This window comes from Nyctereutes procyonoides, unplaced genomic scaffold (genome assembly GCF_905146905.1).
Source record: "Nyctereutes procyonoides isolate TBG_1078 unplaced genomic scaffold, NYPRO_anot_genome, whole genome shotgun sequence".
In the NCBI taxonomy this organism is placed as follows: Eukaryota; Metazoa; Chordata; class Mammalia; order Carnivora; family Canidae; genus Nyctereutes; species Nyctereutes procyonoides.
The window spans coordinates 12,944,111-13,013,038 of NW_026575145.1; the positions used below are offsets into that span (position 1 = coordinate 12,944,111).

At 41.5% G+C, this 68,928-nt stretch overlaps 1 protein-coding gene and 1 long non-coding RNA gene across 4 annotated transcripts in view; one reads left to right on the forward strand and one right to left on the reverse strand.

Annotated features, from left to right (window-relative positions):
• LOC129499464 (uncharacterized) overlaps positions 1–5,618 on the reverse strand; it is an 11,179-nt gene extending 5,561 nt beyond the window's left edge. Inside the window, exon 1 of the long non-coding RNA XR_008662386.1 lies at positions 5,585–5,618. This is a non-coding gene — a long non-coding RNA (uncharacterized LOC129499464). The remainder of the gene's footprint in view (positions 1–5,584) is intronic.
• A 7,665-nt stretch (positions 5,619–13,283) lies between these two features.
• Positions 13,284–36,339, forward strand: EAPP (E2F associated phosphoprotein). Of its 3 annotated transcripts, XM_055309361.1 has the most exons (6): positions 13,284–13,459; positions 19,264–19,445; positions 20,775–20,870; positions 22,719–22,836; positions 27,511–27,624; positions 35,698–36,339. In XM_055309361.1, the coding sequence occupies exons 1-6, from the start codon at positions 13,386–13,388 to the stop codon at positions 35,972–35,974; spliced, it is 861 nt and encodes a 286-aa protein (XP_055165336.1). In that variant the 5' UTR covers positions 13,284–13,385; the 3' UTR covers positions 35,975–36,339. The 3 variants fall into 3 exon arrangements, with proteins under 3 accessions (XP_055165336.1, XP_055165337.1, XP_055165338.1); XM_055309362.1 differs by lacking the exon at positions 27,511–27,624; XM_055309363.1 differs by lacking the exon at positions 22,719–22,836 and having other exon boundaries at positions 35,698–35,834.
• The last annotated feature ends 32,589 nt before the right edge of the window (positions 36,340–68,928 follow it).

The window sequence follows — 68,928 nt, forward strand, 5'->3', positions numbered from 1 at the left end:
AATTGACTGGGGGGCCTTGGTGTCTCAGTTCGTCTGCCTTCCGCTTAGGTCATGAACCTGGGGTCCTGCGATTAAGCCCCACATGGGGGGGGTCCCCTGCTCAGCAGGGGGTCTGCTTGTTCCCCCTTCCTCTGTTCCTTCCCCAGCTCGAACTCGTGCCTGAGCTCTCTCAAATAAATAAATAAATAAATAAATAAATAAATAAATAAAATCTTAGAAAAAAAAATCAATTGACAGCTGTCCTAAAAAAAAAAAAAAAAGTTTCTGTCCTTTAAAGAAAAGCAACTGTTTCCGCACACTAGAAAATATAAAGTGCTTCCTCGACTGGATAAGGAACATCTACCAAAAACCCTATAGCTACCATCACACTGAATGGTGAGAAACTGGAGGCTCGCCCACTGATATCAGTAATAATGCATGTTCCCTCTCATCACTCCTTCTCAACATCATACTGGAAGCCCAGCTAATGTGATAAGGAAATAGGAAGTATATAGATCGGGAAGGAAGAAATAAAACTGTATTTATTCACAGATAACATGACTTGTCTACGTAGAAATTTGTAAAAGGCAACAAAACCCGCTGGAACTAAGGAAGGAGTATGAAAAGGTTGTAGAATACAACATTAATACACAAAAATCCATGGTTTTCTTATATACCACCAACGAACAAGTGGAATTTGAAATTAAGAACATGTTTACATTAGCACCCCAGAAATGAAACGCCTAGGAATTAATCTAACAAAATAAATACAAAGTCAACTTGAGGAAAACTACAAAACTCAAGTGTAGGGGCAGGACCCATGGACAGAAGGAGTTGCATCTTCTGCTGCCTGCTGCCAAAACGACAAAACCCTGATAAAAGAAATCAAGGAAGAGCTAATAAGTAAGCAGAGAGCTATTCCATGATCATGAATATGCAGACTCAACACTGTCAACATCAGTTCTTTCCAACTTGATCTATAGGTTTAACTAATCCCAATCAAAATCCCAGCAAATTATTTTGAGGATCTTGGTGAACAGATTCTCAAGTGTAGGGAGGCAAAAGGCAAACAATAATCATCAACATATTGAAGGAGAACAACAAAGTCAGAGGACCGACGTATGTACTTGAAGCCCGACTATACAGCTACCGTCTAGGCAGTGTGGGACTGGTGACAGAACAGACACGTAAGTCAACAGACAGGACAGAGAGCCCAGAACCAGATACAGTTACCTATTTATTCTTTGGCAAAGGAACAGGAGCAATACCATGCAGATAATACAGTCTTCAACAAAAGGTGCTGGGCAAGCTGGACATCCACACACGGAGAAGTGAATTTACACACAGACCGTACGCCCTTTACAAAAATTAACTCAAAACGGATTCTAGCTCTAAATGTAAACCTATAAAACCCCTAAAAGGTAACATAAGAGAACATGTTGGGTTTGGTGAAGACTTTTTAGATATAATACTAAAGGCATGATGTATGAAAGAAATAATTATAAGGTAAGTTTCATTAAAATAAAAAAACGTCTCCTCTACCAAAGACACTATCAAGAGAATGAGAAGACAAGTCACAGACCAAGAGAAAGTATTTACAAGAGATGTATCTGAGAAAGGACCGCTATCTCAAATATAGAAAACAAAAACAGGGATCCCTAGGTGGCGCAGAGGTTTGGCGCCTGCCTTTGGCCCAGGGCGCGATACTGGAGACCCCGGATTGAATCCCACGTCGGGCTGCCAGTGCATGGAGCCTGCTTCTCCCTCTGCCTGTGTCTGCATCTCTCTCTCTCTGTGAGACTATCTCTCTGTGTGACTATCATAAATAAATAAATATAAAAAAAAAAGAAAACAAAAAAAATGACTTAAATTCAACAGTAGGAAAAGGAACAACCCAATTTAAAAATGGGCCAGGGACACGTTATTTTATTTATTTTATTCTTTTTTTTTTTCAATTTTTTTTCAATTTTTTTTTTTTTTTAATTTATGACACTCACAGAGAGAGAGAGAGAGGCAGAGACACAGGCAGAGGGAGAAGCAGGCTCCATGCACCGGGAGCCTGACGTGGGATTCGATCCCGGGTCTCCAGGATCGCGCCCTGGGCCAAAGACCGGCGCTAAACCACTGCGCCACCCAGGGATCCCCTTTATTCTTATTTTTTAAGATTTTATTTATTGACTTGGGAGACAGAGAGCAAGCGACAGAGCATGAGCAGGGGAGAGGGGGAGAGGGACAGGGACAGGGAGAAGCAGAGTCCTTGCTGAGCAGGCAGCCTGATGGGGGCTCAATCCCAGGACCCCGGGACCATGACCTGAGCGCAAGGCAGATGCTTAACCAACTAAGCCACCCAGGCACTCCTGAGCTGAACCATTTTTAATTTTTATTTATTTTTCAAGATTCTCAAACTCTCAACTCTGAGATCAAGAGTTGCATGCTCCACTGACTGAACCAGCCAGGTGCCCTTATCTTTCTTTTCCCCACTAAAGACCCTTGTTTGTTTGTTTAAGATTTATTTATTTGAGAGAAATAAGAGTGCATGAGGGGCGACGGCAGAGGGAGAGAGAGAGAGGATCTCAAGCAGACTCCACGTTGAGCTTGGAGCTCGATGCAGGGCTCGATTTCATTATCCCGAGATCATGACCTAAGCTGAAACCAAGAGTTACATGCTTAACTTACTGCACCACCCAGGCGCCCCTAAAGACCCACTTTTATTTTTATTAGTTTTTAAAGATTTTATTTATTCATTTGACAGAGTGAGAGAAAGCACAAGTGGGAGGGAGGAGCAGGCTCCCCAGTGAGCAGAGAGCCCAATGCAGGGCTCCATCCCAGGACTGCAGCACCACATCCCAGGCCAAGGCAGACACCCAACCAACCGAGTCACCCAGGTGCCCCTAAAGAGAGGGAGAAGCAGACTCCCCACCGAGCAGGGAGCGCCGCGTGGGGCTTGAACTCATGGACCCTGAGATCAAGAGTTGCATGCTCTATCAACCGTGACCTGAGCTGAAGGCAGACAGTCAGCTGACTGAGCCACCCAGGTGCCCCCTGAGGTGCCTTTTAAAAATGGGTCTTTAGAGTCTTTGTGCTCAGCATGGAATATGCTTGAGATTTTACTCACTCACTCATGTTCAAGTAGAGCTGACACACAGTATTACATTAGTTTTAAGTGTGCAACAGTGATCTGACAACTCTGTATGTTATGCTATGCTCACCACAAGTACAGCTACCATCTGACACCATACAATGCTATCACACTGCCATCGATTCCTATACTCTCTCTGCTGTACGTAGTTTTAATTTTTTTTAAGATTTTATTTGTTTATTCATGAGACACACAGAGAGGGACAGAGACATAGACAGAGGAAGAAGCAGTCGCCTCGCAGCGACCTGATGCAGGACTCGATCCCCCGACCGGGATCACACCCTGCGCTGAAGGCAGATGCTCAACTGCTGAGCCACCTAGGCCACCCTGTAGTTTTAATTATTGCAATTAAATTTCAGTTATTTCCTGTGGTCACTAAAAAATTTGGAATTACTTTTATTTTTATTTTTAAAGATTTTATTTATTAATATTGTGAGAGAAACCAAGAGAGAGGGAGGCAGATGCTTAACTGCTGAGTCACCCTGGCGTCCCTGCATTTACGTCTAATTAGTTAATTAATTAATCTTTATTTAAAAGATTTTATTTATTTATTCATGAGACACACACACAGAGGCAGAGAGAGAAGTAGGCTCCATGCAGGGAGCCCGATGTGGGACTGGGACTCGATACCGGGTCTCCGGGATTGTGCCCTGGGCTGACGGCGCTAAACCGCTGAGCCACCAGGGCTGCCCTGCATTTATTTTTAAAGCCATGTTCTAAAAAGTATGCCTTAGCAACTACGTACTATAATAAAATAATGAATTTAAAGTCCTCAAAGTAAGTAATTCATTTTATCCCTGCCCACACATGTGAATGGTTTATAATCTGATATGGACAGTATTTTTGCAAGTACCTAAGTCCTCAAAGTTAAAAGAGTTATTCAGGGACACCTGGGTGGCTCAGTGGTTGAGTGTCTGCCTTCAGCTCAGGGCGTGAGCCTCAAGTCCCAGGATAGAGTCTGGGGATCAAGTCCCGCATCGGGCTCCCCACGGGGAGCCTGCTTCTCCCTCTGCCTGTGTGTCTGCCTGTCTCTGTCTTTCTCATGAATAGACACAATCTTTTTATTTATTTATTTTTATTATTATTATTTTTAAAATTTATGATAGTCACACACACAGAGAGAGAGAGAGGCAGAGACACAGGCAGAGGGAGAAGCAGGCTCCATGCACGGGGAGCCTGACGTGGGATTTGATCCCGGGTCTCCAGGACCGCGCCCTGGGCCAAAGGCAGGCGCCAAACCGCTGGCCACCCAGGGATCCCGAATAGACACAATCTTAATAAACAAAAGGGTTATTTATACTTTATGGTTATTTATTTAAGTAATCTCTACACTCAACATAGGGATTGAACTCATGACCCTGAGATCAAGAATCATATGCTCTCTGACTGGACCAGCATATATATATATATTTAATAAACTCTGTGGAGGCACCTGGTGGCTCACTGGTTTAGCATCTGCCTTTGGCTCTGGGTGTGATGGGGTGATGGGGGGGGGCTGGGATGGAATCCTGTTGTAGGCGCCCTGCAGGGAGTCTGCTTCTCCCTCTTCCTATGTCTGTCTCTCACGAATAAATAAATAAAATCTTAAAAAAATAAAAAATAAAGTAAGCTCTGTGTTCAATGTGGGGCTTGAACTGAGGGATCCTGAGATCCCTCAAGAGTTGCATGCTCTACCAACTAAGCCAGCCAAGTCCCCAAGGGTTATTTATAATTTGATAAGGAATGAAAAACCGTTATAAAGCACCACTGATCACATGGGAATTTTCTGTAGAATATATCGATTCATAAATTAACAATGAGTTTAGAATATCTTTTTTTTTCCCTAAAGATTTTATTTATTTTTTTGTGAGAGAGCAGAAGCTGGGGGAGAGGCAGAGGGAGAGGGAGAAGCAGGCTTCCCACTGAGCAGGGAGGGAGCCTGACATGCGGTTTGATCCAAGGACCTGGGATCATGACCTGAGCCAAAGGCAGACACTTAATGGACTGAGCCACTGAGGTGCCCTGAACTTAGAATATCTGGGCCACTACATTTTCAGTGCTTTAAAGATGCTTCTGTGTAACATTGTTTTGATTAGTAAGCGTTTTAATCTTGCACACAGACTTCCAAAGGGAAATGTGACTTGCCTTAAAATAAAACATATCCTGGTTTTATGGCTCTCTCACCTTCAATAGAGGACTTAGGAATCCTTCAGCTATATAGACTGTTATTTGGGGGTTTACTTTTTGTTTTGTCGGCATTTTAATTGAATGACTATACCAAGTTAACAAAAAAGAAAAAGTTCTAGATTATTCTATGTGATAAGTTTATAGAGGAGACTTATGTGGGGTTCAGTGACCAACAATTTATAAAAGGAGGACAAAAATTCACACTTGAAAATCAAATTTAAAAGATAATCATTAACAATCTTAAGTCTAACAACCTCTAATGAGATGGATTTTTGTAAAAATAATGAAGAATCAAATTACCTTAGCAGCTTGAGATTCTCTTAAGTAATATTTATAAAAGGTCAGAAAGGGATCCCTGGGTGGCGCAGCGGTTTGGCGCCTGCCTTTGGCCCAGGGCGCGATCCTGGAGACCCGGGATTGAATCCCACATCGGGCTCCCAGTGCATGGAGCCTGCTTCTCCCTCTGCCTGTGTCTCTGCCTCTCTCTCTCTCTCTGTGACTATCATAACTAAAAAAAAAAAAAAAAGGTCGGAAAGCTTGAGGTCCTCATTGGCAGACACTCATACTTCTATTTTCTGACAAAGGGGGAAAATTAGGCATTGAATTAGTACATGTTCTACAGCCAATGTTTTCTTTAACTACTATAAAAAATTTAAAGTAATAAATAACCACAGTATCCATTCTTATTCCACCTAAGGTTCCCTGCCTTCCTCTTTCCACTATCCTATTCCTTTTCTTTGTGACTCTGACAAAAAATGTACAGAAAAAAGAATGAGATCAGATAAGATGACTGAAATTACGGAAGGACTCTATATTTGACTCAAGTTCTTGGCTATGACTTTTAATATCTTTCGGTATGACTTATATTTCTCTCTTGTTACCCATTTCAACGATGTGGACACATGATTTTAAAGTGATGAAGGCTGGGACGCCTGGGTGGCTCAGTAGGTTAAACGTCCAACTCTGGATTTCAGCTCAGGTCATGATCTCAGGGTTGTGAGATCAAGCCTGAGTTGGGCTCCATGCTGCGTGTGTAGCCCGCCTAAGATTCTCTCTACCCCTCCCTTTACCACTCCCCCTGTCCTAAAAAAAATAAAGTGATAAAGGCTGACAATGGAAGACTAGGTCATTCAAAGCAGCCTTCCTACTGAGAACAACCAGAAACATAGTCAAAACATTAACAAAATGTGCCAGAAGCAGGAGTAATAAAAAGATGTGGTTAGTTTGAGGCAGACTGAAATGATGAAACTAGTCAATTTAGTGTGGAGAGAGGCAAAAAAAAAAAAAAAAAAAAAAAAAGTACTGTGTCAATCAAATACAATATAGGGACCTTGTTTGAATCCTAACTCAAACGAATTCCACTGTAAAAAGCCATCCTAGGCAACTGGGATCGTCTACATACTGAATATTTCATAATATTAGGGGGAATCATAGATAATTGTATTGAGTAGATTAAAATTAATTCTTATCTTTTTAAAAATTCTTATGTTTTTAAAAAAGAGATATGCACAAAGGGCAGAAGAAATGAATATGGGCCTTTTGGGGAAAAGTACTTTTTATTAGAGATATTTTATTTACTTATTTTAGAGAGAGAGAGCTTGAACAGGGGGAGAGGCAGAGAGAGAGAAAATCTTAGGCAGACTCCATATTGAGTGCGGCCCCAGACTCGGGCTCCATCTCAGGACCCTGAGATCATGCCCTGAGCTGAAATCGGGAATCAGACGTTAAATGGCTGAGCTACCCAGTTGCCCCTTTGGGAAAAAGTACTTTAAGCAATGTAGAAAATGTTAACATTCAGGAAATCTGGGTGACATATATACAGGAATTCTTTGTAATTTTTTTTTTTTTTAAGATTTTATTCATTTGTGTGTGAGAGAGAGAGAGCACGCGAATACAGGCAGAGGGGAGAAGCAGATTCCCCACACAGCAGGGAGCCTGACATGGGGCTTGATCCCAGGACCCTGAGATATAATAGGAGCTGAAGGCAGATGCTTTACCACCTGAGCCACCCAGGCTCCCGTCTTTGTACTATTCTTGCAACTTTTCTGTAAGTCTGAAATTACTGTTGCAATAAAGTTATAATTTAAAAACCCTTCGCATCCTGTAGAATAATAACTAAAACAAAAAAGATAACAAATAGTAGAAGCCTGTGCAACAACACAATGCTCACATTTCTTCTGGTGGGAATGTAAATTAAGTAGAATCACTTTGGGAAACAGGGGAACGGTTTGGCACTATCTATGAAGGCTTTTCACATAGAGACTCTATGGCTCCTAGTTCTCCTGATTATACACACCCAACAGAAATACATGTTTATTTTCAGCTGAAGATATGCAAGCAGGGTCTTAGAGGAACTAGTTTTTTTTTAAAGATTTATTTATTTTTCATGAGACGCACACACACAGAGAGAGGCAGAGACACAGGGAGGGGGAGAAGCAGGCTCCCCACGTGGAGCCCAATTGGGAACTTGATCCTAGATCCCAGGATCACGCCGCGAGCCAAAGGCAGAGGCTCACTGCTGAGCCACCCAGGCGTCCCAGAAGTACTATTTGTAAACAACGGTGCCGGCCCGGCAGCCTCTGCGCGCTGCTCATTTGCGTAGGCACGCCCATGTCATGACGTCATCCCACGCAGTCCCGTCCTGGACTCTGGCCCAGCGGACGTCCTATTCCCGGGCGGAGGCAGCCGGCTACTGGAGGGCCTAATGGAGGAGTGGGGGTTGGGATATGGGGTGGAGGCTGGGAGGTGGGGGTTTGGGGGTGGGGGTGGAGGGATGGGCGATGAGGAGTCTGCGGCCAGGAGTTGCATGTTGAAGGGGAGATTCCCCAAGTCAGGTCTCCCCCAAGTCAGTGGAGCCGTTGCCCGCCCCACTAGAGCGTGGATGGGGGCCGGAGTTTGATCCCGTTCCCCTCAGCGAAAAGGAAGTTTCAGTCGGTTTTGCTTAGCCGCCTTGTCACCTCATCCTCACTGGACAGATTAGTAGGTCATTTCCCCTTCTGAAAGTGTGTCCCGTAGGATTAATGAGGTTGAAGCTTGCAGAGAATTTAGTTTGTTTGTCAGAGAACATTTTCCCCGAATCAGCTATTGTGTCTTTTTTTTTTTCCTTGAAAGATTTTATTTATCTGACATAGAGGAAGCACAGGCAAGGAGAGTGAGGGAGAGGGAGAAGCAGGCTCCCCACTAAGCAGGGAGGCTGATGTGGGGCTGTATCCAGGAGTCTGGCATCATGACCTGAGCCCAAGGCAGACGTTTAACCCACTGAGTCACCCTGGTGCCCGTATCGTGTCTTTTCTGACCCCACTAATGAATTTTCTAGCTGTCCCTACAGACACCTGGATTCAAGGCCAACTAATATGGTTCTCTAGCCTCTGACCTATATAATCTATATAGCCCAAGATCTCATCCAGTTTATACCAGCTCTTGGAGCATGCCCATAGCCCCTTCTCGTTGTCCTAGGATAACCCGATGTGAGGGACTGAATTTGTTTTTTTCTGATGTTAAGTCTCCACTTAAAGCGAACGTGGGAAGTATGTTACATATAAACTTGAGCAATGCGCACGCTCCATCTTTACTCATGAATAGTCCTATGTTTCTTTGCTCTTTTCATCAATATTTATGTATGCAGCCCCCATGATTATAAAAAACTTGTTCTCTCCCCCTTCAAGGAAGCAGATTTGTGGTTTGCTCTCCAATCTCCTCCTTTGGCTGCCTCTCAAATAAGCCCTTTATTTACTGCATCCTGGTGTCACATTGGTCGGTTTTGTGTGCATCAGACAGACATAGGTTCAGTTACACTCCCCCCTCAAGCACTTACGTACTAAAACTTCCCCAGCCAACTTAACAAGGATCATTTTTTTGTGGCATCTTCCTGAGTAAGCCTGTCATAAACTCCTTCAATATATGAACTTCTTCAAAGTACACAAGTAAAGGGGTATCTAGGTGGCTTAGTCAAGTGTTTGCCTTCTGCACAGGTCATGATTTCAGGACCCTGGGAGTCTGTTTGTCTCTCTCCCTCCCCCCATTTTTGTGTTCTCTCTCTCTCAAAACAACAAAAACAAAACAAAACAAAAAACCCCCACATATATGAGCAAGCCTAGTAAAACCTAAAGGAGGGGTGCCTGTATGGCTCAGTCGGTTAAGCTGAGTATCGATTTTGGCTCAGGTCATGATCTCAGGGTGGTAGGACCCAGCCCCAACTTTGGCTTGCCCTGGGCAGGGAGCTTACTTGAGAGTCTCTCTCTCTACATTTCCCTCTGCCCCTTGCTGCTACTCTAAAAAAAAAAAAAAACCCTAAAACACCCTAAAAGAAAAAAAGTCAAGACTCTAAGCTCGAAGACAGAAAAACACGGCAAAGTGCAAACTTCATCCACTGAAGAAATTATGCAGGGGCCAAGTACATATTACTGTTAAAATATTTTTATTTTTTAAAAGATTTTATTATTTATTCATGACAGACAGAGAGAGAGAGAGGCAGAGACACAGGCAGAGGGAGAAGCAGGCTCCATGCAGGGAGCCTGATGTGGGACTCGATCCCGGGTCTCCAGGATCACACCCTGGGCTGAAGGCAGGCGCTAAACCGCTGAGCCACCGGAGCTGCCCTAAAATATTTTTAAATACTTGAGAAACTATAAGTATACTATTATGTTTTCTAGTCAATTCACAACATCTGAAACATTCCATTTAGTCTGTTCAACTTTCTTTCTTTCTTTCTTTCTTTCTTTCTTTCTTTCTTTCTTTCTTTCTTTCTTTCTTTCTTTCTTTTTTTTTTTTTTTTTAAAGTAGGCTCCACACCAAGTATGGAGACTCATACTGGGTCTGAACTCAGGACCTTGAGATCAGTACCTGAGCTGAGATCAACAGTTGGAAGCCTAAGTAACTGAGGTGCTCCATTCTCATTTTGCTTTTAGATGGTGAGCCAAATGCAATTTTTTAGACTGTAAACTGAGAACTTTTACATCTTGACTGCTCTGTCCATTGAGAGGTGGAGTCTATTTCTTCCCCTGAAATCTGGATGTAGTGACTAGCTTGATCAATAGAATGTGGCAGTCATAATGTTCAGGGAATTCTTTTTTATTTTTTTTTAAGATTTTTATTTATTTATTCATGAGAGACACACAGAGAGGCAGAGACACAGGCAGAGGGAGAAGCAGGCTCCATGCAGGGAGCTCCACGTGGGACTCGATCCCGGGTCTCCAGGATCAGGCCCTGGGCTGAAGACGGCGCTAAACCGCTGAGCCCCCAGGGCTGCCCCTGTTCAGGGAATTCTGAGGCTAGGTCAGAAGACCCAGCTTCCATCTTGGTCTCTGGGAACACTGTCTGGGAGATTTGGGATACCATGTAAGAAGGCTAATTGCTTCGAGGCTGCAATGTTGTGAGGAAGCCGAAGGCTTTGTGGGGAAAGATGTGTAGAAAGAGTGCTGCTAATCCCCAGCTGTTTCAATCTCAAACTGAGACCCCAAATAGACCCAAGCAGAGTAAGGCCTGCCAAAATTGCATATTTGTGATCAAAATAGAGGACTGTTTTTGTTTCAAATCTCTCAAGTTTTGGGGTGGTGTTTATTTGTGCAGCAGTAGAGAATGGAACAGGGAGATGGAAACAAGCAAACAAGTAATATGAAGTAGAAGAAGAAAAAAGTGGGCTAAGGAATAGAGAAGATGGGATAGAGAGAAGGCACTGGGGAGGAGGGCTTAAAGTTTTTGACAAGGGAGTTAAGGGGAAGCCTCTCTGCTACATAGTCCTGCTTTTCTTTGCTTGTTCATCATCAGCACACAAAACTCCCCAACAGCCACCCCAAAATGGCAGTCTCATTTGGCAAATTCCCTGAGCTTCTTTGTCCTATTATAAGTTCTAGGACCACAGCCAACTCCTTAGAACCTCTAATTCTTGGTTTTAACTTTTTGAGAATCAGTAAATAATGACCCAACTTTTGTGGAGCAGAATGGACATGCTGTTAAGGGCATATACCAGAGGAGGGCAATGAGTCCCAGAAAAGAGAAAATGGGTTCCCCAAAAGATATCTTCTTGTCATCACTGTGACTCAGGGAGAGTATAATATTTCTCAAAAAGTGGAACAATTGAAAACCAGAGAAATCCATGGTATGTGATTGGTACATTATCCCATAAGAGTTCAAAGCAGAGAAATATCCCATGTAGAGGGAGAATCTGAAAAGGCACTGTAGAAAAGGTACAGGTTAACTTCTTATTACTGCAGCATCTCATGGCTGAGAGATATCCTAAAAAGGTCATTCTGTCTAGTTACTGACCCATCCATTGCTTGCAAATGCATCTTGAAGGATAGGTAGGGTTTGGATAATGGAATTAATTTTTTTTTTTATTTTTTTATTTTATGATAGTCACAGAGAGAGAGAGAGAGGCAGAGACACAGGCAGAGTGAGAGGCAGGCTCCATGCACCGGGAGCCCGATATGGGATTCGATCCCGGGTCTCCAGGATCGCGCCCTGGGCCAAAGGCAGGCGCCAAACCGCTGCGCCACCCAGGGATCCCCTGGATAATGGAATTAAAAGTAGGAGGAGGAGCTCCAAGGAACAGCATAAACAAAAGCCTAGTCATGGAAGGCATGATACGTATTCTTTTTTTCCTTCTGGGACATATTCTTGAATCAGCAAATTGTGTTGGATATGTGTAGGGATATCAGTTTGGCATGATGTATTGAAGCATTGTGGAGGGCCAAGAATACTGCATGATAAGGTGAAAAGATCAGCAGGTAAAGGCAAACTATTAGAACTTTTTAGGTAGGAAATTGTCCAGATTGGAAAGGGTTATTCTGGTATATAGAGTGGCATAGAGGGAACAAAGCAAACAAGGCTGTCAATTAGGAGCCTATATCAGTAGTCAAGGTGAGAGGTGGGGAGATAGGATGTGCATGAAAGAGGCATTACTAACTGATCATAGGACTTGGGAATTAAGGGCTCATGGAGGGACAGAGGAAGGAGTCAACCAAGATTCAAGCCTATAGCAGTAGTAAGGATGGAGGAAGTGAGCAGAAAATCAAGAGTCAAAATAGCTATTGGTTGAGGTATAGAAATGGGGTGGAAGATGCTGAGTTGGGTTTGGACTGCACTGATTTGAATTACCAGTGGTGCAGCCGTGGAGGTTATCTGCCCAGGCAACTGGAAATCCATTATAGCACCCAAGGAGAGGGCAAGAATCAAATAAAATGGGTAGTTATCTGAATAGGATCACGAAGAGGAACAGGAGCTTGAGAACAGGCCAGTATAGAAACAAGGCGGCAAACAGTTTCACAATCAAGAGGCCTCATTTCAAATTATCATCTGCCTCATCTCAAGTACTGAGCGGAAATGGACAAGGACCAAAGGCTGGGACTGAGAAGAGGCCAAGGAAAGGTAATTAGGAATTAACTGGTGACAGCTAGCAACTTTCAGTAGACAGTCGGGCCGAAGTCAGACAGAGGAGCGAATAGCGGTGAAGGTGAAGGTGAGGCAGCTGTGCGGTAAAAAGAAGTCAGAAGGCCTTGAGGCTTGAAGGCTGGAGGGACATCAATCAGGTGCTGGTGTCTGGGACCTACTGGCTCAGATTTCTGTCTGCATGTCCCCTCAGCATCTAGTTTTTTTTTTTTCCTCTCTCTCTCTTTTTAAATTTACTTATTTATAGAGACACAGAGAGAGAGGCAGAGACAGAGGCAGAAGCAGAAGCAGGCTCCATGCAGGGAGCCGGACGTGGGACTCGATCTTCGGTCTCCAGGATCACACCCTGGGCTGAAGGCGGCGCTAAACCGCTGAGCCACCCGGGCTGCCCAGCATCTAGTTTTCTGCTTCTTCACGTCACGACGTGAGACGCTGCACATAGAGGGCTCATCTCAGAGACTGCTACTTAGGAGGCTGCCGATTAGTATTTTCGGTAATTAGGCAGCTGCTTCCAGGTAAGCAGAAACCGCGCACGGCCGCGGAGAGGCACTAGGACTCCGCCCCCGCCCCCGCCCTGGGACGATCTGCGCAGGCGCGCGGGGAGGGCGCGGAAACGTCGGCGGAAGTGGAGGTGCGGACGCTCTAGCCCGGGTACCTGTGGCGTAAACAGATGCTGTGTGGACGCTTTAGTCGGCGTCCGAGGGTGTAGGTCACCATGAGCCGGCTCCAGGATGAGTACGACCCCTACGCAGTGGAAGAGCCTAGCGACGAGGAACCCGCTTTGAGCAGGTGGGCCCCGGCCCGGTTCCGGCCCCCGAGGCTTCGGCCCGAGGCCTGGCCTTCTTAGCCTCCTCCAGTCGCTGCGCCTGCCAGGCCCTTGCGGACCCTTGGCCCAGCCGTTCGGGCGCCTTTTGCGCCCCGCTCTCGCCTGTGGGACGCCGAGTGGGGTTCTGGTGAGGTGGCGCGGCCCCGGGGAGGCGGGGCCGACGCTTGCGCGGGGGAACCGGGATATTCGGGAATTACGCGTAAGTCTTCAGAAGCCTTGGGATCAAATTCTGCCTCTGCAACTTATTAGCACTGTGGGTGAAAGCAAGTCACTTACCTTCGATTTTCCTCGCCTATAAAAAGGAAATATAATAGCGATATCTTAAGTGTGTTGTGAGACTAGTGGGGCTTAATGTGAAATGACCGTCTTGAAGACTAAAGTGCCATCAACAGAAATAAGGGAATGCTCAGGCTTTTTTTGAGCACCTATTATATGCTTGCTCGGGCTACAGTTTTCTACGGGCTCTCAGTGTAGTAGGGGAAATAAGATGCGTATCTCGGAACGTATATATACCTTGGAAATAAGTATGTGTCTCAGAAGAGTATTTAGAAAACAAGGACCTGAGATAGACACAGATGAAGTTCCATGGGAAATTCCAGGAAGAGGGATTAACCCTACTTGGGGGGAACATGCAGGTATGTCGGCAAGAGATTTCTTGGCAGATTTATCCGTTTTTTACTTTTTTAAGATTTTATTTATTCACGAGGCACACATAGAGAGGGGCAAAGATACAGGCAGAGGGGGAAGCAGGCTCCCCACGGGGAGCCCTATGAGGGACTTGACCCAGTCACGCCCTGAGCTGAAAGCAGACCCTCTACTGCTGAGCCACCCAGGCGTCCCTTACCCCGTTTTAAAAGCTGACAGCAGATCCTGTTCATAAACTTTAAAGCATTCTGCTCAGCCAAGCTTTCTGTGAAACTGTCTTTCCTCCAATCGTAATGTTTCCTCATATTATCCTGGGGAGGAGTTGTGGGCTTGGGAGATCGGACTGCTGTGAAGATTTCTCTTGTGGGGAGTGAGGATGGATTCCAAGATTTCTTGCGAAAGTTTCAGGTAATGGGTCTAGTCTGTTAAAGGAAGTATATGAATTAGTAGGCCTCACTTAGTAATTCAGTTTATTTTTTTTTTTATTTTGAAAAAAAAATTAATTTTTATTTATTTATGATAGTCACAGAGAGAGAGAGAGAGAGAGAGAGGCAGAGACATAGGCAGAGGGAGAAGCAGGCTCCATGCACCGGGAGCCCGGCGTGGGATTCGATCCCGGGTCTCCAGGATCGCGCCCTGGGCCAAAGGCAGGTGCCAAACCGCTGCGCCACCCAGGGATCCCCAGTTTATTTTTTTATTTTTTTCAGTTTATTTTTAAAAATATTTTATTCACTTATTCATGAGAGACACAGAGAGAGAGAGGCAGAGACACAGGCAGAGGGAGAAGCAGGCTCCATGCAGGGAGCCCAGTGTGGGACTTGATCCCATCCCGGAGCTCCAGGATCACACCCTGGGCCAAAGGCAGGCGCTAAACCACCGAGCCACCCAGGGATCCCCCAGTAATTCCGTTTAATTGGAATATAGCAATGTTTCCTGGACCTGAGTTAGTCAGCCATTACAATTTCCACATTCACGTGTTACAACTTATTTAAGATTTTTAAGATTTTTATAGTCTTTTCTTTCTTTTTCTTTCTTTCTTTCTTTCTTTCTTTCTTTCTTTCTTTCTTTCTTTCTTTCTTTCTTTCTTTCTTTCTTTCTTTTTTTCTTTTCTTTTCTTTTCTTTTCTTTTCTTTTCTTTTCTTTTCTTTTCTTTTCTTTCTTTTCTTTTCTTTCTTCTTAAGCTCTGTAATCCTGTGACAGTTGCCACTGGTAAGGTTAACTAAAAATAAATGCTGTGAAAATGAAACTGTAATTACAGTTGTGTTTTTTTTTTTTTTTTTTGCCTGCTCGAGGCTCTGAATCTAGTGCTTGTCCTTTTTTTTTTAGATTTTATTTATTTACTTGAGAGAGTGGGCCTGCCAGAGAGAGAGCAGGAGCCGGGGGAGCAGCAGAAGAGGGAGAAGCACACTCTCCACTGAGCAGCGAGCCTGATGTGGGGCTGGATCCCAGGACCTTGGGATCATGACCTGAGCTGAAGGCAGATGCTTAACTAACAGCCACCTAGGTGCCCCAAGTACTTGTTGTCTTTTTTTTTTTTTTAAGATTTTATTTATTTATTCATGATAGTCACACAGAGAGAGACAGAGAGGCAGAGACACAGGCAGAAGGAGAAGCAGGCTCCATGCAGGGAGCCTGATGTGGGATTCGACCCCGGGTCTCCAGGATCGCGCCCCGGGCCAAAGGCAGGCGCCAAACCGCTGCGCCACCCAGGGATCCCTACTTGTTGTCTTAAAAAGGGAGATTGGAGAGATTTGAGAGGTGTTTAAGAGGTGTCTCTCAGGATTTGATTTTACCATATTTATAAGCTAATATTTTATAGCGTGTTACTGTTTCATAGAACCTGGCAGAAGATATGAGACTCCTAGGTCAGAGACTACTCACGGTGCAAGCAGCATGAGCATCATGTTCGTGTTGATTGCTGTTACTTCCCAACTCTTACAGGGGTTGCACAGAGAGACTCAGGTGGATGCTACACACTCAACGGGTTGGCATCATGGCTAAGGACCATTTGAGCTTGGAGCATCCACTTGTTTTACAGCAGTCAGTAAATAAGCAAGTCCTTTCTTCTGGAAAGAGACATCACCTCATCCCTTAAGGTTACATACTGCAAACATAACCCTGAGAAATGGCCTGAGTGGTGAGAACCTTGCATTCTTGACACTCATTAAGAGTACATGGCCCATAATGTATCACCTCACCTAGCAGTGCTAAACACTTCTCTTGGAATAATCACAAGGATTAGATAAAGTTTGTAATAAAACTAACTCTCTTGCCTTGTGATTTAAGTTTTTAAATTAAACTTTATTTTGAAGTAGGTTCACATGTATTTGTAAGAAGTAGTATGCTAAAAAAAAAAAAAAAATCAATGAATTGGGGGCACCTGGGTGGCTCAGTGGTTGAGTGTCTGCCTTTGGCTTAGGTTGTGGTCCCAGGATTCTGGGATTGAGTCCTGCATTGGGCTCCCCTTAGAGAGCTTGCTTCTCCCTCTGCCTATGTCTCTGCCTCTCTCTGTGTGTCTCTCATGAATAAATAAAAATAAAATCTTAAAAAAAAAAATCAGTGAAGTGTATATTTAAAAATGCATGAACTTATGACAGTAAATTATGCCACAAGAAAAGTTAGAAAATAATACAGAGGGATTCTGTGTCCCCTCTACCCAGTTTCCCTCAGTGTATTTTACAAAATTTTAGTGTAATATCACAACTGGGGTATTGACATTAATGTCGTCGAGATAGAGAACATTTCCATCACCATAAAAATCCCTCATTTGCCCACTTCTGCCCCATCGTGCTCTATGTAAATGCTGGTAACCATTAATCTATTCTCCACTTCTATAATTTTGTCCTTTTCAAGGGTATTAAATAAATGGAATCATGCAGTATGTGACTTTTGGGGATTGGCTTTTTTCATTCAGTGTGATTCTCTGGAGATTCATCCACATTGTTGCAAGTATCACTGAGTCATTCCTTTTTTATTGCTAAGGACTATTTCACATTTGTTTTAGCCATTCCCTTATTGAAAGATGTCTAGTTATTTCTAATTTTGACTCGTGAATAAAGCATCTATAAACATTCATGTATAGATTTTTGTGTGAATGTATTTTCATTTCTCTGGGATAAATGCCAAGGAGTGTGATTGCTGGGTTGTATAGTAGTTGCATTTAGTTTTATAAGAAACTAAGCAAGTTGTTTTCCATAGTAATTGTGTTACTTTAGATTCCCACCAGCAGTGGCTTCAGAGTTACTAGTGGCTTGTCTATCCTGAGACTCCTTAAAATAATCTACATTACACTTTGGAAAAACTGGAATATAGGATAGATGAGAGTTTCTCAGCCTCAGTAGCCTTGACATCTATTGTGGGGGGCTGTCCTGTGCATTGCAGGATGTTTAACAGCATCCCTGACCTCTGCCCACGAAGTGCTACTAGCCCCTCCTCCTTGTTGTAACAGTAAAAAATGTCTCTAGCTATGTATGTACCGTAGAGGGCAAAATACCCCCCAGTTGGAGACCAGTGGTGTAGTTCAAGGGTGAGATGTAAGGTTGAAAAGATAAGTTGAGGGCAGCCCGGGTGGCTCAGCGGTTTAGCGCCACCTTCAGTCCAGGTCCTGATCCTGGAGACCCAGGATCGAGTCCCATGTCGGGCTCCCTGCATGGAGCCTGCTTCTCCCTCTGCCTGTGTCTCTGCCTCTCTCTCTCCGTCTCTCATGAATAAATAAAAATCTTAAAAAAAAAAAAAAAAGAAAAGTTGAAACCAAATAGGGAAGGCTGTTTTGAATGCTGTGCTCAGAGGTTTGGCCTGGATGTTTTTTTTCAGAATTGGGTAGTGATGTGATGAGAGTTCTTAGGACTGACATTCTGGCAGCAGGATTTAAGGTGGAACATAATATAAAGATTTTGAAGGCCTGGAGATCCTTAGTATATGGTGGGACAGGCAGAGTTAAGAGGACCCAAATGAATATAGTGGTGATGGAGAAAGGGAGCCTCATCCTGGTCAGGATGAGGAATGTTAGATGGGGAATTCTCTTGGGAGTAGAATCCGGCTAAGGCCTCCATTATTAGCAAAATTGATTGGTGTGAATTGCATTTTTTGGATTTATCTTCTGCTGGAGGCTCAAAAGCATTGTTCTAGAAGAAGAAAACAGAGGAATAAAAACCAGGGGCATTCTGTTGCTATTCATCAGACCACAAATAATTGGACACCTTAGGTGTTTCCTTCATTTTGATAACATTTCGTTCTTTCTGATGTCTCCTTTAATCCTGTCATACTGTTACTGATGGGAAACCCAGGTGCAAAGGGCCAAGTAAAGTAGCAGTAATTGCTCAGGAGAATTTGTAATATAATCTTACTTTCTCTTTATATTTCTCTATAGTGTTGTGCCTTTATAACTAATATGTAATTACTATCTTAACATTTTGTTTGGGTATATTATTTGTATGTTAGTTACATATATTGTTTTATTTAAGTACTCAGAGTTTTAAAAAAATCCCAGTTCTGTGAAGTAAACTTTTCACTGCTGATGGAGTTAGGAATTGATGCAGTGCTTTAGGAAAGCAGTGTGAAAATTCAAGAAGTCAGAAAGATGTTTATATGTCTCCTTCTAGACATTTATCCTAAGGAAATCAATGGAGACAAAATTATATATACTTTACAAAGATACTCATTGTATTAGCAAAGAGTTATAGGTGTACAGCATCTATAAAAGGAAATGTAATGCAGACATTAGAATTGTATTTGGAAATATGTAGAAATGGTTGATCTTTATTTTTTTTTTAAAGATTTTTATTTGTGAGAGTGCAATTACATGTGAATGATGGAGGGGCAAGGGGCAGAGGGAGAGGCAGAAGCTGACTCCCTGACTTCCCACTGATTGATGTGGGGCTCTATCCAGGACTCCATGATCATGACCTGAGCCAAAGATAGATATTTAACTGACTGAGCCACCCAGACATCCCAAGAAATGAGAATAGCTATATGTAGTATGATAGATAAATGCAACCTTGTAAAACTTAAAATTGTTGGACAGTGAGATGATGGGTGTTTTAAATTCTTTTAATTATTTAGTATTTATATGCTTTATGATTTAAATGCATACTAGTTTTTTTTTTTTTTTAATGCATACTAGTTCTGAAGATGAAGTGGATGTGCTTTTACATGGAACTCCTGACCAAAAAAGAAAACTCATCAGAGAATGTCTTACTGGAGAAAGTGAATCATCTAGTGAAGATGAATTTGAAAAAGAAATGGAAGCTGAATTAAATTCCACCATAAAAACAATGGAGGACAAGTTATCCTCTCTGGAAACAGGTAAACTTTTAGTTAGATTTTCATATAAATAATTTTCTAAGCTCCACAAGAATAGGAGCCTGACATGGGGCTTAATCCCAGGGCCCCAGGATCATGACCTGAGCTGAAGGCAGACACTTAACCAACTGAGCCACTCAGGTGCCCTGTAATTTTTTTTTAAAGTTTTATTTATTTGAGGGGATCCCTGGATGGCTCAGCGGTTTAGCGCCTGCCTTTGGCCCAGGGCACGATCCTGGAATCCCGGGATTGAGTTCCGCGTTGGGCTCCCGGCATGGAGCCTGCTTCTCCCTCTGCCTGTGTCTCTTCCTCTCTCTCTCTCAATGTCTATCATGAATAAATAAATAAATAAATATTTTAAAAAAATTTTATTTATTTGAGAGATTTTATTTTTTTATTCATGAGTGCACATGAATGGGGGTGGAAGGGAGCAGAGGGAGAGGGAGAAGCAGACTCCTTGCTGAGCAGGGAGCTTAATGTAGGGCTTGATCCCTGGACCCTGAGATTATGACCTGAGCGGAAGACAGATGTTCAACCCACTGAGGCACCCAGGCTCCCCTCCTTTTGTAATTTTTACCCCAGGATAAAAAAGACACAAGCTTTTAAAGGTATTTTTAGGATTATATAGCACTGATATGGCAGATTGAATGATTGGTCACCACAAATTCCTATCTCATTTTAGAAAGTAATGAAACATACTTCATTTTGATACTTCATTTTTATGTAAAGTGTACCTTACCCAAAAACTGATTTGTGCCTCAGCTTTGGTTTCCATGTATTAATTGTTAGGAATAGAAAGCATATATAATAGTAATAATAAAAGCAAAAGCAGATGTGAATTAAGAGGAAGAATTAGGGAGACAGGGATATGAGGACATGAATATAGTCTGAGTCATGGCATGAGGGAAAACTGAAGAAAGGAAGAGTGTGTGTCCCTGAATCATGCCTCTTGCCTCTCTTAGGGCTCTTATCCTCTCTCCCTTAAAGTCCCCTACAATGAGATGTTTATTCCTTGTTTGTCACAGTGTACTGCATGGCTGAAAGGTAGAGCTGTGTATGGTGGCAACTTAGAAATAGGCTATTTTATTGAATTAGATTTGTGGGAAAGGTGAGAGATTTTCTCTTGATCTGGAACACTTAATTACTGTAATTAACAATTATAGTCCTCTGTAATTGCATAGGGCACAGAAATTCAGTAAGTCATTGATGTGAAAGTCTTTTTCCACCCACATGAGATTGGAAATGAATTGATGTTACTTTGAGGTGATAGAAGAGTTTTTTTCCTTTTTAGTTCAATATGATTTAGTATGTAAACTGTCCTTATGTAAATAGGGTCTTCCTCAGGAACTGGAAAAGTTGGAACAGCTCTGACAAAGTACTATGATGATATATATTTTGATTCTGATTCTGAAGATGAAGACAAAACAGGTTAGTAGCATGTTTACCAGGTTTAGTGGTTACATTTTACAGAAAAAAGGTTTACCTAACAATTTTTGGACATTAGAGTTTCCCTCTGAGTTTTATCTTTTAGAAATTGTAGGCCATTGATGTGAAAACAAAAGCAGGAGTGATGAATAAGAACAGATAGGAATGCACATATGAAGACGTGGGACCAACCATGGTGCTGCGTGGGCATACGACAAGGAGAGTGTGTCCTGACTCAGTCCTGACTTCCTTAGGGCTCTTGGCCCCCCCTTCCTTAAGGTTCCTTAGTGCAGTAATATTTGCTTTCACACCTGTGAATAGTTCCTATAGTTTTACAGAAAATATACAAACATATATATTTTATATTTTTCTAACTCATTGCTTTTTTATTGGCTTCTCTATTCTCTGGAATTGATTTTGTATAAAATCTGAGCAAAAGGGAACATAAGAGTTAAAATTAACTTAATATCATAATTATAGTGGAATGCACAAGTGACATTTATATGGTAAAGAAAAAAATTTTATATATACATATTTTAAATATTTATTTGTTTATTTTAGAGAAAGTGCACATGCATGTATGGGGTGGGGAGGAGCAGAGGGGGGGAGAGAGAAAGAGACAGAGAGATGGAGAGTTTCAAGCGGACTCTCTACAGAGTGGGGCTCAGTCCCACAACCTTGAGATCATGACCTGAGCCAAAACCGAGTGCTCAACTGACTGTGCCACCCAGGCACCCCAAGAAACAATTTTACATTTTTATATATTATTACTTAAATATTAACCTATATAAGTACATTTTAAAGTCTAGTGCATGTGGATAACCAGTGTTTTTTCACTTTTTAAAAAAGATTTTATTTATTTATTTTGAGAGCGATCACATGTGCATGTGCCTGCTTACGTGAGTCGGGGGAGTGGCAGAAGGAGAGGGAGACAGAACCTCAAGCAGACTCACCCTGAGTTCAGAGCCTGACGTGGGGCTCGATCTTATGACCCTGAGATCATGACCCAAGCTAAAATCATGAGTTGAATACTCAAGTGACTGAGCCACCCTGGTGCCTTTGTTTTTTCATTTTTGAAATATTTTTGTTCTGATTTCAGTAGCATTTTATATATAGGAACTTGTTGAAAATTATAACATCAAAACGTTTCTGATCTTGGTTCACTTTGAGTGGCTTTTCTGAGACCAAATTCTCATTATGTGAGTTCAGTTCTTGAGATAGCACTATGTTTTTATTTTTATTTTTATTTTTAAATTTTTTTAAGATTTTATTTATTTATCCATGAGAGACACAGAGAGAGGCAGAGACAAAGGCAGAGGGAGAAGCAGGTTCCATGCAGGGAGCCCAATGTGGGACTCAATCCCGGGTCTCCAGGATCACGCCCTGGGCTGAAGGCAGCGCTAAACCGCTGAGCCACCCGGGATGCCCAGCACTATGTTTTTAGTGAAGAAACAATTTTTTCATCTTCTGTTATCTTTGATTTTTTTTTTTTTAAGATTTTAATTATTTATTTGACAGAGACAGCACAAGCAAGGAGAGCAGCAGAGGGGGAGGGAGAAGCAGGCCCCCTGCTAAGCGGGGAGCCCAATGTGGGGCTCATCTCAGGACCCTGGGATCATGACCTGAGCTGAAGGCAGGTGCTTAACTGACTGAGCCACCCAGGTGCCCTGTCATCTTCATTTTAATGCCATGTTAATTGGCCAAGAGGTTTATTTGGAGGAAGCGTTAAGAATTTTTTTAAGGAAACTATAAATAGAAAAAAAATGTAGCTGTAGATTCTGTGTTCTGTATTAAAGAGGTATGTATTTGAGACATGATACCTAGCCATATCCTTAACGTTTTCAAAATTAGCACAGGTAACCAAGAAGAAAAAGAAAAAACGACACAGGATTCCAACAAATGATGAGTTATTATATGATCCTGAAAAAGATAACAGAGATCAGGCCTGGGTTGATGCACAAAGAAGAGGGTAAGAACTTAACTTTAATATTTAGACTCTTTAGAGAAAAATAATTAAAAGAGGATTTTGACTCCATTCACATTTTAATGTATGTATATGTTCACATAGACATAAAGAATTTTGAAAAAAAAAAAAAAAACTGCTGAATTGTTTATTTTGAAATTTACCAGCACATTTCAGTCATGATTATTTTATTTTATTTTTAATTTAAAAAAAAAGATTTAATTAGAGAGAGTGAGAATGAGCATGGTGAGGAGGAGGAGAGAGTCCTATGTGGACTCTGTTCTGTGCATGGAGCCCGATATGGGGCTTGATCCCACACACTGAGACCACAACCTGAGCTGAAACCAAGAGACAGATGCTTAACTGACTGCCATTCAGGTGCCTGTCAGATGATTTATTTATTTATTTTAAAGATTTTATTTATTCATGAGAGAGAGGCAGAGACACAGGCAGAGGGAGAAGCAGGCTCCATGCAGGGAGCCCCATGTGGGAGTTGATCCTGGGCCTCCAGGATCACGCCCTGCGCCGAAGGCAGCACTAAACTGCTGAGCCACCCAGGCTGCCCCAGATGATTTATTTTTAAAACACTTGTTGAATTCAAAATGCTGTAGTCGTCTCTCCAAGAAACAAAGTTGACTTTTCTCAAATAGACATAATTTTAAATAATTTGATTTTTTTAAAGGTTTTGTTTATTTGAGAGAGAGAGTATGTGCACACAGGAGAGTGGAGGGCAGGGGTAGGGGATAAGGGCAGAGGGAAAGGGAGAAGCAGACTTCCTGCTGGGTGGGGAACCCCATGTGAGGCTCCATCCCAGGGCCCTGGAATCACGACCTGAGCTAAAGGCAGACGCTTAACTGCCTAAAGCACCCAGGTGCCCCACAAATTTGATTTTTTAAAATTGAGATAAAAATCAACTAATTGATTTAAAATTAATCATTTTAAAGTGAACAATGCAGTAGCATATAGTGTATTCACAGTGTTATGCAACTACCACCTCTGTTTAATTTCAAACCATTTTCAGCATCCCAAGAGGAAATGCCATCCTTGTTTTCCAGTTTGATTTTATGAAGGCTGATTTGTTACCAAACTAAAAGCTAGGGCACCCCTGGTGGTGCAGCGGTTTAGCGCCACCTGCAGCCCGGGGTGTTATTCTGGAGATCCGGGGTCGAGTCCCGTGTCGGGCTCCTTGCATGGAGCCTGCTTCTCCCTCTGCCTGTGTCTCTGCCTATGTCTCTCTCTGTGTGTCTTTCATGAATAAATAAATAAAATCTTAAAAAAAACAAACCCAAAAACAAAACTAAAAGCTAGTCAGTATACCACTGTTACCTAGTGCTTCCCTAACCTGGCTGTGCTTCAGAATCACCTGGGAAGGAGGAAATGCATACCCTCTAGGAAGCTTTGATTTAGCTAAGGTAGGGGCTAGGATGATAAACCCTTGAAAACTGAACAACAAAAGATAAATCCAGTATTTTTAAGCCCAGAGAGATTTTGGTGTTGTTGGGTGTTTGTACCTTACCTTTTAGCCTCCAGTCTCCCACTTTGTTCTTTTTTCCTCTCCCAGTTTCACCCATGCACCACTTCCTCCAACTGCCCCTCTCATTTATTTAAGGAATATTTTTTGATTATCCCCAATGTAAAATGAACATTTTAAGTCTCTGAATGATACTGAGATAGTTAAGGAAATTACGGTGTAGCTTTTGATTCTGGTAACAGAATTTGTCAGTGAGGTAAGATGGAATGTATTTTCATTGTTCTGTTATCTTCAAAAAAAAAATTTTTAAGTAAACGCTACCCATAATGTGGGCTTGAACTCACGACCACAAGATCAAGAGTCAAATATTCCACCAGCTGAGCAAGCCAGGAGCCCCATTCGTTATATAATCTTGAGAAGAAATAACATTTTATTGATGTATTCATATTCCTGCATCAAGGAATAGTTGTCTTTTTTTTTTTTTTTTTTTACAATTTTTAGAAAGATGCAGGTGCACAGGCAGAGTGAGAGGGAGAAGCAGACTCCCTGCTGAGCGGGGAGCCCAATGATGCAGGGGCTCAATCCCAGGACCCTGACTGAGATCATGATCTGAGGCAGATGCTTAACCAGCTGAGCCACCAAGGCGCCCCCAGTAGTTGCCTATTAGGACCACAGAAATCAACTTAAAATAATGAACTTGCTACCTTTTAAGTGCCACCAGGGCAGTGATCATGGCTGTCTTGTTCACTGCTGTATCCCAGAAGTCATGCACTTTGTTAAATGGGCGCTCATTAAGTATCTATTGAATGAATATATTACTCTCTTGGGTTTGGGATTTGAAATCTGATAAGCATTGGAGGGATTTAACAATAGTTATAAAATATGTACACATATTTTCAGTATTTTTCCCCAGAGACACTTAAAGAGTTTGGGAAGTAACGTTAAATGATTTATCTTTTGTTGTTCAGTTTTTGGGAATTTACCATAAGTCCCTTTTAAGAATATATACTTTCATATTGTAGTACTTTTTTAAGTAGATTCATGCTATATATATATATATATATATATATATATATATTTTTTTTTTTTTTTTTTTTTTTTAAACGATTTTATTTATTTATTCATGAGAGACACAGAGAGGCAGAGACACAGGCAGAGGGAGAAGCAGGCTCCATGCAAGGAGCTCCATGTAGGACTTGATCCTGGGTCTCCAGGATCATGCCCTGGGCTGAAGGCAGGCGCTAAACTGCTGAGCCACCCATGCTATATTTTTGCAATTAGCAAATGTTTATTGAACATTTACTATGTACCAGACACTGTTCTAGATTCTTGAAATGCAGCAAGGAACAACACAGACAAAAGTCTTTACGCGCCTAAAGCTTACATGCTTGCCTTTTTTTTTTTTTTTTTAAATTCTATTTATTCATGAGAGAGAGAGAGAGGCAGAGACATAGGCACAGGGGGAAGCAGGCTCTCTGCAGGGAGCCTGATGTGGGACTCAATCCCGGCATCATGACCTGAGCCAAAGGCAGATGCTCAACCATTGAGCCACCTAGGCATCCCACATGCTTGCTTTTTAAATGTAGCTTTACTGGGTTTTCAAATTAAGAGGCTTTATTTTTATTTATTTTATTTATTTGTGAGAGAAAACACATGGGGGAGTAGCAGAGGGAGAGAATCTCAGGAGACTGTCTCCTAAGTGTGGAGCCCAATTCCAGGCTTGGTCCCACAACCCATGAAATCATGACATGAGTTCGAACCAAAAGTTGGAATGTCAACTGACTCAGGTGCCCGGACACCCCAAGAGACTTTAGTTTTTGGAATAGTTTTAGATTTCCAGAGAAATCGAGCCAATAACAACAGAGTTCCCGTATACTCTCCCACAACAACACACACATGGTTTCACCTATTATTACATGTTACATCAATATGGTACATTTGTCACAATTAATGAACCAGTATTTATACATTATTATAAACTAAGGCCCATACTTTATTTCGATTTTCTTAGTTTTTACCTATTGCGCATTTTTTGTTCCAGGAGCTCATCCAGCATACTGTGTTACTTGTAGTTGTAATGTCTCTTTCAGGCTCTTCTTGACTATGACAGTTTCTGAGACTTTACTTGGTTTTGATGACCTTAACAGTTTTTGGGAGTACTGGTCAGGTATATTGTAGGAGGCCACACTATTGGAATTTGTGTGATGCTTTTCTCGTGATTAGACACTGGGATTATGGGTTTTGGTGAGGAGGAACACAGAGATAAAGTGCCATTTTCATCACATTGTAATTAAGGGTACATACTGTAAACATGATTTATTTATTTATTTATTCAGCATGATTTATGGTAGTTAATGTTGACCTTGATCATCTTAGCAAGGAATTGTCAGGTTTCTCTACTGTAAAGTTACTCTCCGCCCCTCCTGTCTATACTGTACTCTTTGGAAGGAAGTCATTATGTGCATTATGCTCCACTTCCTTGAGAGGAGAGTATCTTCATAAATTATTCTTCCATCTGGGACATTTGTCTGTTCTCCCTCCCTCCGTTCTTCCCTCATTCATTCATTCAGTCATTAGTCATTTGTATCAGTATGGACTTGTGAGTATTTATTTATATTTTGTATCCAATACTGCTTTATTTTATTGTTCTAATTGTTTCAGCTTTGGCCAACTAATTCTTTGAGTTGGCTTCTGTGCCCCTTGATATATCTACCTCATTGTTTTTGAGCACTTCCTTACTTCCTGACACTACAAGATGCTCCAGGTTCATTTCATATGCCTCATTCCTAGAATCAGTCATTTCGCTTAGGAGTACTAGGTTCTTTTATTGGAGGGTGGCATTGGAAATCAAGGTCTCGGGATTGTTGGCTAGCTCAGTTGGTAGAGCCTCCCTCCCTCCTTCCCTCCCTCTGAGAGGGTGGGGAGGGGTAGAGGGGGAGAGAGAATCTTAAGCAGATTCCATGCTGAGTGGAGCCTGACTTGGGGCTTGATCTCACAACACTGAGATCATGACCTGAGCCAGAATCAAGAGTTCAATGCTTAACTGACTGAGCCACTCAGGTGCACCAGAGCATGTGACTCTTAATCTTGGGGTCTTGAGTTCAAGCCCCATTTTAGGTGTGAAGCCTACTTAAAAAAAGAAAATCAAGATCTGGCTTTAAAGTGTGTGTCTACCCCCCCCCCCCCCACATTTTCTTTTTTTATTCTAGCTACCATGGTTTTGGAATACAGAGACCATATCAACAACAGCAGCCTGTTCCAAATAGTGATGCTGTCTTGAATTGCCCTGCCTGCATGACCACACTATGTCTTGATTGCCAAAGGTAATGGATAAAGGGTGTCATAGCACACCACAAACACACATACACATACATGCACACACAAAATGATGAAAAACAACTTGTTTTTTTGTTTAAATCAGAAATAGACTTTTGAGGTATATACTTAGGAATTCTGATAAAGTTCTGTCCTCCTGTGTCCTTGCTGCTGCATAACTAATCTTTATACAAATAATTTTAGTTATACATAGTTCTAAGTAGTTTTTTTCTTTTTTTCTTTTTCTTTTTTTTTTTTTTTAAAGATTTTATTTATTTGCTCATGAGAGTCACAGAGAGGCAGAGACACAGGCAGAGGGAGAAGCAGGCTCCGTGCAGAGAGCCCGATGTGGGACCAGATCCTGGAACTCCGGGATCAGGACCTGAGCCAAAGGCAGACACTCAACTACTGAGCCACCCAGGCATCTCATAAGTAGTTTTTCTAATAAAGCACATACTGAAAAGGATTCAGTGAAACTGCATATATATTGTGGAATGATGTAATCTGTCAAATACATTCTTTTTTAAAAAATTGTGATAAAACATAAAATTTACTATTTTAACCATTGAAAACTTTTTATTAAAGAGTACAGCATTTGGGTATTAAATTTATTGTCAACTAGACCATTTAAAAATCATTTCCTAGCTTTATCGAGATATAATTGACACATAACATTATGTAGGTTTGAAGTGTACAACATGATTTGATATACAAATATATTGCTAAATGATTACAATAAGGTTAATGCATCCATCACCTCATGTATTTTCCTTTTTTTGTGTTGAGAACTTTTAAAATTAGTTTTTTTAGCAACTTCAAGTATATAGTACAAGATTGTTAACTGTAGACACTGTGTTTATTACATCCTCAGACCTTCTTCATCTTATAATTGGAAGTTAATACCACTTGACGGTCTTCACTTGTCCACCCTTCCCCCACTAACCACCAGTCTACTTTGTTTCTTACTGTTCATTTTTTTTTGGATTCATATACAAGTGAGATCATTTTGTCTATGACTTCATTTAGCTTAGTGCCCTCGAGGTTCATTCATGTTTTCACAAATGACAGGATTTTCTTTCTTTCTTTCTTTTTTTTTTTTTTTTTGTATTCCATTGTATCTATACACCATGTTTTCTTTATCCATTCATGTAGCATGTACACTTAGTTTCCATGTTTGGCTATTATGAATAAAGCTGCAGTAGGTTTTTCGGGAGAAGACCACAGAGGTAAAGTGTTGTTTTCATTACATTATATCAAGGGCATGGACTATCAACAACAAAAAAAATCAGCAGATTTATAACTGTTAATGTTGACCTTGATCACCTGGCTGATGTCGCAGTGCAGTTATTTCTTCGAGAGAGTGATTTCATTTCCTTCAGTTATATACCCAGAAGTGGGATTGCTGAATCATATGGTAGTTCTATTTTTAATATTTTGAGGCGCCTCCATACTGTTTTCCATAGTCACTATACCAATTTACATTCCCACCAGTAATGTGCAAGTGTTCACTTTTGTTTTGTCTTTTTGGTAGCCATTCGAATAGGTGTGAGGTAATACCTCACTACAGTTTTGATTTACGTTTCCCTGATGATTAAGGATGATGAACATCTTTTCATGGACCTGCCGGCCATTTGCATATCTTTTTTGGAAAAATGTTCAGGTTCTTTGCCTTTGCCTTTTTTTTTCTTTGCTATTGAGTTGTAGGAGTTTCTTGGATATTAGCCCCTTGTTAAATACATGATTTGCAAATATTTTCTTCCATTCCGTAGGTTTCTTTCTTTTTTTTTTTTTAAAGATTTTATTTATTTATTCATGATAGTCACAGAGAGAGAGAGAGAGAGGCAGAGACACAGGCAGAGGGAGAAGCAGGCTCCATGCAGGGAGCCCGACGCGGGATTCGATCTTGGGTCTCCAGGATCGTGCCCCGGGCCAAAGGCAGGCGCTAAACTGCTGCGCCACCCAGGGATCCCATTCCGTAGGTTTCTATTTCCTTTTGTTGATGGTTTCTTTGCTATGCTGAAGCTTTTTAGCTTGTTGTTTTTTTTTTTTTTTCTATTTCTGTGAAAAATGCCATTGGAATTTTGATAAAATTGCATTGTCAATAGATGGCTTTGGATAGTATGGACTTTTTTTCTCTTTTAAGATTTTCTTTATTCATGGGAGAGAGAGGCAGAGACATAGAGGGAGAAGCAGGCTCCCTGTAGGGAGCCTGTTGCAGAACTTGATCCCAGGACCCCGAGATCACTTGTGAGCCTTTAGCCGAAGGCAGACACTCAACTGCTGAGCCATCCAAGTGTCTCACTATGGACTAATTGACTATTTATTTTTTAAAAGATTTTATTTATTCTTGAGAGACACAGAGAGAAGCAGAGACATAGACAGAGGGAGAATCAGGTTCCTCACAGGGAGGCCAGTGTGGGGCTCAATCCCCACACCGGGATCATGCCCTGAGCCAAAGGCAGATGCTCAACCACTCAGCCACCCAGGTGTCATTCATTCATTCATTCATTCATTCATTCATTCATTCATGTGAGACAGAGAGAGGTAGAGACATAGGCAGAGGGAGAAGCAGGTTCCTCACAGGGAGCCCAATGTGGGACTCGATCCCAGACCCTGGGATCATGCCTTGAGCTGAAGGCAGATGCTCAACTGGTGTTTCTCTTTTTCCCTATTTTAACCATTTTAAGTGTACAATTCAGTGGCATTAACTACTTTACAATTGTGCATCTGTCACCATAATCCATTTCCAGAACATTTTTGTCATTCCAAACAGAAACTACCCACTAGACAAAATTCCCCATCCCTTCCCGTCCCAGCCTGTGGTAACCTCTATTCTGTTTTCCTTTCTGGATCATTCATGGCTTGCTCATTTATAAAAATGAACAGGCTTTTGTGTGTTGATTTTGTACTCTGCTGCTTTGCTAAGGTAGTTTATCAGCTCTGATAGTTTTCATGCAATTTTCAGAGTTTCCTACATAAAAGATCATGTCATTGGCATGCCTGGGTGGCTCAGTTAAGCATCTGACTCTTGATTTTGGCTCAGGTCATGATCTCACGGTGTGTGATTGAGCCCCACATTGGGCTACACTGGACATGGAGCCTGCTTGGGTTATCTCTCCCACTCCCCTTCTTCTCTTGTAAAGATCATATCATCTGTGAACAAATTTTACTTCTTCCTTTCCAGTGTGGATTTCTTAGCTAATCGCTGATTAGAACTTCTAGTACTATGCTGAATAGAAGTGGTGAAAGCAGGACTTTTTTAGTCTTGTTTCTTTTTTTTTTTAAGATTTTATTTATTCATAGAGACAGAAAGAGAGAGAGAGAGAGAGAGACAGAGGGAGAAGCAGGCACCATACAGAGAGCCTGATGTGGGACTCGATCCTGGGTCTCCAGGATCACGCCCTGGGCTGCAGGCGGCGCCAAACCCCTGCGCCACCAGGGCTGCCCTTAGTCTTGTTTCTGATCTTAGAGGAAAAATTTTCCATCTTTCATCATTGAATATGATGTTAGCTGTGGATTTTTCATATATGGTCTTAATTGTATTGAAGAAATTTCCTTCTGTTTTCAGTAGATGGTGTGTTTTTACCATGAATGGGTGTTGAATTTCATTAAATGCTTTTTCTGGGGCAGCCCCAGTGGCCCAGTAGTTTAGTGCCGCCTTCAATCTGAGGTGTGATCCTGGGGACCCGGGATCGAGTTCCGCGTCGAGTTCCCTGCATGGAGCCTGCTTCTTCCTCTGCCTGTGTCTCTGCCTCTCTCTCTGTCATGAATAAATACATAAAATCTTTAAAAAAAAAAATGCTTTTTCTGAATCAATTGAGATGATCATGTGGTTTTTTTTTCCTTTTTAAAAAATTTTTAATTTTAAGTAGGCTCCATTTTAATTTTAGTGGAACCCAGTATAGGTCTTGAGCTCATGACCCTGAAATCAAACCTGAGATTAAGAGCTGATTGAGCCACCTAGGCTCCCCCTTCATTCTTTTTTTTTAAATTAATTAATTAATTAATTAATTAATTAATGATAGTCACAGAGAGAGAGAGAGAGGCAGAGACACAGGCAGAGGGAGAAGCAGGCTCCATGCACCGGGAGCCCGATGTGGGATTCGATCCCGGGTCTCCAGGATCGCGCCCTGGGCCAAAGGCAGGCGCCAAACCGCTGCGCCACCCAGGGATCCCTCCTCCTTCATTCTTTTAATGAAATAGACTCTTAACCGTTTTTCCTTTTCTCCCCCCTCTTTTTAGTGGCTTCATAAATTTCTAGCTTAGTCCATGTTTTGAATCAAGTTAACTTGAAACTAGGTGATGATGTAGGTGATGGATTTCTTCTAGGAACCAATGAATAACCAACTATAGTTTATCTTATTAGCTTGAGTTTTTTTTTTTTTTAAGATTTTATTTATTTATTCTTGAGAGACACAGAGAGAGGCAGAGACATAGGCTCCTGCAGGGAGCCTGCTGTAGGACTTGATCCCAGGACCCTGGGATCACACCCTGAGCTGAAGGCAGATGCTCAACCACTGAGCCACCTGGGCATCCCTAGCTTGAGGTTTTTGGTCATCTACAACAATTAAATGTTGTGCTTTCTGGGCAGCCCCAGTGGCACAGCAGTTTGGTGCCGCCTGCAGCCTGCGGTGTGATCCTGGAGACCTGGGATCGAGTCCCACATCGGGCTTCCTGCATGGAGCCTGTTTCTCCCTCTGTCTGTGTCTCTGCCTCTCTCTCTCTCTGTGTCTAGGAATAAATAAATAAAATCTTTAAAAAAATTTTAAAAAATGTGCTTTCCATATAAACTCTTAAGCTTTTTGTATATAAATTGACACTCAGAGCATGTTTATGGAATGCAGAAAAAATAAAATGTCTCTGTACTTAAGTTGTTTCTCTTCCAAATTAACTGTTACTACGTAGTTTCTGTATCCAGAATAAGTTTTTAATGATATAGCAGTAGAATCTACATCTACAACAGTAGATGTAGAAATTATCTTTGATAGAAATTGTATTCCATGTTAATACAGGATTCCAATCTAGTGCTATATAAGTGAAGTTTTTATAATCTTATCCGGAGAAGTACCAGGTTGCATAGTTTAAATTCCTGGTGGTGGTGGGTGGTGGTGGTGATGGAGATCAACATTTGGAACTAATAAAAGTATAACTTGAGTTCACTATGTTTAGCCAGATATTTCTGTTGCATGAGGTTTAAGGGGGAAAAAAACATTAAGTGGGGAAAGAAGTAGGAAAATACTGAGTATACGAGGAGAACAAATGAAGCATTATCTATTCTTTAGACTGTTGGAATAAAGCCAAAAGTGGGCATTATAAAAGTCAGAAGCTCTTTAAGCATTTAAAACTGTAGCTTACCACCACTAAAATGGTGGTAAGAATGGCACCATTTTAAAAATTTATTTTTAAAAAAATATTTGAGAGAGAGTGCATGCTTTTGTGTGTGTGTGTGTGTCCGTGTGTGTGTCTATGCACAACTGGTGGGGAATGGGGGGTTGGTGCTGAGGGAGGGGCAGGGGGAGAAGCGGGCTCCCCACTGAGCAGGGAACCTGATGCACGGCTTGATCCAGGACTCCAGGATCATGACCTGAGCCAAAGGCAGACTGTTTTTTCCTTTGTGTTTATATAAGTTCGATTTGCCAACATACAGTATAGTATAACACCCAGTGCTCATCCCATCAAGTGCAAAGGCAGACTCTTAACCAACTGAGCCACCCAGGTGCCCCAAGAATGGCGTCACTTGTAATGAGAGAAGGGCAGAATTGTAGGCCTCAGTGTGAAAAGACACAGTCGAAGATCGTTTAAACATTAACTTTCAAGTTTCCAATAACTTTTCTAAGTTTGAAGAGCAAACAATTTTTTTTTTTCAGAGATAAAAGTTACTTCTAAAGTAGTGGAAAAGAGGATATATTCATTCTTTAAACTATTCTCTGTTAACAAGTTTTTCCTATTTTTTTTTTTTTTTAATTTATGATAGTCACAGAGAGAGAGAGAGAGGCGCAGAGACATAGGCAGAGGGAGAAGCAGGCTCCATGCACCAGGAGCCTGATGTGGGATTCGATCCTGGTTCTCCAGGGTCGCGCCCTGGGCCAAAGGCAGGCGCCAAACCGCTGCGCCACCCAGGGATCCCTGTCAATGCTATTAGTTTTTCCTATTCTTAAAATAACATTTCTTTAAATTTCCCATTTTGTTCTTATGTTTTTCATGAGAATGCAATGTTGTATTTTAGTAAGTTTTTTGTGTTCTCAAATTTTAACTATCTGGAGAGGCAGGGCGCCTGGGTGGCTCAGCATTTGAGCATCTGCCTTTGGCTCGGGTTGTGATCCCAGGGTCCTAGGATCGAGTTCAGCATTGGGCTCCCCATAGGGAACCTGCTTCTCCCTCTGCCCGTGTCTCTGCCTCGCTCTCTGTGTCTCTCATGAATAAATAAATAAAATATTAAAAAAAAAAACTATATGGAGAGGCAAGAATATACATGGGGAAAAAGAGTCTCTTCGATAAATGATTCTGGGAAAACTGGACTACTTTCTAACACCATACAGAAAAATAAACTCAAAATTGATTAGGACCTAAATGTGAGACTTGAAACCATAAAGTTCCTAGAAGAAAACAGGCAATAGTTTCTTTGACATTGACCATAGCAACATTTTTCTAGATATGTTTCCTAAGGCAAGGGGAAATAAAAACTATTGAGACTACACCAAAATAAAAATCTTTTGCATGGTGAAGGAAACCATCAACAAAATGAAAAGAGAGGGCAGCCCCGGTGGCGCAGCGGTTTAGCACCGCCTGCAGCCCAGGGCGTGATCCTGGACACCCTGGATCGAGTCCCACGTCAGGCTCTCTGCATGGAGCCTGCTTCTCCCTCTGCCTGTGTCTCTGACTCTCTCTCTCTGTGTGTCTCTATGAATAAATAAATAAAATCTTTAAAAAGAATAAAAAAAAATAAAATGAAAAGAGAACTCACTGAATGGGAGAACATATTTGCAAATGACCTATCTATAAGGAATTAAAACCAAAATATAAAAAGAACCGATACAATGCAACACCAAAATACCCAAATAATCTGATTAAAATGGGCAGAGTACTGAATAGACATTTTTCCTTTTTTTTTAAATAGACATTTTTCCAAAGTAGACATATAGATGTCCAACAGATAAATGAAAAGATGCTCAACATCAATGATTATCAGGGAAATGCACTCAAAACCACAGCGAAGTGTCATCTTACACTTGCCATAATGGCTAAAAAAAAAAAAAAAAAAGTGAAATAAAAAGTGTTGGTGAAGATGTGGAGAAAAGGGAACTTTTGTGCACTGTTGGTTGGGATGTAAATTGGTGCAGCCACTGTGGGAAACAGTATGGAGAGTCCTCAAAAAATTAAAAATGGAAATAACCTATGTTGTAATTCCACTACTGTTTATCCAAAGAAAACAAAAACAATAATTCAAAAAGATATATGCACACTTGTGTGTATTGTATTATTTACAATAGCCAAGATAGGGAAACAAGTGTGTTTTGATGAATAAAGAGAGAATAGTTATATATATATATATGCAGTAGAGTATTACTTCGCCATAAAAAGGATGAGATCTTGCTATTTGTGACAACATGGGTAGACCTAAAGGGTGTTACACTAAGTGAAATAAGAGAAAGACAAGTACTGTATGATTTCATTTATATATAGAATCTAAAAAACAAAACAATTGAATAAACAGACAAAAAAGCAGAAACAAACCCTTAATTACAGAGAATAAACTGATGATTGCCAGAGGGGAGCAAGGTAGGGGATGGCCAAAATGAGTGAAGGGGAGTGGGAGACACAGGCTCCTGGGTAAGGAGTGAATAAGTCCTGGGGGTAAAATACAATGATACTGTAACAGCATTGTATGTTGACAGAAGGTAGCTATCCTCCAGTGAGTATAGCATAATTAGTGTAAACTTCTTGAATCACTGAATTGTACACCTGAAACTAATGTAACACTGTGTCAGCTAATTTCTTCAATAAAATCTTCTTAAAATCTGAATGGATAACCTATTAAAATTGAACATAAATCCAAATTCTCCATCTCATTTTCTTCTTAGGCATGAATCATACAAAACTCAGTATAGAGCAATGTTTGTGATGAATTGTTCTGTCAACAAAGAGGAGGTTCTAAGATACAAAATCCCAGAGAACAGGAAGAAAAGACGAGGCCATAAGAAGATGAGGTCTAACCACGAAGACGCTGCAGAGCAGACAGAGGCACAAGCGGAAGAAATCTATCACCCCGTTATGTGCACCGAATGTTCCACAGAAGTGGCCGTCTATGACAAGGACGAAGTCTTTCATTTTTTCAACGTTTTAGCAAGTCATTCTTGAATAGTTCAGTTGGAATTTAATTGCCCAATACAGTATATAAGGCAAACATGGACAGTTATTACCCTCTTGCCTATTCATATCAAGTAACATTCTGAGCGGTTATCTGAGGATGCAGTGTTTATCTTTTTGAAAGAGAATGGTTGTCAGCTTTCATCCCTCCACCCCCTTTAAAAATTTTTTCCCCGGCTCTGATGGGACTGATAATTCATTCCCTCTTTGATGGGCATTTGGAAACTATGGGGCTTTTCATGTATTAAAGCTCTTTAGAATTAAAATGTTCTGCAGTTATAAGTAATCTTTGATTCAGTGTTATTTTTATTTTTTATTTTGGATATACTTGTGGTATTATTAAACTAGAAACTATTTCCTGGCTTCTGTCCATATTGTTTTTGCTAAGAAGTATCTTTATTTACTTTCTACCCCATAGAATGGAGTGACAGTATTTAGTAACTGTTACAATTACATGAAGTTAACATTGCTAGGTGCTCTGAGTAATTGATACAGGTCTTTCCCTAAAAGGATCGTGTAGTAACAGTATTCTAAACTTAGTGAATTAACACAGTAAATAAAAATTTACGGTGAAGGAAAAGAATCTCACCCTCTGCACTTAGACTTCAAACTCCTGTTGCTGCCTCTTTTGCCCTCATTTGTTCTGGAATTTCTACTGCCAGCAACCAAGGTATTGTTTTTCCTTTTCCTTTTTTTTTTTTCTCTTCTATTTTGCTATTAATAATATAAAAATCATCAGTGGCAGCTTGGAGGAAATTACATTGTAAGTATTTGTGCTTTTGAAAAGAACAATTGGACTGTTTCCAAAAACATTAGGAAACTTAGGGTTCTCCTGTTATGCTAATAGAGATATGATAGAATGGGAAACAGGAATTTTTAAAAACTATTTTGTTAATTTTTTTGAGAGAGGCAGAGTGAACACAATTAGGGGGAGTGGGATAAGCAGACTCCCTGCTGAGAGGGGAACCCGATGTGGGGTCAATCCCAGGACCTTGAGATCACAACCTGAGCCAAAGTCAGATGCTTAACTAACTGAACTACCCAGACACCCCAGGAAATACGTTTTTTAAAATTTTTTAATTTTTTAAAAAGATTTTATTTATTCATGAGCGTCACAGAGAGAGAGGCAGAGACATAGGCAGAGGGAGAAGCAGGCTTCCTGTGTGGAGCCCAATGTGGGACTTGATCTAGGACTCCGGGATTACACCCTGAGCCAAAAGCAGGAGCTCAACCACTGAGCCACCCAGGTGTCCCTAAAATACTTTATTTTTTAATAATAATTATTTTTTAAGGTTTTATTTATTCATGAGAGAGAGAGGCAGAGACACAGGCTGAGGGAGAAGCAGGCTCTGTCCAGGGAGCCCAATGTGGGACTCAATCCTGGGACTCTAGGATCATGCCCTGGGCTGAAGGCAGGTGCTAAACCACTGAGCCACCCAGGCATCCCTATTTTTAATCATTATTTTTTAAGGTTTATCTGTTCACTTGACACAAAGCATAAGCAGTAGGAACAACAGGCAGAGGGAGAGGGACCTGATGTGGGCCGTGATCCCAGGACCCAGGGATCATGACCTGAGATAAAGGCAGATACTTAATCGACTGAGCCACCCAGGTGCCCCTTATTTTTAAATTTTTTAAAGTAATCTCTAATGTGGGGCTGGAACCCATGACTTTGAGATCAAGACTCACATGCTCTACTGACTGAGCCAGCCAGTTGACTCAAGAAATTTTTTTTTTTATTATTATTTATTTATGATAGTCACACACAGAGAGAGAGAGGCAGAGACACAGGCAGAGGGAGAAGCAGGCTCCATGCACTGGGAGCCCGGCGTGGGACTGGATCCCGGGTCTCCAGGATCGTGCCCTGGGCCAAAGGCAGGCGCTAAACTGCTGCGCCACCCAGGGATCCCTCAAGAATTTTTTTTTTTTTAAGAAATGTTTTAATTCAGGTTCTTTTTTTTTTTTTAAAGTTTATTTTTAATTTTTTTTAAAATTTTTATTTATTTATGATAGAGAGAGAGAGAGAGGCAGAGACACAGGCAGAGGGAGAAGCAGGCTCCATGCACCGGAAGCCCGATGTGGGATTCGATCCCGGGTCTCCAGGATCGCGCCCTGGGCCAAAGGCAGGCACCAAACCGCTGCGCCACCCAGGGATCCCTGTTTATGGGCTTTGAAGTGAGAGAAACCCTTTTTGGTATGAGCTGATTAATTTACTGGCTGCTATAGCAGCAGCATTTCCTGGGGTGCCCAAAGTACTATATTTTTATTTAGGTGGATTCTTCTCCCATTTTTACTGGGGCATTTGTTTTTCCTTTCACAAAAACCAAAAAACTTCCATTTTTACTCATAGTAAGTTCATTATTTTCTTCACTTTCACTGAAGTCCGATCACTAATACAGGGTCTAATGTGTCCGCATGAAAGACTCATTCTCTGTCCTATCCAAGCATTAAGTATCATGAAAATCATGTCCTTTGTTATTTTACCCAAATTTAAATAATCACTAATTGTGCTGCAATTAGACAAATGGGAAGGCTCATTCATTCATTCCTTTTTTTTTTTTTAGTACTGCGGTATGTTTCAATTCCTTTAACCTGGAGTCCCTGCACACCAGTGGAAAATTGATGATTCCTTCTGATAATGCCAATTAACTTCTTTTTGTTTTTAAGTCTTTATTTTAATTCCACTTAGTTAACATGCAATGTTATATTAGTTTTCTGATTAACTTAGATTTCTCTTGTAGAGCTTGTCATTTAAGGATGCAGTTTTCTCTTGAAGTGGAGCATCTTCCTCAAATTTTTCAATTTTGAACTTGTGTTTGTTTCTAATTCCAGATTATTTTTGAATTCTTAAAAGAAGATTTTATTTATTATTTTTTTGAGAAAGAGACAGAGATAATGACAGCACAAATGGGGAGGAGAGGGAGAAGTAGAGTTCCTGCTGAGCAGAGAGCCCAACTAGGCTCTTGATTCCCAGAACTCTGGGATCATGACCTAAGCCCAAGGCAGATGCTTAACTGACTGAGCCACCCACGTGCCCCTAGTTTTGGGTATTCATTCATTCATTCTTTCATTCATTCATTCATTCATTCATAAAAGACACAGTGAAAGAGAGGCAGAGAAATAGGCAGAGGGAGAAGCAGGCTCCCTGCAAGGAGCCTGATGTGTGACTCGCTACCGGCCCCTGGGATCACGCCTGAGCCGAAGGCAGATGCTCAACTGGTAAGCCACACAGGCTTCCCTAGTTTTGGATTTTTATTTATTTTATTTTTATTTTATTTTATTTTATTTTAGTTTAGTTTAGTTTAGTTTAGTTTAGTTTTGGATTTTTAAAGTATGGTTAAACAATATTACTATCAGGGGATCCCTGGGTGGCTCAGTGGTTTGGCGCCTGCCTTCAGCCCGGGGCGTGATCCTAGAGTCCCGCGATCAAGTCCCACATCAGGCTCCCTGCATGGAGCCTGCTTCTCCTTCTGCCTGTGTCTCTGCCTCTCTCTCTCTCTGTGTCTCTCATGCATAAATGGGTAAAATCTTTTTAAAAAAAAAAAACAAAACAACAATATCACTATCATGGTCTCTGTTAGAGTGCCTTAACTTTAGTAAATGTCTGGCCTAGATTATTTAAAAATTTTTTCTATTTTTACTTGAAGTATAATTACCATATGTTATTAGTTTCAAGTGTACAACATAGTGATTTGGCATGCCAAGTTTTCAGGAATATGGGAGTTTACCAAAATGACTGAATATGATATATATTTATACATATACACATATATATATCTCATATATGTATATATATGCATATGTATATCTCATTTGGCTTTAAATGGGTGAGTTGTATGGTATATGAATTATACCTTAGTAGAGCTGCTATATTTTATTTTATTTTATTTTTTATTTTTTAAAAGATTTTATTTATTCATGAGAGACACACACACACACACACACACACAGAGAGAGAGAGAGAGAGAGAGGCAGAGACACAGGCAGAGGGAGAAGCAGGCTCCATGCAGGGAGCCTGATGTGGGACTCAATCCCAGGACTGCAGGATCATGCCCTGGCCCAAAGGCAGGCGCTAAACTGCTGAGCCATCCAGGGATCCCAGCTGCTATATTTTAAAAAATCTGGTATTTGCTTTTGGATGAGACTAGAAGAAATTCCTTTTGTTTGCACAAACCATAAACGCTCAGTCACTCAGTCTCCATTCACCAAAGCTCTACACTCACTGGCCCTTGTTGATTTAAAAAAACATAATGGCTGTATTGAGATACAATTCATATACTGTATAATTTGTCCATTTAAAGCCAGTTGATTTTTTTTAAATTTAAATTTTTATTATTTTTTTAAAAAATTTTATTTATTTATTCATGAGAGACACACAGAGAGAGATCGGCAGAGACATAGGCAGAGAGAGAGGCAGGCTCCATGCAGGGAGCCCGATGTGGGACTCGATCCTGGGACTCCAGGATCATGCCCTGGGCCAAAAGCAGACGCCCAACCGCTGAGCCACCCAGGTGTCCCTCTTTTTTTTTTTTTTTTAAAGATTTATTTATTTATTCATGATAGACATAGAGAGAGGGAGGGGCAGAGACACAGGCAGAGGGAGAAGCAGGCTCCATGCCAGGAGCCTGACGTGGGACTCGATTCCGGGACTCCAGGATTGCGCCCTGGGCCAAAGGCAGGTGCCAAACCACTGAGCCACCCAGGGATCCCCAAAGCCAGTTGATTTCATAAATCAATCTTTTTTTTTTTTTTAAAGATTTTATTTATTTATTCATGATAGTCACAGAGAGAGAGAAAGAGGCAGAGACACAGGCAGAGGGAGAAGCAGGCTCCATGCAGGGAGCCCGACGTGGGATTCAATCCTGGGTCTCCAGGATCGTGCCCTGGGCCAAAGGCAGGCACTAAACCGCTGCGCCACCCAGGGATCCCTCATAAATCAATCTTATATTCAGTCATCTTGCTAGATTTTTGTGTTCCTAAACTTTTGTTTTGGCTTTTTTTTTTGAGTAGACAACTCTATCATCTATGAATGATGGAATTTCTTTTTTCCTTTCCAATCATTATACATAAAAGGTATAATAAAAGTTCTTTATTTTACTGGACTGGTGAGGATCTCCAGTAAAATGTTGAATAGAAGCATTGATTGTAGGCATTCTTCTTTGTTCCTGACTTAGAGTATGCTTCTAATGTTTTTTATTTTATTTTACTTTATTTTATTTTATTTATTAGAGAGAGAGAGTGAGTTCGAGAGAGAGGGAGAGAGAGAATCTGAAGTAGGTTCTGTGTGGAGCACAGAGCCAGTCATGGGGCCCAATCTTATGACCTCAAGATCATGATCTAAGCAGAAACCAAGAGTTGGCCACTCAATGGACTGAGCCACCCAGGCACCCCTGCTTCTAATGTTTTAAGAAATAATGTTTGATGTAGATTTTTTTTGGTGGATATATTTTATCAGATTAATTTATGATTGGCTAAAAGTTTTTATAATTAATGTATATTGAATTTTATCAAGTATGTTCTCTGTTTATTGAAATGATTAATTTCTTTTAATTAGGGAACAGCCTGCTTCTCCCTCTGCCTATGTCTCTGCCTCTCTCTCAGCTTCTCTCATGAATAAATAAATAAAATATTTAAAAAAATTAAAAATGGAACTACCCTATGATTCAGCAAGCACACCCTGGCGTGTTTACCCCCAAAATGCAAAAATACTAATTCAAAAGGATACATTGCACCCCTGTGTTTATGGCCACATTATTTATAGAGTAACCAAACTATGGAGGCAGGTCAAGTGTTCATTGATAGATGAATGGGTAAAGAAGAGGTGGTGTGTGTATATATATATATATATATATATGGTGTGTGTGTGTATCTATATACCTATATATCTATATATCTATATATAGATACACACACAATGGAATATTATTCAGCCATAAAAGAATGAAATCTTGCCAATTGCAGTAACATGGATAGAGCTAGAGAGTAAAATGCTAAGTGAAATAAGCCAGAGAAAGACAAATACCATATAATCTACTCATATGTGGAATTTAAGAAGCAAAACATATGAGCAAAGGAAAAAAAAGAGAGATAAACTGAGAAACTGATGGTTACCAGAGAGGAGGTAGGTGGGGGGATGATAGAAATAGGGGATGGATGTGAGTTAAAGAGTACACTTATGTTGATGAAAAAAAGAAAAACATGTCAAGGAAAAAGCAAGCCCAATAACATTCAAACATTCATCCAAATGCAGACACCTGCTACTATTTTCCCTCTGCTTCTGGTCAGGTGGAGGTGTGTTGCTTCTACTTTTAGGGCTAGAAAAACTCTAGCCCCAAACATACTCCTGGTGTGGAATTTTGGTGTTTGGCTTATCAGTGCCAAACATGGCCTGGTTGTTTTTTATTCTTGATCTCACTTCTTAGCCAGGGCTAAGTGTTTGCTATATTACAAGGCTTTGAGAGAGGTTGTGGAATGTGAGAATGTGCAGTATGGATTTGCTCACAGCAAGACTGTGGAGCTCACTGATAAATACAGATGATTCATCTGCACAAGGGATGGAAATTTTTTTTTGGGAGGGGGATGGAAATATTTTGAGCAAAGGGGGAGAAAAATTGCAATGGCCTTATCACAGATCCAAGGACTGAGAAGGACATTTTAAAGGCCGAGATGCTTGGGCTCTAGGAATCATGGTTTGTTCAAAATCCTATCTGGCAAGCAAAAACCCTGATATTCTTTAGTCTTGTTTTGGGATTATGACTAGAAAAATGCCCTCCCCCCTTTTTTCTCTTTTATACTTGTTTTATCTGTTTTTGTTTTTCAAATATTTCACTGTTCCACCTGGAATTTATTTTGGCTTGAAATTGTATTAAATGTATACATATAAAATAATAAATGTATACATCAAATATATTAAGCGAATACATTAAGTGTATATACAGTGTCAGGACACTGACATTTCATGTTTTCAATTTACCAAGACTTCTTGTTGTTAAAACTTTCTTTCAGTTTTTGTAAATTCATAGAAGACCCACACATTTCTAACGTTTATCCCTATTTTTGTTTTTTGTTTTTGCTATTGCAAATGGGATCTTTTGTCTATTATATTTTCTAACAGATTGTATTTGGAGGAAAGCCATTGATTGTTGTAAGCAATTGCCTGCTGTATTCTGTAACTACCACCTTGCTGAACTTCGAGTTCTAATAGTTTTTCAGGTTATCCTCTTGGGTTTTCTGCCTGTCGTCCTCAGGCAGTACTTCTCCATTGGTGTCTGGGATATTGCACAGCCCCACTCCTTCACAACATACTCTCCTACCCTTTTTCTTCTTCCTTTCCTCGAGGACTTTGCATTCTTGAGATTGCAGTCCTTCTACTACTCTTCCTTAGAGAATTCATCTGCATTTATTTATTTTTAAAATATTTTATTTATTTATTCATGAGACACGCACAGAGAGAGAGAGAGAGAGAGAGAGAGAGAGAGAGAGAGAGGCAGAGACCCAGGCAGAGGTCGAAGCAGGCTCCATGTAGGGAGCCTGACGTGGGACTCAGTCCCGTGTCTCCAGGATCATACCCTGGGCTGAGGGTGGCGCTAAACTGCTGAGCCACCTGGGCTGCCCTCATTTGCATTTAAAAAAAGTTTTAGCCTCAATGCCAGTGGCTCCCAAGTTTGTTTTGGGCCTTGATTTTCATTCTGAATGTGCAAAAGCATATTGTATTTTTTGAGGACCTCACAAAATCTGCTTCAATAAAGCTGAATAACTCTAGGATTCCTTTATGCCAGTTGTAGTGTTCACCTCCTACTTGTGTAGGTTTAAAATTTAAAAATTCTCATGGTGATTCCTTTCTCTTTGCTTCACACTTGCCCTTAGTTAATCAGTTTTTTTTTAAGATTTTATTTCTTTATTTGAAAGAGAGAAATTACAAGCAGAGGAGTGGCAGAAGGAGAAGAAGAAGCAGACTCCCCACTGAGCAGAGAGCAGGACCTGAGGCTCCATCCCAGGACCCCTGAGCCAAAAGCAGTACCTTAACCATCTGAGCCATCCAGGTACCCCAACGAATCTTTTTTTTCCTTCTCATCCTCAAATGGCCCATTTTCATCTATCTTTGCTTTCTAGTCACACTGAGTCCAGATCATTTTCATCCCCTGTGGAACATTACAACTGCCTGCCAACTGGTTTTCTTTCTTCCTATTTCTCTTTCCTTCATTGGTTTGTCTATTCAACAGTAATTGAGGTCCTCCAATGTGCCAGGGATTATGCCATGTGTTAGGTATTTGCCGGTCAGTGACACGGGCCTGCCGTCAATGAGTTGAGATGAGTCAGGGAAGCAGGTAGCCCAACAATCACAGTATTGTGTGATAGGTGCCATGGCACCAGTGTAACGCCAGATGCCACCAGAGTATCAAAGAAGAAGGACTAGGGACAGCTCCACGAAAGGAGATCAAGTTTGAGCTGAATCTTAGGGGATTAGTATGAATTGGTCAGGAATGCTGCCCCTCTGAGGTTGTTAACTCTTTGTTTGACCAGACTCTTTGGGAAATATTTTTCTCCGAATGCATATTTTCCATATTTCTTCTTCTTTTTCTTCTCCTCCTCCTCCTTCTTTTTTTTTTTTAAAGATTTTTAAATTTTTTATTCATGAGAGACACACAGAGAGAGGCAGAGACATAAGCAGAAGGAGAAGCAGGCTGCCTGTGGGGAGCCCCACGGGGGACTCGATCCCAGGACCCTGGCAACACGACCTGAGCAAAAGCCATCCAGGCATCCCTCTTCTCTCTCTTTTTTTTTAAATAGGAGACTTTATTTTATTATTATTATTTTTAAGATTTTACTTATTTATTCATGAGAGACAGACAGAGAGAGAGAGAGAGAGAGAGAGAGAGAGACAAGGCAGAGGGAGCCTGTTGTGGGACTTGATCCCCAAACTGATATCACACCCTGAGCTAAAGACAGACGCTCAACCGCTGAGCCACCCAGGAGACTTTAAGATTCTTAAAATGCTATTTTCAGGTTTCAATCATTGTAATTCAAATACATGACCAAATTTCAAGCTACAAAATGACTATATTTACTAAGAAACTAAACTTCAGGTATAAATTTGCTAATTATCCCCCCTGTCATACCCCAGGTATTATGTTATCTAGAGAGTTATGATGGCATTTTGGAGATCAACAAGGTTCTCATAGACTTGATGCTGTCCTAGCCCATCTACAGACCTATAATCTGACAAAATCAGATTTATTAACCCATTCCAATGGGGGAGGCTACGCCAGAGGACCAAACAAAAGATAAGAGTTAATACAAGATTTGGGGGGAGAGAGGAAATAAAATTTAAATAAAGCAGTGTTTGGATGGGTTAGGAGCAAAACAGACTCATATTAAAGGTATCAATGTTAGGTCTAAACTGTTGAGTGTTGTTTCCTTAGAAACTAGAGTTTAGATGTGGAATGCTGTGTCCACAGCCCCTTTTCCGAAGCTTTCCACCTAAGTTGTAAATCAGGGCTGCTTCTCTGTGTCCAGGAGTGGAATGTTTCCTTTTTACTGATTTAATTTTTTTTTAATGGTCATGACATTTTTTAAAAATTTTTATTTATTTACGATAGAGAGAGAGAGAGAGAGAGAGAGAGAGAGAGAGAGAGAGAGAGGCAGAGACACAGGCAGATGGAGAAGCAGGCTCCATGCACTGGGAGCCCGACGTGGGATTCGATCCTGGGTCTCCAGTATCGCACCCTGGGCCAAAGGCAGGCGCTAAACCGCTGCGCCACCCAGGGATCCCACTGATTTAATTTTAAATAGCAAAAATTCCGGTAATCTGTTATGACTCTGATAATCTAATCTCCAAAGGGAACAAAAGCTTTCAGAGGGGTAGAAAGCAGTAGTCACCCAAAGAATGGGTTTTGATGCTTTAGAGCTATAATGTGTCCTCTGGAGAGATACTTCTCTATTTTGTGGCTGCCCATCCTAGCCTGGGCAATGGCAAAGCAGATTTTTTTTTTTAATAAATTAATTTTTATTGGTGTTCAACTTACCAACATACAGAATAACACCTAGTGCTCATCCCGTCAAGTGTAAGATTTTATTTATTTATTCATGAGAGACATACAGAGAGAGAGGCAGAGACACAGACAGAGGGAGAAGCAGACTCCATGCAGGGAGCCCGATGTGGGACTCGATCCCTGGATCCTGGGATCACGACCTGAGCTGAAGGCAGACGCTCAACCCCTGAGCCACCCAGGCGCCCCGCAAAGCAGATTTTTAATTTTCACAGTCCTGCTGAGCAATTTTGGCTTTTTCAGTGCTCACATTACAATAAAGCAGGATCTGTAGACAAAAGGCAGAGGGGTCTGGGGTCTGATGAGGGCAGGTGCTCCTCAGTGAGGCCTGTGGTTGGTGGCTGCTGCTCCTGGCATCAGCTGCTTACCTCTGCGGTTGGTCGTAAGGAATTGTATATAATCACCTATTATGTTTTTGGGCTGTGAGCTTCTTGAGAGCTGAGCCTTTCAAAGATTCCCTTTGTACTGCCAGTTCCTGGCACATGACGTTGAGTGAATTCACAAGTGAGTCATCAAGATTGCTCACCTCCAAGTTTTACCAATCTGTCACTCTTTCAACATATCCAAGGTGGAGGTAACAAGTGCTACGTCTCTCCCAAGTTGTGTGTCCCCAGATTCCCAAGGACTGTAAAAGTTCTTTTGACTCCTTGTGTTGCTTAATCAGTGAAGGAGGGTAGGGGAGTCCTTTGCATATGTGTCAAAATCAGCTAACCCAGAGTCCTCATGCAGGGCTTTAAGTCATATTCTGAGCTTCTTGCAGAACCTCTGGCCGGGCCTTTAGGAACACCTCCTCTCCTTTAGCTGTGGAGGTGGGGCCCTAGCATTCCCTCCTGGTATGAGCTGCCCTGGGGAAGTGTGATGCTCTCCTGGAACATCCTTAAATAAAATGCGGATAGGTAAGCAGCAGTCATAGATTTTTTGTATCACAGAGTTTAAAAGAAGTGGTATCATATTTAGATGAACTCTTAGCCTCTTAAACCACCTTCACTGGGTGTATAATCTGTCTGTATTGTTCTAGGAGCAGTCAACATAAGTCACTTAAAAAAAACTTTTTTTTTTTTTCAATAATCTCTATACCAGTGTGGGGCTCAAACTCACGTGCTCCTCCGACTGAGCCAGCCAGGTACCTGTAACATGAATCACTTTATTGGCTCTCAAACCAAATCACTTCTTGGGCTTTTAAATTGCCATATAGGGTGTACTTAACCCAAAGCTCCTCTAGGGCTCCTATGCACATGCAGATGCCAGCTTCCTCAGGGCTCTGGGTACTAAGACCAGAGGGATCTTTCCCTTTTTACCATAACAGGCTGCCTTATGAAGTAACTTCAGCTTTTAAGTTTCAGCTTTTGGTTCAGAATGATTTTATCAAATTAAATATCATGGTCCCTGCTTATTAATCATGTGCATCCACAATGTAACCGTAATATACCAGTTGCCAGGGCAGTTTTCTGCTGTATAATAAGATGATAAATAATTCATAGGGAGGATCGTAGTCTGTCAAAATATACTTTGTGCCTTTGTTAGTTTTTACCTGGAGATCTCAGGAGAGGTTTATACAGATGATCTAGACTTGCATAAAAAGTGTCCTTTGCCAATGTGTCTTTTTTTTTTTTTGCCAATGTGTCTTGAATAAAAGAATGATCTTCATCTTCAGATAATGCATAAAATGGCTCTTTATCATGGTAAATCGTGGAATTTTAGTTTTTTTAGAATTTTAAAATTATGGTTTTTATCAAGTTAATATATAGACTTTTAAGAATAATACTAATGTACACAGAAAAGCAATGTTTCTCTCCTCTAGCTATGATGCTGCTACCCAGAGGCATCTCCTTCCAATTTAGTTGTTTTTTTCTGGAATTTACTTCTCCTATCTAAATGATATGCTTATACCATAGATTCTTGATTCATCAACTTTAGATAATAGTGTTTACTCTCTGTCTGGTCAATAAAGATCTAGAGCAACAAAGGAGATTCCCCCCCCTCTCCGCTTGTGTGTACAGGTACATACACTCTTCTTGAAAATAAATAAATAAATAATAAAATCTTATAATGTATTTTTTTTAAGGGGGGAGGGATAGAAGACGAGGTAGAGAGAGAATCCTAAGCTGGGCATGGGGCCATATACGGGTCTTGAGATCATGACCTGAGCGGAAATCAAGAGTCAGCTTAACCCACTGAACCACCTAGGCACCCCTAAGGATAAAATCTTAAAAAAAAAAAATTACCTTTATTCATTTGCTTAATTTTCTTGAACATCTAAGCAAGTCTTCCCACATCTTTAAGTACTTTTCAATGGATCATTCTATGTGATCAAACCTGTCAGATAATCTATCCCTTCCATGTTTTCCTAGAAATAACCCTCCTGGAATCCTTGATTTTACTCTACCTCCCTCTAGCTCTGCCATACACTTGCCATTCTGGGACTTCTCTTTTGCCATAATATGAGGAATTCTCTTTTTCTCCTTTGTCGGATCTTGCTTTTGGAATTCTATGTCTTAATCATTTTTGGGTTAATCCCTCATTTTTTTGCTAGAGCATATCTTCTGATACCTGAGTAAGGGTATATGCGATCTAATGCATAAGAAAGTTTGGTCAGTTAAGAATTTTAAGTTAAGGGCGCCTCGGTGGCTCAGAGGTTGACTGTCTGCCTTAGGTTCAGGTCATGATCCCAGGGTCCTGGGATTGAGTTCTGCTTCTGGCTCTCCACAAGGAGCCTGCTTCTCCCTCTGCCTATGTCTCTGCCTCTCTGTGTCTTTCATGAATAAATAAATAAAATCTTAAAAAAAAAAAGAATTTTCAGTTAAGTGTCTGCCTTTGGTTAAGTTCATGATCCCAGAGTCGTGAGATCGAGCCCCAGGTCCAGCTCCCTGCTCAGCAGGGAATTTGCTTCTCCCTCTGCATTCCTTCTTCCCACTCATGAGCTCTCTCTGTCTCTCTCTGTCTCTCTCTGTCTTCTCTCTCCCATTCACTCTCTCTAAATGAATAAATAAAATATTTATAAAAATTTTAAAAAAATTTAAAAATTTTGTTGAGAGGGGCACCTGGCTCAGTGGTTGAGCGTCTGCCTTTGTTTCAGGTCGTGATCCCAGGGTGCCAGGATCGAGTCCCTCATCAGGCTTCCTGCAGGGAACCTGCGTCTCCCTCTGCCTGTGTCTCTGCCTGTGTCTCTGCCTTTCTCTCTGTGTCTCTCATGAAGAAATAAATAAAATCTTAAAAAAAAAGAAAGAAAAAAATGACATCCTCTTCTTGATTTAGGAATATTTCTTTTATGATTCTGAAGATATTGGTTTGAAATTTTCTCATGCTTTTAGTTCTTTCTGTTTTTTTTTTTTTGTTTTGATGTCCATCTTTTGTGGAGCAAGTATCCCACATATGTCCAGTGATTCTTGACTATTTACACTGATGGATGAAGTGCTAAGCCAACTGGATATTCGGTGTGTCTGGGTGCAGCTTGTGGGTTGGTGAATTTTACTATACTTGAGGGGCTTAAAAGTCTGCTATTTAGGATCAGAAGTTTAATCCCTCCATTTTCAGTTGGTACCCCTACTCTCTGCTGTGTCTAGTATCCCAAGCCTAGAGCCTCTCTGCTTCAGTATCTCCAGCGAGTAAATCTCCTGTTTGCTGCTGGGTTTGGGGAAAAGGAAGGTTGTTTGGCTTTTCAGGGTAGTGATAAGACCTGATGTCAAATAGCTCCTTATACAGCCTTTCAATCAATACTCTTGTCCTCAGCCTCTCATTTCACTCCTTACCTCTTTAGCAGAGCCCAGTACTTCCAATTCCTGAGAGGCCTCAAATTCTTAGCTTTGGCTTTTCCTATGCATAGGATATAAAGAAAAATGACTGAAATAAGGAAAGCATTATATTGGAAAGATTTCAAGATTTAAATACCAAATATAGGACTGATTGCTATATCTTATAATAGTATCCTAGTTCAGAATCTCATCATCTCCTACCTGAACTGCATTTCACAAATTATACCCTATTTAGCCTTAGTGTCTTGCCTAGTGTTAATAGGTATTCTGTAACAACCATCATCATAACAACAGAGATGCCTTGGTCATCTAAGTTTGGGACACACTGGGTTGAGCAAAGGACCTCTAAGAGCAGCTAATATGCTAATATGCATTATAACTCTCCAAGAAGGACCCCTGACCCTTTCTTTTGAGAATACCAGTATTCCTTGGAATACGTTGGGCAATCCTGAACTTGGTGATTTCAATAACTTCCTAATGGGATTTTTTCCTTGTCTCCATCTCTCTTATCCTAAATCCATGATTTATATTGTTGCCACATTTTTATTTCTAATTCAAACCCAATCATGGGACTTCAATTCTCAGAAAGCTTCCCTATTTTTGTGAAAAATACAGTCCATACTCAAGATGTTCAAGATTTTCTGTGTTTTGACTCTAGCAGTTTCTTTCCACCCAGTCTTCCACCATTTACCTTATGCATCTGCACATTTCATCCAAATTAATCATGAGTTTTACCTCAGGCTCACAGAGTACCTGGAAGGTCAGGCTCCTGCTCTTCCTTTACCCAGAATGCTCTTGCCTTACCTCCAACTATCTTCCATGAAGCCCTCTCTGATATACTTTCCATTTACCCCACGTGCTAGAATGGCTTACTGCCTTCTTTGTGCTTCTACCATTTTGTTCATGATTCTGTTAGACCTATCACATTTAGCCGTTCAGCTTGTTGCCTCTCTGATGAGTCTAAGACCTCTCAGGGCAAGACACTTTCTTTCTCCTCTCATAATTCTAGCATGTCTTGTATTGGGTACTCATGAAAACTCATTCTAAAAGAATTAGAAATGGAGGGGAGCCTGGATGGTTTATTTAAGTATCTGCCTTTGGTTCAGGTCATGATCTCAGGGTCCTGGGGTGGAAACCTGATTTGGTCCCTCTACTAAACAAATTCTGCTTATCCCTCCCTCTCTGCCCCTCCCCCCACTCATGCTCTCTCTCAAATAAATAAAAAAAAATTAAAAATATTTTATTTATTTATTCATGAGAGACACACAGAGAGAGAGGCAGAGACATAGGCAGAGGGAGAAGCAGGCTCCCTCTAGGGAGCCTGAGATGGGACTTGATCCCAGGACCCCAGGATCACAACCTGAGCCAAAGGCAGATTCAACCACTGAGCCACCCAGTGTCTCCAAATAAATGAAAAGAATTAGAAATGAAAGCACTCTTTGGGGATCTAAAGTTATGCAATAAGAAGTTGCTATACTTAACGTAATTGAGACGTTGATTTCTCAATTTCTAGGTTGTCTGGGCACCTTATTAATTTTCCCCATCTCAATGGCTTTTTTTTTTTTAAGATTTTATTTATTTATTCATGAGACACACACACACACACACACACACACACACACACACACAGAGGATGAGACAGAGGGAGAAACAGGCTCCACGCAGGGAGCCCGAGGTGGGACTTGATCCTGGGACTTGATCCCAGGACTCCAGGATCACGCCCTGGCCCAAAGGCAGGTGCTAAACCACTGAGCCACCTAGGTGTTCATCAATGGCTTTTTAGCAGCTTCATCCCTTCCAGATCAGGTGAAAGGGAACCAAGAATGAGATTACCATCAGATCTGCTGCTGTTTAGCAATTTTTAAAAATGTAAGTATTTGGGATCCCTGGGTGGCTCAGCCATTTGGCATCTGCCTTCAGCCCAGGGCATGATCCTGGAGTCCTGGGATCGAGTCCCTGCATGGAACCTGCTTCTCCCTCTGCCTGCCTCTGCCTCTTCCCTCTCTCTCTCTCTGTGTCTCATGAATAAATGAATACAATCTTTAAAAAAATGTAAGTATTTAATTGGAAAAAAGGTTGAGCTTGGAGTTTAGATTCTATTAGGTTTTTTTTTAAAGATTTATTTATTTATTTATTTATTTATTTATTTATTTATTTATTTATGAAAGATTGAGAGCAAGAGAGCACAAGCAGGGGGAGTGGCAGAGGGAGAGGCAGAGGGAGAAGCAGGCTCACCGCTGAGCAGGGAGGTGGATGACCTGGGGCTGGACTTGAGCTGGGATCATGACTTGAGCTGAAGGCAGATGCTTAACCTCCTGAGCTGCTTAGGTACCCCAATTCCATTAGTTTTATTCATGAATTCCTATCCCTCACTAGCACAAATTATCAAGATCTAAATACATGTTGCCAGATGCATCTTTTATTTATTAAGCTACTGAGATGCTATTCTCAAACTCTTTCTCAATGATGCCCTAACTTGGTAGAACACTGTGACACTAGCCTAAAAGGAATTTAAAATTAGGTAGACTTTCTCTTTTTAAATAAGCATGATAAATTTGAGTGTCATAAATGAAAACACCCACAAAATATAATTCTGATTAATACTGAGATCAATGAACTCTGAAGTAGAAAATTTATCAGGTTAACTCTGAAGTAGAAAATTTATCAGGAAAAGATTTTATGCTAATCCAAAATATAAAAACAGTAGTTTGTTCATCCTATAGGATGCCTGTATGATTAGCTCAGGCTCTTCACTTCCTAGTGCTGAGGAAATGTGAGCAGCAAGAGGATGAGCCTCCTGGTCAGTCTTGCAAATTGGCCATCCTCTTCCTGAAAAGCTTTCTTGGTTTTTTTGTGTCTCTGGCCTCCCCTTCTGTTTCTTATTGATTCTTCCATCCCTTCTTCTTTTTTTATTAATAGGGTTGATTTTTTAAAAAAGATTTTATTCATTCATGAGAGACACACAGAGAGAGGCAGAGACACAGGCAGAGGGAGAAGCAGGCTCCCTTCAGGGAGCCCAACGTGGGACTTAATCCCAGGACCCCAGGATCACAACCTGAGCCAAAGGCAGATGCTCAACCGCTGAGCCAGCCAGGCATCCCTCTTCCATCCCTCTTGACTTAACATGCTGAAGTTAGAATTTCCTGGGTGTGGTCTCAGCCTCCCTCTCTGGGCTCCAGACATCAACATCTAATGGCCCAAGTGGTTTCTCTACCTTGAGATCTCATAGACATTTCAAACCCATCATGGCCTCTCAGCTCCCCTGCTGTCTCCTTCCTGCCTCGCACACTTTTAGCTGAATAATCTCTATTTATACTTCAGGCTTCCCCTTTATTTATCTCACGAATACTAAGTGAATGCCTAATATGTGTTTAAAGTCCCATCCTCAGAGAAGCTTTGATGCCCAGATCAGGTTAGGTGCCTCTGTTATCTATCAGGCAAACCATGTTTGTTTGTTCGTTTTCTTTCTTTTAAAGATTTTACTTATTTATTCATGAGAGACACACACACAGAGAGGCAGAGACATAGGCAGAGGGAGAAGCAGGCTCCCTACAGAGAGTCCTGGGATCCCAGAGTCCTGGGATCACAACCTGAGCCGAAGGAAGACTCTCAACCACTGAGCCACTGAGGTGCCCCAAACCATGTTCTTTCTATTAGATAAGCACTTATTACTGTAGAAGTTACATGATTTTATTTTTAATTTTTAAAAAGATTTTGTTTATCTATTTGAGAGAGAGAGAGAGAGAGAGAGAGAGAGAGAGAGAGAATGACCAAGCAGGAGGAGGGGCTGAGCAGGGAGCTGAAGGTAGAGCTGGATCCCAGGATGCCTGGATCACGACCTGAGCCAAAGGCAGACACTTAACTGACTGAGCCATCTAGGTGCCCTGAAGTTACATGTTTTTATTTTTATTTTTATTTATTTATTTATTTTAAATTTTTATCCATTTATGATAGTCACACAGGGAGAGAGAAAGAGAGAGAGAGAGAGAGAGAGAGAGAGAGGCAGAGACAGAAGCAGGCTCCATGCACCGGGAGCCCGACGTGGGATTCAATCCCGGGTCTCCAGGATCGCGCCCTGGGCCAAAGGCAGGTGCCAAACCGCTGCGCCACCCAGGGTTCCCTTTAAAAAAATATTTCTACCCCACTACACTTAAGATCACAAGGGTAGAAATAATGTCTATAAATCACTGCATCCCCAGCGCTAGGATAGTGCTTGGTACCAAGTAGGTGCTCAATAAATGTATGCAGAATGCATGAACATAGAAGGATTTAATGGAACTGCTTATCATCTAGTTGAAGAAAGACAAGTTTTTTACATGCAACAGATGCTTATGAAGGAAAGTCAATAAGAATGTGGTTAGACTATGTGACTTTTAAAGTCCTGTCTGAGATCTTGAGACTCTTTGATTCTTATCATGTCTGAGTTAATATAGAGCACTCTACGTTCTGAGGTAATGCAGAGCAAAGGCATAATCAGAGTTGGATATGGTTAATCTGGGAATATTTCCTAATTGAAATAGATTAACTTAAAGTAAGAGTTCTCAGTCTGGGTACTACTGGTACCTTGGGGCCAGATGATTCTTTGTGTGTGTGGGGGGGCTGTCCTGTAGGATGTTTTGTAGCATCCTTGGCTTCTACTGAATAGGAACCACATGCCAGTAGCAGCACTTAGTTCTGACAACCAAAAAATGTCTCCAGATATTATCCAATATTGCCAGGGGTGGGTGGGCAAAATCACCCTGGATGAGAACCACTGACTTACAGGAGGAGAACAAATTGGATTGCCTGAGGGAGAAGCTTTCTAGAGAATAGCATTTTATAGAGGCACTAATTTGGGAATGAGCAAGTTGTGCCTGGGAAATGGCAAGATCCTCTTGGTTAGAATGGGAAGTGCTAGAATGGAAGATAGAATGTTGGCCAAGCTGGCGAAAAAGAGCTGAATTCTGTTCGTACAAGATTATTTTGGGGCCTCAGTATATGTTTGAAAAATGCAAGTTCTGTGGAAGCAGTAAGTATGAAAGTCAAGGGCAGCCTGCTGATGAAGTAAAGTAACAAAATGAGCTCCTTGGGGAATGGGTGGTGCTCCTTGCTGGGCTGGATGCCTCCCATTGAGGCTCCGTGTGGCTCCCAAGTAACCTTGTATCAGAGAGTGTTTACATCCAGGAAGCATCCTTCAGACAGGACTAAGAGCCCTGCAGGGGCTGGCAAGTCTTACTAGCATAGTGTCTGCCCAGCACATTGACGAAGTTCAATAAATGAGCTCTTGGCTGGGCTGATCTAAGAAGGATGAAGGAAAAAGCTGACAGAGAAGGCAAAAATCTTCCAGTTTGTTGGTTTGGTTCATATTCTATTAAGTACTTAGAATGATATCAGTAAATCAGACACTTACTTTTTTTTTTTCTTCCAAACAACTCCTTGCTAGTCATCAGATTTTCATGCCTTCTGATTTCTATCTTTATCCTAGGTTGGAACAGGAAAGAGAAGGTGATAATTTCTAGCTTGATTAGTCATGGCTATTAGGTGTTTAAGTGTGACATTTTAAATATTTTCTAAGTCAGGGGATGGTATCACTGAAACCTTTGAATTAAAAAAAAATGGCTTTCCCCTGCAAGATCCAATGTAAACACAATATGCCATGACTTTTAATATTTAATTTTATTCTTTTTAAAAAAATTCTATTTATTTATTCATGAGACACACAGAGAGAGAGGCAGAGAGAGACATAGGCAGAAGGAGAAGCAGTCTGCCTGCAGGGAGCCCGATGTGGGACTTGACCCCAGGACCCCTGGGTCATGATCTGAGCCAAAAGCAGATGCTCAACCACTGAGCCACCCAGGCACCCTAATTTCATTCTTAATAGCAGTGACTTTGTGAAACTGTGCATATTTTCCTGATGCTATTGTTGGTAAAATATTTTTTTTCTTAATTTTTATTTATTTATGATAGTCACACACACAGAGAGAGAGAGAGAGAGGCAGAGACATAGGCAGAGGGAGAAGCAGGCCCCATGCACCGGGAGCCTGACGTGGGATTCGATCCCAGGTCTCCAGGATTGCGCCCTGGGCCAAAGGCAGGCGCTAAACCACTGTGCCACCCAGGGATCCCAATTGTTGGTAAAATATTCTAAGAGCTCTTCATTCTTTCGTTTATTCCTTCAACAAAAATTTGTTGAGAATTTGTTTTGTCCCAGGCATTGCTGGGAACATAAGGATGAAAAGGCCTGTGGGGGACACCTGGGTGGCTCAGTTGGTTAAGCATCTGCCTTCAGCTCAGGTAATGATCTCAGGGTGCTGGGACTGAGCCCCCCCATTGGGCTCCCTGCTTAGGAGAGAGTCTGCTTCTCCCTCCCTGCCTCTCACCCCCACTGCCTGTGCTCTGTCACCCTCTCAAATAAATAAACACAATATGAGAAAAAAAAAAAGATGAAAAGGCCTAGGGATTGTTCTTTAGGAGCTCACTGAAAGATGGGGCAACCATGACAGTGCAGTGACAGTGACAATATAGGTAGTAGGTACTCCAGGGGAAGGGCGAGCTAGGTGCTGTGTCATTGTGGTGGGTGAGGGTGAGGGGTGGGGAGGGCTGTGTGGGGTCTGAAGGATATAGAGAGGCAACATGAAGGAGGAGACTTTGGGGCTGACCCTTGAAAGGTGAACTGGAGTTCTACCAGGGTGCACAGGAGTCGGGACTCAGGTGCTTCCTGGCAGAAGGAATAACAGTTCTTTTATGTAGTAGGCACAAGGGAATGAGAGAATATGTCCCACAGAGAGTTGTAATCATTCAATGTGTGTGGTGGGAGGCAAGATAGAGCAGCACCTTGCCTGCCATGCTGAGATAATAAAGAATCATGGAAAGATTCTTGGAAAGTTCCCTCCTGCAGTAGTCAGAAGAAATGACTGGGTTTGGAGACAAGACAGGAAAATGAGGTATGGAGGCTACTGCTGCTCATCTACACAAAATTGGGTGGCACTGTGTGTGTGGTGCCCAAGGGAATATGTACTGCCCCCCAAATTCCTAGAAGGAGGTAAAATACTTTTGAAATGCTGAGAAACACGTTAGAATTATCCAGTATAAGAACAGTTTACATGCGGGATGCCTGGGTGGCTCGGGTGTTAAGTGTCTGCCTTCAGCTCAGGTTGTAATCCTGGGATCTGGGATCGAGTCCCACATTGGGCTCCTTGTGGGGGGACTGCTACTCCCTCTGCCAGTGTCTCTGCCTCTCTCTCTGTGTCTCTCATGAGTAAATAAATAAAATCTGAAAAAAAATAAAAAAAGAACAGTTTATGTGCATGGTGAAATGTAGCCACAGTTTCATGTGTCTTTCAAGAACCTAACAGTTAAACTTTTTTTTTTAAAGATTTATTTATTTATTTGACAGAGGGAGAGCACAAGCCAGGGGGCAGAGGGAGAGGAGAGAGAATTTCAAGTCGACTTCACACTGAGAGCAGAGCCTGACACAGTGCTCGATCTCATGACCCCAAGATTACAACCCTAGAGGAAACCAAGAGTCAGTCACTTAACTGACTGTGCTACCCAGGCACCTGTAAACATTTAAAAATTTTTATTTTAAAAATATTTCATTTATTTATTTTAGACAGGGACAGAGAACTTGATAGAAAGCATGAGTGGAGCGGAGGGGCAGAGGGAAAAGACTCCCTGCTGAACAGGGAGCTCAATGTGAGATTCGATCCCAGGGCCCTGGGATCATGATCTGAGCTGAAGGCAGACAGTTAACTGACTGAGCCACCCAGGTGCCCCCCTAAACACTTTTTTAAAGATTTAAGAAAAAATTTTTTTTAAAAAAGATTTTATTTATTTATTGATGAAAGACAGAGAGAGACACAGAGAGAGAGAGGTAGAGACACAGGCAGAGGGAGAAGCAGGCTCCATGCAGGGAGCCCGATGTGGGACTTGATCCTGGGACCCCAGGATCAGGCCCTGGGCTCAAGACTGCACTAAACTGCTGAGCCACTGGGGCTGCCCAGATTTAAGAAAAATTTTAAAGTAGTTTCTAAATGCAGCATGGAGCTTGAACTCACAACTCTGAGATCAAGAGTCTCATTCTCCACTGACTGAGCCAGCCATGCACCCCAACATTTTTCAAGGTAGTTAATGATAACCTGGCTTCCCTCACCATCCACAAAACCAAAAAACATGTTAGTCATGTTGCATCTTTCGTTTATCCAGATGAGAATCAATGGCTAACCTAAGTTAGGGACTTGAAGGAAAGGAATGAGGTAGCCAGGACAATGGAGTCTTTCTTTTCTTTTTTTAAATAAATTAATTTTTATTGGTATTAAATTTACCAACATACAGAATAACACCCAGTGCTCATCCCATCAAGTGCCCCCCTCAGTGCCCGTCACCCACTCACCCCCAACCCCCACCCTCCTCCCCTTCCACCACCCCTAGTTCGTTTCCCAGAGTTAGGAGTCTTTATGTTCTGTCTCCCTTTCTGATATTTCCCACACATTTCTTCTCTCTTCCCTTATATTCCCTTTCACTATTATTTATATTCCCCAAATGAATGAGAACATACACTGTTTGTCCTTCTCCGATTGACTTACTTCACTCAGCATAATACCCTCCAGTTCCATCCATGTTGAAGCAAATGGTGGGTATTTGTCGTTTCTAATGGCTGAGTAATATTCCATTGTATACATGAACCACATCTTCTTTATCCATTCATCTTTCGATGGACACCGAGGCTCCTTCCACAGTTTGGCCATTGTGGACATTGCTGCTAGAAACATCGGGGTGCAGGTGTCCCGGCGTTTCATTGCATCTGAATCTTTGGGGTAAATCCCTAACAGTGCAATTGCTGGGTCATAGGGCAGGTCTATTTTTAACTCTTTGAGGAACCTCCACACAGTTTTCCAGAGTGGCTGCACCAGTTCACATTCCCACCAACAGTGCAAGAGGGTTCCCTTTTCTCCGCATCCTCTCCAACATTTGTGGCTTCCTGCCTTGTTAATGTTCCCCATTCTCACTGGTGTGAGGTGGTATCTCATTGTGGTTTTGATTTGTATTTCCCTGATGGCAAGTGATGCAGAGCATTTTCTCATGTGCTTGTTGGCCATGTCTATGTCTTCCTCTGTGAGATTTCTGTTCATGTCCTTTGCCCATTTCATGATTGGATTGTTTGTTTCTTTGGTGTTAACAGTTGATAACAGATAACAGTTGAGCTTAAGAAGTTCTTTATAGATCTTGGAAACTAGCCCTTTATCTGATAGGTCATTTGCAAATATCTTCTCCCATTCTGTAGGTTGTCTTTTAGTTTTGTTGACTGTATCCTTTGCTGTGCAAAAGCTTTTTATCTTGATGAAGTCCCAATAGTTCATTTTTGCTTTTGTTTCTTTTGCCTTCGTGGATGTATCTTGCAAGAAGTTACTGTGGCCGAGTTCAAAAAGGGTGTTGCCTGTGTTCTCCTCTAGGATTTTGATGGAATCTTGTCTCACATTTAGATCTTTCATCCATTTTGAGTTTATCTTTGTGTATGGTGCAAGAGAGTGGTCTAGTTTCATTCTTCTGCATGTGGATGTCCAATTTTCCCAGCACCATTTATTGAAGAGACTGTCTTTCTTCCAATGGATCGTCTTTCCTCCTTTATCGAATATTAGTTGACCATAAAGTTCAGGGTCCACTTCTGGGTTCTCTATTCTGTTCCATTGATCTATGTGTCTGTTTTTGTGCCAGGACCACACTGTCTTGATGACCACAGCTTTGTAGTACAACCTGAAATCTGGCATTGTGATGCCCCCAGATATGGTTTTCTTTTTTAAAATTCCCCTGGCTATTTGGGGTCTTTTCTGATTGACAATGGAGTCTTTCACTGGTCAGGGAAAAGATTATAGATCTTGTTCAGTAATTTAAGGTGGAGGTAGAAGCAGAGGGAGTACCTAGCTAGGATTATTCCTATATTTCTTGCTTTGTCACTAAGTTTTTAAATTGCCTTCTGAGTAGTGTCTGAGGGGTTGGCTGAGCATCCTACTCTTGGTTTTGGCTGAGGTTGTGATCTCGGGGTCTTGGGATCAAACCCTGCATCGTTGGGCTCCGTGCTCAGCAGGAAGTCTGCTTGAGATTCTCTCTCTCCCTCTGCTTCTCTCCTCACCCCTATCACATGCATTCTCTCTAAAATAAATGAATAAATCTTAAAAAAAAAATTGCCTTCTGAGACCTTTCATAGGCCAAGATCAGTGTCCTTCCTTTTTTACTCAGTTTCTAGAGCGTAAAGATGACTCATTAGGTCTTCCTTTTTTACTCATTCCATAGTGCATGAACCAGTTTGGTAACCCACATGAATCATTAGGTTATCCTTTATTGGCTTTGGGATATTTACAAAGAAGGATCTACTTTCAAAGGATAAGGTTTACCCCCTAGTAAGGATTTGCAAGAGAACATGCCCAAGCTTTGCTCTATTCTTGAAAATGTTTTCTTTTATCTGGAACTGGGAAAGCATATCATGACTGGGAAGATTTAGTGAAAACTCAGTCTTTTTTTTTTTTTTTTAGATTTTATTTATTTATTCATGACAGAGAGAGAGAACAGAGAGAGACAGAGATACAAGCAGGTTTCATGCAGGGAACCTGATGTGGGACTCAATCCCGGGTTTCCAGGATCAGGCCCTGGGCCGAAAGCGACGCTAAACCGCTGAGCCACCCGGGCTGCCCGAAAACTCAGTCTTGAACTGAGCTAGTGTGTTTGGTATTTTGAAGAGGCTTGGGCCTTTCATGTCTTCAATGCCTCTGGCTCAGGCAGTTTCTTCTGTTTGGGATGTCTCCACATGCCAACCTCATGCCTCATTTCCAACTTCGGGCTGGGGAAGCATAACACACTCTTTGAGGCCCAGGCCGAATATTGCCCCTTCTGCCTTCTTGACATCTTCACATTGTAGGCAGGAAAAATCATTGCCTCTTCTGGACTGCTTTCTCCAGTAGACTGTGTGTCTCTTTCTCTTTTTTTTAAGATTTTATTTATTTATTCATGAGAGGCACACACACACACAAACACACACACAGAGGGTGGGGGGCGGGGCAGAGACACAGGCAGAGGGAGAAGCAGGCTCCATGCCGGGAGCCCCACATGGGACTCAATCCCCGGGCTCCAGGATCACACCCCAGGTGGAAGGCGGCGCTAAACCGCTGAGCCACCAGGGCTGCCCAGACTGTGTCCTCTTTTAACAGAGGCTCCACGTGCCCATCTTGAATGGTCGTTATTCACATACCTGGATACGGTATAAGTTGAATTGATTTGGTTGAGGTGTACATAGAAATGTAGTAACCAGTGTTTTGTCTGCCTAGGAAGGTTGGCACCCAGAGCCCACCATAAGGAGGCTACGTGAGGGTGCCCAGCCAGGGGGCAGGACCCCTTGCTACCTGGTAGCAGCAATAGGTGAGCATTAGGGAGGACTGAGAAGAAAGCAGGATAGGGCTGGGGCTCAGGGCCAGGATCATTGGGAGGCTTGGACAAACAAGGTAGACAGGGATTTGGCATGAGGTTGGGGGAGTGGGAGATTCCGGAAAACATGATGAAGGAGTTTGTGCTGAATGCAGAAGGAAGTAAGAAGTCCCCTATGTTTTCTGAGTGGAAAGAAGAGTGGTAAGGACAGCCATGTGCTGGGGAGATAGAGTGGTTGATTGGAGCCTGGGAATCCTGGAGTCCTGGAGGTGCCAGGAGACTTTGATCATCAAACCTGAGCTGAAGGTGAGGTCGGACAGGTTCTGCCCTAGTCTTTCAACTCAAATCTCAACTGCTGTGTGTGCCTTGGATACTTGAAACCACCATATACACAGCTCCCACCTTCCTGGAACAGAGGATTTATTTGGGAGATTTTGGGGGAAATACTTTTATACTTTTATATTGGAGCAAATGCAGATACAGTTTTGAGAAGAATGCACATTTAGAATGAGATTTCAGGGGCGCTCTCTCTCAAATAAATAAATAAATAAATAAATAAATAAATAAATAAAAATATTTAAAAATATATTAAAATAAGATTTCAAATAAATGTTGGGCCAGAAATTCTGGCTGGCCCCTCCCTTGCCTCAAGGGAGAACTCACTGCCTTGGCTCTGGGGCATCTCAGTGGTAACAGGTGGAGAGGGCCGAGGAGATGTTCTCCGAGGGGTGCTGGGAGAGTTCAGGACACTCACAGACTAGTGACAGCGGGTGCCCTAAGGTCTGGCTGGCACCTACTAGGGCAGTGGGGCCGGGATTCCCTCTCTATTTTGTGTCAGCTTTCCTCCCACCGTCCCTGGGTCAGGAGCGCACCACTGAAAGCAGGAACACGAAACTCTCCAATTTTGACACCACCCGTGAGTGTTGTTTTCATACCACACCTGAATATTACTTTATGCCACATTAAAAGCTTTAGCTACTTTCTGTGTTGGAGGAATGGGGGTTTTTAGGTCTCCAAAATTCCTATTATTCAAGACTTATGGACCTAGAAGTAGATGTGGAAAGAAATATTCCTGGAAACAGACATAGTCAATTAGTTGTATACTTTGTAACTTTAAGTTTTTCCTAGACCACTTAGAGACTTCGAATACAATAGCAGGAATGAAATAGTTAAAATGAGAATCATTTGAAGGAAAACAGTTTGTGGGACACACATTTATTTTACCCATATTTTTCTCAAAACTTCGAGCTTTCTGCCCTCTTCCTCCGCTATATAAATGATCACCATAGTATGGCATGCTTGTAAGAAAAGCTAAAGAATATAGGATCCCATAAAGTAAAAAGAGGCCTCTTTTCCTTCTTCCTGCAGTCTTCCTCCTGTCAGGGTTAGTTGTATTTTTTTAAAGACATACTATGTGATTACCTGAGCTACCAGATGATTTTCTAGCTTCTGGGAGACTGTAGGGAACAGAGTAGACCAGGGTGTAGGTCTTCTAGATTTTTTTCTTTGCAAATCCAGTCAACAAATATTTGTTCAAGACATTGTTCCAGGCATTGGGGTACCTCCTCGTACAAGCAGGCATGTATCCTGCTCTGCAAGTCTTTTCTCTTTAGTTGTGCCTCATAGACATTGTTGCATTTTTAGTCTGAAATGGACCCCACTCATTCCTTTCAAAAATGAGTCCATTGGCTGAATGTATCATAATTTGCCTAATTCCCCATATGAACATGTTTGTGCTTGTGGTCTAGTTTTTCACTGTTACAAATGTAATAACGGGGGCATTTTCATGTTCTTAGCAGCTATTGCAAGCAATCCTGCCTCCTTGGCACAGATAGTCTGGTAAACTGTGACTAAGGTTGAAGGCCAGCCCCTGTGCCTGGCTTTTTAAGAAGGGCCACCGGGATTTCCTGAATAATAGTGACCTGGGAGGAGCCACAGGGTTGGCCAGAGGCCCAAGGGAAAAGGCAGTTCCTTGGAGGATTTTTCAGTGAAATGCCACTGAGAGGTGTCCCATCCACCCTGCGTTCCTGCCCACCTCACAGCAGCTGCTGAAGTACCTGTGTTTTCTGTATGCCTGGATTCCTGGTGGAAGCCGCCGGAGGGCCAGGTAATGTGTGCTAGTTGGCACCAGTGAAACCTGGGTCAGGCGTCATGCATGAGGCTGGCAGCCACATCCTGCATCCTGGCAACAATGCTTATGGACATTTGTCCCCCTTATGGCTTTATTTTCTTGGGGCCAATTCCCACAAGTGAAATTTTTGGTTTTCACACAGGTTGTCACCCTCTTTTGGAGGTTGTAACGATTTATACCCTCATGAACAGTGATTACAGTCCTTCTCCCCTCCAACCCCCACCTATGATAAGAGTGGCTATTTATCAGTCTTTTTGACTTTTGTCACTCTGAGAGGGTGAAAATGGCATGTAATCATTCTTTAATTTGAATTTCTTTAATTGTTGTTGATATCCAGCATCTTTTAATGTTTACAGGTTATATTTCTTCTGTGAAACACTTTTTCATTTCTTTTGTCCTTTTAAAAAATATAGTTTATCTTTTTCTTTTTTAAGGAGTAAAGTGGATTTTACTGAAGATTCTGTAGAGAGAAGGATTTATTTTAATAGCTTATCTTGTTTATTGTTGACTTGTAAGAATTCTTTATATATTATTAGGCACATTGGTTCTTTGTCATATATGCTGCAAATATTATGAAGGAAAAATAATAGTTGCTAAACTAAAGCAGATTATTTTATTTTTTTTAAATATTTTTATTTATTTACTCATGAGAGACAGAGAGAGGCAGAGACACAGGCAGAGACACAGGCAGAGGGAGAAGCAGGTTCCATGCAGGGAGCCCATCGTGGGACTCGATCCCAGGCTTCCAGGATCAGGCTGTGGGCTGAAGGTGGTGCTAAACCGCTGAGCCACCCGGGCTGCCCCGCATCCCAACCAGATTATTTTAATGAATATTCTTCAGTTTCTTCTCCTATTCTTTCCAGTTTCTTCTGTAGTGTAATAATGTTTAATGTATTTTTCATTATATTTGAAATAGAGCATTATAAAGATATTAAGTCATACTTAATACGCAAAGTTTGAAACAATGAAAATCCTCCCAAATTAAAAAATCAAAAATCATATATTCTAAAAGAAGTTGGCTTAGTAAATGCTATTTAAATATTGCTACATGACATTTCTTCTTTAGAAGATAAGCAAAAACAAAGGTCACCCTTTGTCAGGCTCTGTCTTGAATTAATGCTTTAAATTATATAAAGTATTTGGGAACACATCACCTGCAAAACATCCAGCAGCCCTGTATCCTAAATCACATTTTATTTCTTTAAAAAAAGGAATATCTTATGAATTTCTTAAGCTTCTCTTATTTTTGAATTTTGAGAGAAAGATTTTTTCCTTCCTCTGTTTACCTAAAGACTGAGATGACTCTGACATGTCTTCAGAATGTGTAATACTTATTGAATTTCAGTATTAATAGTCAACTAGCATCAAGATTTATTTTGGTAGCACATCAGAGATACAGAAGATTCCTAGAATTTCTTAGGGCAATATCAGGTAACCCAGCTTTTATTGTACAAATAATTTATAATATTATGATAAAATGACATAATAATTCAAGGCAGCTGCTCTTAAATCTCTGGCCTGGTAATATATGTTCCAAACGGGAAATTCAGCAGTAGGAAACTCAGCATTCTAGCATTAACGACAGAAAACACCAATTAGCTTTAATGAGCAGATGTGCATTTTGAGCAGATAGTTGGAAACCCACCTCCACCTTAAGTTTTGGAGAAGCTCTTCCAGGAGCTTAAGTTAATTATGTCTAGATTAAATAGACAGTCCAAAGCTTATTTGATATAATTTTCAGAGTCATAGAAGGGAAGTTATTTTACTTTATCAAATGATTTTTTGTAGAATCTTGTCTCATAGGTTAACAGTTCAAATTTCTTCCCAAGTAGTCAAATCTCCTGCATATGAATTCTAGACTTGAGAAGTACAGAGTCCTAGGGATACCTGGGTCAGTGGGTTAAGTGCCTGCCTTTAGCTCAGGTCATGATCTCAGGGTCCTGGGATTGAGCCCCACTGGGCTACCTGCTCAGTGGGGATTCTGCTTCACCCTCACCATCTGCCCCTCCCCCTAACTGCCCCCCCCCACCCTGTGATTTCTCTCCCTCTCTTCCTCTCTCTCTCTGTTTCAAATAGTCTTTTTTAAAAAAAATACAGCATCCTAAAACTGTTGATTACCTATCAAAATGATTTACTGAACAGCGAAGTGTTTTTGTTTTTGTAATTCCTCTGTTAGTCCCAAATAAACCCTTTTTGCTGATAAAATTTACTTTTAAGGTTGGCTACTTTTACACATATCATTGCTGAGGGAAATTCCAAAATTCATTAGTTCATTCTATCCCATCATGAAGCACATTCATTTGCTGAACTCTCTTATTCCACAAGAAACAACCCATTTTAATAAATTATTGGGGGGAAATGTTATAGTTATTCTATTATAAATGGTTATGTTCTTTGTATCTTTCTGTATTTACTACAATAAAAGTGCACAGAAGTTTTACCAAGCATATACTGTGTTTTGAGGCTGTGTGCGACATGTTTGGAGGGTTTTCCTTAGTTTATGTACTCAAATTGATTACCTTTGGTTGAACTCTTTCCTCCCATTCCAAGCCACCATCCCAGCACTTTCTCTACCCTGCGGACCAACTCTCACCCCTGTTGTCCCCAGAGCCCATCTGCTTTTCACCTTCTTTTCTTTCTCCTTTACCCACAAATGTTTCCCCCATTGCTCCTGGAATAGCTAGCCTTCAGAGGCTCTGCCCAGCCCCGGTAGGAGAGACTTGGGCCAAGATCCCTGAGGTTACTGTGGCTGCTGGCCCAGGAATGTCATGAAAACCTAGTGGGCAGGACAGATCTATTTTTTAATGCCATTATGTGTTTTCCTGGCCTTTGCCTGAGCCATGAACTCCTTAAGTGCTGACTCTGTGTCTGTCACCCACCCTACCACTCCCATGGCCCCTGGCAAAGGGAGGTACTCACTATAGTTAAACTTAATTATGACATTCTTTCAGAGGGATGTGTGGATGTGTTTCTTATTAGACCATAAACTCTGAGGGCAGAGGTCATGTTGCATTGGTCTTTTTGTAACCCAGCACTAGCATAGCCAGCACATCATGGGTATATAGTAGTGAGAGGTAAGTGAATGATTGGTGGTGAATGACTGGCTCATTTTTAACTGAAGAGGTAGTTTTTATTTTTATTTTTTAAAAATATTTTATTTATTTATGCATGAGAGACATACACAGAGAGAGGCAGAGATACAGTCAGAGGGAGAAGCAGGCTCCATGCAGGGAACCGACATGGAACTCGATCCCCGGTCTCCAGGATCATGCCGTGGGCTGAAGGCAGCACTAAACTGCTGAGCCACCCAGGTTGCCCCTGAAGAGATAATTTTTAAAATAAATTTTGAGAGAGCTAGAGAGACAGAGACAGAGAGAAAGAGAAAGCACCAGCAAGGGATGGGGCAGAGGGAGAAACAGACTCCCAGCTGAGCAGGGCACCTGACGCAGGACTCGATCCCAGGACTCTGGAATCATGACCTGAGCCAAAAGCAGATGCTCAACCCACTGAGCCACCCTGAACCACTTCTTCAGGGTGCCCCTGAAGAGACAATTTAAGTAAAAACATTCAGGAGGTAAAAAAAAAACATGGCATAGTTTCTTGAAAACCTGTCATTCTTTTCTTATAGGAGTATTTTCAACATGAAAGTTTTCTTGGAACTCAAGTACATGGTTAACAAAGCAGGAGCCAGTGGTAGCTGGTAAGCCAGTTGGGATGGCAATAGTCAGCTTGTTATCTTGATAGAGTGAAATTGTGTGTGGATCTCTAAAATGGCACAGAATCTGTGGATCTCCTACCACAGAAGGCAAACCTGGGATATTTGGGAGAATGACCTCATATTACTCAGGGACAGAAATCAGGAGTGGGGAGAAGGGAAGGGAATTAAACCTGGTACAAGGTTTCTGCCCTGGAGATTAAGGTACCTTTTGCCATTAACAGCGATAAGAAAGTGAGATAAGAAAGAAGATTAGTTTGGACTTGAATAGGCCTCTGATTCCAGCATCCATTATTATTAAATATGGGTTGTGCTTGCTCTTTCTGAGGAAATGAGATGATGTGAAAGCACTTTGAAATTTGAAAAGGAAAGGACTAGATAATTATATTAATGATAACCTTTATCGTTGTTTTAATTAGATATTTTCTGCCAGGAGTTAGAATAAAGACTTAAAGTGAATTTGGGATCTAAGGGAATGAGACAACTGAGGAAGCAGGCATCAATGGTCAGCAAGACAGGTCAGCAAGTCTTTATGGTTGAGAGAGAAAACAGGGTTTATCCAAGAGTACTCTGTGAGAACTCCCACGAGAAGGCTGGGTAAGGTAGAAACCAAGACTGGAGGGGTTTTAGAAGCTGGGGATGTTCAGCATCATCAAATGCTACAGAAAGAGAGGCTGGGTAAGAAGAGAAATCATTAATTTGCATCAGATTTGGTAAGCTTGAGTAACTGGTTTTGGTGGGGGGTGGAGGTAGAACCCAGGCTCTGTATTTTGGAGGGGTGGGTGAGAATAGGCGTTAAGGTACTGGAAGAGAGGAAGTGATGGCCTAGGGTATCACCACAGCTGGAGTTACTTAACAGCAAAGGGAAGATAGCTTGATAAACTTTATACTATTATTCCAAAAAGGACTTAAGGGAAAAATAGGGGAAGAACATATGGAGGGTACAGGGAAGCTGGGGATGTGGAGAGAGAGGAGATTCTTGGGGAGCTGTGACAAAGAGTGACATTCAAAGTCTAAGTGGACGGAGTAATTTTACAGATTTGGTATAACTCTACTGAAGCTAAGAGGAACTCTCATCCAGTTTTCATAGCAGGTATTTCAGTTGTTCCCCTCCCCACTAACCTTCTCGCTTCTTTCTCTCTTGGACTCGGCCAGCAACACTCCACCTTGGAGTAAGTCTCCTCCTTCATCCTCTCCAATTCTATATAGGGGTCCTTGTGGATTGCTGGTGAAAATGATTCAATTTTTTTTTTTGCTTGCCAATCCCTAAGAAGCTTTAGAGAGCTTTGCCCACTCCCCTTTTTCTTTTTCAAAGCCTCCACCTCGACAACTTGCTCACAACAGAAGTCATACTTTAGAAAAGGCCTTTCTTTTTCTCTAAGAAAACTAAGGCTGTAAGGTAGGGAATTCCTTAACTTACTCTTTCATGTTCATGGCCCTCTGGCTCCTCAGTTTCCCTCTTCTTAGGAAAAGAACTACTGGCTCCAGTTTATTAAGGCTTTAGAGCTGATCCCCCAGCTCACCATCTTCACCTGTATCTTTAAGCCCATAAACTTGCTCACGCCTCTCCCATCTGAAAGTCAAACCAAACAAAAGCCCTTGCTGCCATCCTATCTTTTTCTCTTCACAGGCAAGCTTCCTGTGGAGATAAAGCTGATGAGCTCACTTCTCTTCTGATCTCCCAGTTCCCTCTCTAATCCGGTTTGTGCCCCTTATCATTCCACAATGAATGAGTCATCAGTTGGGCCCCAAGTGGACAAAACAAACTGGTACTTCCCTTCCTCCTTTGGCTTGTCCTCCCTGAGCCACTTGTTCTGGCTGTCCCTTCTTTTCTTGGCTTCTCCCCTAGGTCTCTCCTCTTTGCTATCAAATCTCAGCTCCCTTTGGGCTCTCATCCCCTAAAT

Coding starts and splice junctions, on each gene's coding strand:
- EAPP (XM_055309361.1), top strand. CDS start 13,386: ATGAGCCGGCTCCAGGATGAGTACGACCCCTACGCAGTGGAAGAGCCT. Junction 19,446..20,774: donor GTTATCCTCTCTGGAAACAG/GTAAACTTTTAG, acceptor TTATGTAAATAG/GGTCTTCCTCAGGAACTGGA. Junction 27,625..35,697: donor CTATGTCTTGATTGCCAAAG/GTAATGGATAAA, acceptor TTTTCTTCTTAG/GCATGAATCATACAAAACTC.